Source organism: Achroia grisella, unplaced genomic scaffold, assembly GCF_030625045.1.
Source record: "Achroia grisella isolate CSIRO2021 unplaced genomic scaffold, CSIRO_AGI_Agris_v1 utg1240, whole genome shotgun sequence".
Lineage (NCBI taxonomy): Eukaryota > Metazoa > Arthropoda > Insecta > Lepidoptera > Pyralidae > Achroia > Achroia grisella.
Genome location: NW_026712603.1, coordinates 237,695 through 309,783, shown reverse-complemented (window position 1 = coordinate 309,783; position 72,089 = coordinate 237,695). Strand labels below are relative to the sequence as shown.

The 72,089-nt window shown below is 33.7% G+C and overlaps 3 protein-coding genes across 5 annotated transcripts; all 3 read left to right on the top strand.

Annotated features, from left to right (window-relative positions):
- Positions 1-11,622: 11,622 nt before the first annotated feature.
- Positions 11,623-14,203, top strand: LOC131854594 (uncharacterized). Its single transcript, XM_059205715.1, has 4 exons — positions 11,623-11,730; positions 12,905-13,144; positions 13,535-13,673; positions 14,130-14,203. Exons 1-4 carry the CDS (start codon positions 11,623-11,625, stop codon positions 14,201-14,203), a joined length of 561 nt encoding a protein of 186 aa, XP_059061698.1.
- Positions 14,204-19,404: 5,201 nt separating this feature from the next.
- LOC131854586 (uncharacterized) lies at positions 19,405-29,706 on the top strand. The gene is made up of 5 exons (XM_059205706.1): positions 19,405-19,516; positions 22,243-22,336; positions 26,167-26,406; positions 27,145-27,271; positions 28,952-29,706. The coding sequence occupies exons 1-5, from the start codon at positions 19,488-19,490 to the stop codon at positions 29,113-29,115; spliced, it is 654 nt and encodes a 217-aa protein (XP_059061689.1). The 5' UTR covers positions 19,405-19,487; the 3' UTR covers positions 29,116-29,706.
- Positions 29,707-30,267: 561 nt separating this feature from the next.
- On the top strand, positions 30,268-51,186 carry LOC131854579 (uncharacterized). 3 transcript variants are annotated; one of them, XM_059205697.1, is made up of 5 exons: positions 30,268-30,416; positions 39,207-39,303; positions 41,852-42,088; positions 42,162-42,288; positions 43,025-43,286. In XM_059205697.1, exons 1-5 carry the CDS (start codon positions 30,388-30,390, stop codon positions 43,183-43,185), a joined length of 651 nt encoding a protein of 216 aa, XP_059061680.1. In that variant the 5' UTR covers positions 30,268-30,387; the 3' UTR covers positions 43,186-43,286. The 3 variants fall into 3 exon arrangements, with proteins under 3 accessions (XP_059061680.1, XP_059061681.1, XP_059061679.1); XM_059205698.1 differs by lacking the exons at positions 41,852-42,088; positions 42,162-42,288; positions 43,025-43,286 and adding exons at positions 45,337-45,573; positions 46,570-46,696; positions 47,149-47,709 and having other exon boundaries at positions 30,269-30,416; XM_059205696.1 differs by lacking the exons at positions 41,852-42,088; positions 42,162-42,288; positions 43,025-43,286 and adding exons at positions 48,661-48,897; positions 49,887-50,022; positions 50,777-51,186 and having other exon boundaries at positions 30,274-30,416.
- The last annotated feature ends 20,903 nt before the right edge of the window (positions 51,187-72,089 follow it).

The window sequence follows — 72,089 nt, the reverse complement described above, 5'->3', positions numbered from 1 at the left end:
GGTTAACCGATAAATCCTTCAATAGTCCTTCAATCACGACGTTATAATGACATTTTTTATCTATAAACACATGACGTAGTTTCAAAGTTTATAATCGTATTACATTTTCGTTCCTTATTATATGTATATGTATATATATGTAGGTATATTTATATTATTTAATTTATGATAGTAGTTTTTTTAAATATTCTTACTAATATTATAAATGTGAAAGTAACTCTGTCTGTCTGTTGGGTTAAAAAGGGATAAAGTTTCTATGGAAGTATCGTTTTTTTTTAATGCTAGAAAATAAAAGCTTATTTTTAAGCTTTATAAATAATAATAATATTCAGCATTTGTAAAAAGATTACCAACCTCATTATATTCACATAACACAATACATTTACTAGAAAATATATAGTTCTGCGTCAATTATTCGCCTACAAGTTTTTTTTTATTTATTTATTTGAAGATACAATTATTATCACATGCAAGAAGTTCAAATATATCGTGTAGATTTAATTACTGGTAGCCACGGCATGCGTAAATGTTTATAGAAGTTTTATATAACTACATACTTTTTTTCTTTCTACAACTTTTCATATCAATAATTAGTAGGCGAAGATTGATGTTTTAAAACTGTATATTGTATATTAAATATATTGTGTCATATGACTTTGTGACTATAAGGTGTGAGGCCTACATTCTCTCAGTATGAGAGTACTCAAAGATGTACGTTTAAATTTTCGTATAGCCTACCAAGGAAGCATGTGGGGTCCTTTGAACTTGCGTATTAACAACGAAATTATCCTTTCGCACAATATGAGCAGAACTGTTATGATTAATTCCACTACTCAGACGACATGTTCGCTTGAGGCCTTTTAGCAAACGTTATTTGTTGGTTGACAAATTACATTGACGATATACCTGACAGTTCGTAATAAATCTGCTATATGTAGAGTAATTACTGTTTTCTTAATGAATGTAGCCTGCAATTTCAACAGAACATAATTTTAGCAACGAAATTACAGCAGGAGAGGCGTGTGTCTAATTCCTCTTTAATGGCAACGCCTGATTTGTATAAAGAGTGTTGCATGATAATGTGATGTCTATAGTATTAATCATCAGGCAACGTTGACCACTTACCATCAGGAGTTTACCATACCAATTATTTACAAAAATTGAATCTTTCCCCTTAGTTAATCTATTTACCATTCATCTTGTGGCAAATTATTATAATAATCTGCCATCATTTTTTTATGAATGATAATGGAATGGTGCACCCGCCTGCGCTAACGGTTTACGCTGGCGGGGCACCAGTGGAGAAGATGAATATGAGGTCAGGTTACTTAGCCCATCGTGATAAATTCCTGGAGAATTTATCACGATGGTTTTCTGGGGGAACCGCGTGTAGGTCAACCTGACATGGTACATTGCTAGTCATATGGTCAAAGGTCCACATTACAAATAATCCCCTTCCCCCCAATCTGCCATCATTAGATTTACCATTCACCTCATGGAAAATTATTATAAGTATTATAATAATCTGCCGTGTGGAATACAAACTTTTTATTATTCTTTAATTTTTACCGAGGATCTCTGTATAAAGTCGACTGCATAGGTACGTATAGGTATAGGATAGGTCTCACCTACTTCAGCCGCTAAGTAAATTGCATTATTATATTTATCAGTAAAGTAAGGCAGAGAAATTTTAGGGTACGTAGGTATATTTTAGTCCTCTGAAATGGCAATGAAATAATATAAATTATATCTCACGGGCGTTATATCATAACACAATGTTACGGTGGTGTATTAGTATATTGGCGAAGGTTATCACTTACGTACTGATGGTCAGTTTGTTTGTCATTGGATTTGCATAAAAATAAATAAACTCGTTTAATTATCTTACAAAGTAAGCACCTATTTACTTATTTAAATACGGCCTTTAAATTCAACTCGTTCATTAAAAGACTTTTAATAGGTACGACGTAGTTTAATTGCTATAGAAGTATTGTTTGTTTCCTTGCATTTTTCAGCGTTGGCAACAGTAAACAAGCCTTGTAGCGGCCTAAATGTCTTAATTAAAATATTCTCCTTTGACCTAGAAATGCAAATTAACTTAATTAATTGCAACCGTGCCTGTTCGAAGATGCTTAAGGAAGGTTTGTTGCGAATAAAATTGTTAATTAAAATAGATGAATGTTTTTTTCTAGCAGATCAACAAATTGACAATATTTTTATGTATCTTTCAGCTATAGCTGTGTCTATCTTTTAACTTGACGGCTAACCTGATGCTGGTAAGTGGTAACTGTCGCCTATACACGTGAACAGTACTATGCATCATCATGTGATGCCCATGAGGGCATGGTAACACATGAGTGTTACCATTTCTGAGAACTATGTATCAAATAGATGCAAGTGATTCCTAAGCACTAGGTATCGTGTCTTCGAACAAATAAATGTGAATTATTTATATTTGTTACTTGTTAATAAAATATATTTTGTCTCTTAATTTTTGTCTTCTGTCTAAATAAATTAATAAGTAAAATTATTCAAATAAACTTAAATTTAATCACTTTTGAATAGTTATACTTATTTTTTTTTTCACCACAAGAAGAATGAGCAATAAACTTGCATATTGCTCTTTTAAATAAATGTAGTAATTTTACATTTTTAAGATGAAATGTGTTAATATAAACTAATTATATATACATTAATTACACAATTATCTTATTATCTTAAGAAATAAGATGAAGAAATGTTATAAATTATGGAGAAAATATTTATTGAAACCGAAGACGTTACATATATAAGAATCGTATTTTGTGTTCTTTAATTCAAAACTGTTATTTCTGTATATACAGATAAAACATTATTTATATGCCTATTCATTCGAGGCATTACTATGATGTACGTGATCCTTTAAAGAGTTTTATTTAATTCAGAAACTATGTTTCAATTTCTTTCCATGCGCGACATTGTTTCAGTTATTATGCTTATTCCGATACTTGCGGCTTATACGGACATAACTTGGGTTTATTGTGTGCGGTTTGAACTCGTCAGCGTCCTTACAGTCGCTACGTGCTTTTATGTTGGACTGTAAAAATCACACAACTTATTTAGAGTATCTGAACCAATTCCACTATGTCGCGGATCGATAATTTTTAGTAGATATTGAGCTTTAATGTTACTATCATAAGATTTAATTTAGTTGACTTTGTAGAAAAATATGATGTTTGTGTAGGCAATACATAGACTTCTTTGAGTAGGGCGAAATAGGTCGCCCTAACAATGAGAAGGGACCTGCCCTACTCTATGTATAGGGCAACTATGTATCAATGTCTTTTCACACGCGACGTTGTTTTTGCTTATTTTTATACGTAGATATTTTTAATGACACTTTAATGTCTCTGTGATAAGATTTAATGTAGTTTTGTAGAAAAAAATGAACTTCGGGTAGGTAATACATATAATTCTTTGAGTAGGGCGAAATAGGTCGCCCTAACAACGAGATAGTGCCTACTCTGCACCATCTATACAGCAACCATGATTCAATTTCTTTCCACATGCAACATTGTTGCAGTTATTATGCGTATTCCTATATTTGTGGCTTATACGGGCATAACTTGGGTTTATTGTGTGCGTGTATAATACATAGACTTCTTTGAATAGGGCGAAATAGGTCGCCCTAACAACGAAAAGGGGTCTGCTAACACTCGACATTATTTTAGTTGTTATGCTTATTTCTATACGTAGATATTGCACTTTAATGTCTTTGTGATAAGGTTAAATGTTTGATTGACTTTATAATAAAATAGTTAAAATTACAAATCTTTCTTATTATTAATTAAAGTATGTTAAAGCCACTGTCTTTCATAGCTAAATGCTATGATAGACAGTGGCTTTTGCTGCGTCCATCAGGGTCCATAATGCTCTTATAATAATGTTATGTCAACCTTTATTGTCACATTATGTAATGCAAATGAATATGTAAATGTTTATTTCTCATAATGTATCTAGAGAATTCAATTTAGCGTAGTTCAGTAGTTGATACATATATTTTTTTGTGTAGGGCGTAATAGGTCACCCTAACAACGTGATGGGGCGTCCTATACACTATCTACAGGGCGGACCATCACCGCTAGAGTCGTGATAGAATGCTAACACGACCTCGCGACTCCGGCAAAGACGTTCGTAAGTGCACAGTGTATTTTTTTAGTGAGTAAGAATCCCTCACACCCTCTCACACATCATCTCTGTGGTAACTAGGGCTCTATTAATTAGGTTTGTTATCGGTGTGTTGTTTATACACCAGGTCATGTGTTGAGCGATGCGCGTTTATTCTTAAAAACTTGATCATGACCGATCGGAATTTTTTTGAGTGGCAAACGATGGTGGCCAGATTGTAGACCTTCGATGAATTTTAGGTCTCCATCTCTTAGATTTAGATCACGAATAATTTTTGGTCTACATCTCAAAGGTGGCTGAAGTGAAAGAATGGCGGAAGATCGCACATCGTGGAAGTCTTTGGGAAAGGCCTATATCCAACAGTGGATAGACACAAGCTGATGATGATGATGATGATGATCTCTAAGATCGCTCCACGCTTCACGCTCTACTCAATAACCCTGTAGTGTCCACACAGGGCTATCTAGTCCACGCTAAGAGCGTGTCTCATTTGTTACTACAACATACTACAACTTATAAGTGTATATTATAACACTTACTGCACTTGTAGTTACTGTTATGTTCCACATAAAGTTACAGTTGGTATTTAAGAAACAATTTAGTACGAGTACTAAACTATTTCTTACTTGCACTGTATAGTTGCATGGTTACTGGCTAAGTCCATAATTGTAAGTTTATATATGCTATTCCGTTGTCATTCGTTATAGCTAGCTTTACTTCCGATGGCCGCGGGTTCGATTTCACGCACGGTACAAACATTGTATTATTATGTTGAGTATGATTATTAGTATCGATCTGGGTGTTTTCTATATATATTTTGTATGTATTTACAAAAAATCAATTTATATGTATTTATAACAGTTGTTTAGTACCCATAACACAAGCTCTGCTTACCTTGGGACTAGATGGTGTTGTGAATTGCCTTGAACAATTCACAACACCATCTAGTATTATAGTTATTATTATCTATCCGATAGATAAGAGATAGCTTATGTCCGTTCTTGTAATCATGTGTCTTCAAACAAAATTTATTAAAATTCGTTTAGCCGAGGGTAACAAACAGACAAACAGATGGTCGAACTTACATTCGCATTTATGATATTATTATCAGTATCCATATAGATGGCTATGTATGCTATGTTAATTTGTAGAAAAAACGATCAATTTTTAGTTAAATTTAAATAAAATTTAGTGATCTTCTTTATTCAATATGTCGATCGATACGGCTATCATAAAAATATCACGCGACAATCGTTCCGACTCCATAAAACACATGTGTCCATTGTTCTTAACTGAAATAGTGTATTTCAGTTCATTGTTATGCATGATTCAGTGGCGAAATGTGGGTAGTAGTTTGAATGTCGTGAGCTCATTTTTGGTAGCTTTTGTTTTAAAATTAGAACGCTCGAATATTGCGAAATAGTGTCCGCAATTATTTGCCTCGAGGTGCTTATTGCTATTTGTAATTTTTAGGCGCATTTTTAATATAATTCATGCATTCATTCATAATTTAAGAGCTACGCTCTTGTCGGTGGAGCTCTTGCCATTTTCCGCTTGCTTGCGATCTTTCATCATACTCTTTAATTGTTGATACGACACGACTCCCATTTTGTCCTTAATTTGTTTGATGTAGTGTGTCTTCCCCTCCCCCTCTTTTCTTCTATTTTTCCATCAATAATAATTTTCATGAAATCAAGATTAATAAATTCTGACATATTTACTACTGCATGTATTTGTCGTTCTATATTACGAAGTTTGTTTAATACAAATTTCTTAATCCAATAGTCTATAGAATTAAAATGGAGTTGATATATTGTGTCTAATATGACTCAATATATCAACCCTATCAATGAACCATATCTCAATGATGAAGGAAAAGAATATATTTCTTAATTGAAGAATGTAACGTTAAAATCGATTAAGAGTAACGTATTAACAAAGCACTGACACACTGTGGTAAAAACAGGCTTAATATTTTATTTGAAATGAGAGAGAGAGAGAGACCCAAGAAGGAGAGACACGGAATCTATTTATGTATTCCTTTTACAGAAAATATAGTCCTGTTATATTTATGCTGACGATTAAAAGCGTGTATATATAGGATACCTTTTTGGCGTTTGAAGGGTTAAAATAGAAATGGAAATTTGTGTGGTGAATGAATCATAGGTGAGGTTAGATTAATATTAGTACATACTAATTATTTCTTATGATCGCGGGTTCGATTCCTCGCTCGGTGCAAAAAATTATACTCATGAGTATGATTGATATATGTATATATATATTCTCGTCGTATATATCAGGGATACCTATTACTCATTAAACGATTACTTCAATGACGAGCGTGCATGGCAATAGTTGTTCATGCACTGGATTTTCATTTAATGTTAGACATAGACACCTAATCAAATATACATTGTAAATAAATTGGCTTTAAAAAAAAAAGTAATTCAATTGAGTTTCTTGCCAGTTATTTTCAATTGGATTTATATACCGAAATGTACGGTAGGGAAAAATTAAAATTATAATGCAAAAATTTGACGTTCATAAGCGGCTAAAATGTCCTACATGAATAAATGATTTTGAATTTGAATTTGATGTTATTGATATGAAATTTCGGATACGGATATGAAATTATTTTGGATCGTCCGTTTCGGATAAGTTCGGTTACGGATATTATCTTAAAGAATTTTAAAAGTAAAATACAAATAGCTAATAAAATGGTAACATGACGTGCCTCAATTAGGCTCCGCCCCTATCCGATATTATCAGAAACTTTTATTTCGGATTCGGTTACGATTACGGAGCTCCCTAACATCCCTGAGGTTACATACATGCTAGTATAATGTATGTATTTATTATATTAACTGTAAATAGTACTTAGTTGTTCACTACTCGACTATCAAGATGTAAGTGTCCTCTCAAATGTATCCCCAGTATCCAATATCGACTATCTCCCCAGTAGTCGATATTGCCCCACCACCAATATGACATGGCATGCCATAGACTAGCCACAGGCACAGGTATTCATTCTAAAGGTAGTCTGGAGAATATGGCGCTGCTATCTACACAGCATAACTTAGTGGCGCCCTCTATTAACTTTCTTGCGATAGCGGCAACAACACACTTTTTATATTTATAGCAAATCATGACATATTTACAAAATTATTCTTGTTATTATTTCTATTGAGACAACTTTTTTTTTTATATGATAATGAAATGGTGCACCCGCCTGCGCTGACAGTTTACGCTGGCGGGGCACCAGTGAAGTATGATAAGATGAATATGAGGCCAGGTCAGTGGTGAATTCACCAGGAATTTAACACGATGGTTTCCAGGGGGAACCGCGTGGAGGTCGAACTGATATGGTACATTGCTAGCAATGGGGTTATCAATCCACATTAATAACAATTGTCTTTCCCCCATTTAGACAACTTAGGTAGTACAAAAAATAATGAAAATCTGTTTACTTTTAATAACGGTAATTCGGAACATACGGAGCGAGGTTTTGACTTGGGAAACAGGTTTGCGATATTAATTGTAGTAATATAATACCTAGATTATATATATATATATATATAGAACCTGTATTTAATATAATGCGTATTATGGGTATTATATTTGTATGTATATTGTTTTAATAGCCAAAACCGGCGAGACAACTCCAAAACCGAGGGTTCCCAACCAATTCTATCATATACGCTTATCTTAATAAATTCTCATGTATGTCTGTTCGTCAGCAGACTTATTAAATGGCTGGACCGATTTGGATGAAATTTTATAAGCATAACCAGCAGAACCATCCAGAAACTGAAGTTTCTGAATGGTTCGAAATCATAATTGGACCTTTGAGGACGACTCCTTCGAGCAGAATTACGACTTCAAAGTTATAGCATCTTGACTCGTATATAGCCTATGTCATTCTGATACGTTTCAAACAGTAAAAGAACTTTGAAATTCAGTAAGAAAGTTTTTGAGTTCATGTATTAACAAACACATACACAAAAAATCAAAGCATTCCTATTTATAACATTAGCATGGATAATTAATGATGTGTTTTTAATAGTAATAAAATAAATTAAACAACATATCGAAATACAATCCACACAATTAAGAATCTACAAAATTCAAATGATAATTTAAGAATATGTATAATATATATTTTATATTATTTTTTCTGTGCGCAATGCGTAGAATTTTTATATGTAGATTCTAGATGTACAAGGTCGGCTGCTTATTAAAAATGTCTAAAGATTATACTTCGAATACGAAAAATAGTGCACATTTTAAGAAATTAAAATGTCGCTTTACAAATCTATATACGTACATATAACTCAAAGGTGACTGACATAGTGGTCTATCAACGCACAGCCCAAACCCCTAGAGGGATCGGGCTGAAATTTGGCATGCAGGTAGATGTTATGACGTAGGCATCTGCTAAGAAAGGATTTTGATTTATTCTACCCTTAAGGGGATAAGTTAACACGAGCGAAGCCGCGGGCAATAGCTAGTCAGAATATAGACGTCTTGCCATATAATAGACTACCTATGCATCCATGCTCACGAACTTTCGCATTTATAATATTAGAAAGATTATATAATATTATTCTCTGTGGTAAGATTATTCTTCTTCTTAGTCGTAGCTCTGTCCCACTTTATGCGGTGTCGGCTCTCCTAATTTTTCGGCGCCAGGACAGTCTGTCCTGGGTGGTCGGGTCGGGCAATTTTTCCGCAGCGACAAGCTTGCTCATACTGGTCCACCATTTGGCTGGAGGACGTCCCCTACCCATTTTGAGTTCAGGTAGTCTTAAGGCTTTTTTGACCACGTAATCCTTGTCACTACGCATTACAAAAGAAGAGGCGCACAAACAGGGTCAATAGGAACCATTGTGGCACTGCACTCACTAGGCCCAACTTCCTGCTGCGTGCTGCTACACCGACCACGGCAATGTACCTGTCTCGTCTACATTACGGTACTAAGGAACAGGACATTTCGATTATATCCGTACCAAGAGTAACCTGACATTGAGGGTGACGCTGGAGTTGAGCCACAACGTGAGTTTCAAGGTGTTTGTGGCCCGAGTCCCCACCAACATGCTGCCCACCTTCATGAAGGAGGACTACTGGCCGAAGGGTGTGGTGTACCGTGGCAGATTGCCGCCGTCAGTGCCGTGATCACAGAGACAATTTCAATATCTTAATTTTATATTGTTTCATATGTATGTTAGTCTATAAGGTATTTATAATATGGGCCTAGTAGCCTGAAATAAATAAATAAAATAAAAATTACATGGACATACCATCTGAGACGGCTTTCGGTAAGTTTGTCCGTTATTGGGGCTACTTAGAAACTACAGCGGATGTATTCATTTCGCACCCTATCTAGTCTCGTGACTCCACCAGACCGCAACATTTTCATCTCGGTGGTAGGAAGCTTTAGTACAAGTGTCCCCTTTTGAGGTAAGATTATTCCATTTCAAAAAAACGGCTTCGGAGGTTCAGAAGTGCAGCGCACCACGTTACTTCGCGGTTGCGGGTCGCAAGTTCTAATACTTGAACGTTACAAACAATACAAATTTGTATTGGTCTGGGTGTTTTTTATGTATATTAAGTATGTATTTACAAAAAACTGTGTATCTAAATATAGCTATTTTGTTTGTAGTACATGTATTGTTGTCTGGTACTATTACAAGCTCTACTTAGCTTGGGGCTAGATGGCGCTGTGTGAATTATGCAGGAATATTACAGGTGCCACTTTCACCAGGATACACCATCAGCTTGTTTCCAGTTAAATAAAAGCTGCTGAGTGAAGACAATATATAATAAAGTAGTATACATAAAATAGATAAATAATATATATTACTAGCTGCGCCTGCGGTTTCACCCGCATGAAATTTATAGCTTATATGTTATTCTGATGTATAAGCTATATTACTGTAAAGTTTCATCAAAATCCGTTTTTGCGTGAAAGAGTAACAAACATTCATCCATACTCACAAACTTTCGTGTTTATAATATTATTATGATTGCTATAATAGATAAAATATCTTTATTCACCAATTACAAACACATATCATATTTAAGGTACAGAAGAAATAAATGTGTTCAATCACCGGAGAGTTAGTCATGATGACATAACACTTGAGATCTAAGCAGGGTAGTGAACCAGGCCAAGTGTGGTAATACAACGTTACGTTGCGACACACCTATCTATACTAATCTACAGTAATATTATAAATATGAAAGATTCGTATGTTTGTAACAAATAAACTCAAAAACTACAGTACTTATTTCAAAAATTATTTTACCGTTAGAAAGCTACGTTAATCCTGTATAACATAGACTATATTTATTGCTATATAAAACTGAACTACCTACAAAAATTTCAATAATAAAGGTTAAAAGAAAATTCGCTACTAAATGTCCAACTGAGCGAAACCGAGACTGGCCGCTACTGTTATATACATATTTTCTTATAATTTATGTGCATTATTTGCATATTTGAGTTTGTGTCGATGATTCAAGAATCTGACAAGTAGTTTTTTATTTACTTTTGATTGTATCGCAAAGTCAAACAGTCGAGCTGTAGAGCTATTCTGTAAGCGTCACTAACGAATTCGAAAGCGGAATCCGCGGTGAGATAGTATATGCTATTCTATAAAACTCGATAGCGACTGCAATGTTACATGCTCAAGAGCGGGATGGAGGTAAAGTAGGCACTAGTGATTTTTATAGAAATATAGGCAAACTCGATAACTTTGTAGGAACTTTATCATCATTACATAGTATAAAATAAAATCGCTGTCGCTGTCTGTCCCTACGTATGCTTAAATCTTTCAAACTACGCTACGGATTTCGAAGCGGTTTTTTTAATAGATAGTAATCTAGAGGAAGGTATATATATATATATATTACAGAAGGTTATATATATAATATATGTACACCCGGGCGAAATCGAGTTGAGTAACTAGTATTTGATAAGTGGATACGATACCTTGAGCGAAGTGATGAGTGAAATGAGTTGATTAAGCACTTACAGAATACCTGTGCTGACCGGAATGGGCGTCTGTGAGTGATACAAGATTTTGATTATATAGCCAAAATACTGTGCGCATATTCGAGTGTGGACGTATACGTTTTGTTATTATCACCTGATGTATTTATTAACAGACCACAGCTTATAATAATATTGGATTTAGTGGATAAAAGTGAAACGTTGTAATACAAGTAATAATATTGAATTTTTTGGATAAAAGTGAGACGTTTTTTGGTAAGTTAAATGTATATAATATAATATATATGACGGCTTCGATGATCTGGCGGTGTAGCACATTGCTGTACTTTTAAGGGTCGCGGTTCCATTCCTTGCACGGCATTACAGCATTATACCATTTAAAGTTGTTGTTTTGTCAACAATATTTTAAAATCATAGTTATTTCATAAATTTATTGTTTCAGTATGTCAGAATCAATGAACTATAGAGTTCAGATAGAGCCTTCGGTGACAAGATGCTGCTTTTGGATACCGCTAAGAACTGGATGCATTATTCTGGGATATTTGAATTTGGTAATGTATTATCACTCTTTAACGTTATCAATACGGTGCAAGAGATAACTGTGAGAACAAAGCATATATTTTTCGAACTTTTTACCTTCACTGAATGATAGGAGAAGAGTATTGGTGGCACTCCAAACCCGCGGAGTGATTTATAGAGTGGCTGTAGGCCATCTTCAGTCTGAGGGTACCGCTAGGGGTTTAAACCTCGGTTTAGGTAGTTGTAATTTCGATTCCTGTTTGAATTGGACGAAGGATCGATAGGAAAATACCAAATCAGAAGATCATGGACAGCGCGGTATTAGTTTCATTTTATGTAACTGGATTAGCAAACGCACTGAAGATCTATTTGTTAGAAACTGACAACTATTGTCTGTCTGTGTTCATATCTATATACATGAACATCATGAGTATCATGAACATTATATCGTCTTCAAATGCCTACCACACTCTGATGTATTGTCCAACTCCTAACTAATGAATACCATTAATTTAAAATAACAACACGCAAGTTTCTTCCTTACTAATTATATTTGCTGGTAGTGTAAATAGTTGAGACAGATTCTTCTAGAATACTTTGTAAACAATGTCTCTATAATAATAATATTTTTGGCCTTCTCGAACTGAAAAATACCACACCTCTGCAGAGTACCGGCATCAAGTGTCATCGCTCTTCATCCCTTTCCTAATTCCTTCCCCTATCCAGACTTTCTCAAAAAGCAGACAACAATTGCAGGTTGTAATACCCCGATGTTGAAGGCAATGATAATCACTTTCTATCAGATGTGTCACAACTTTGTTTGGCTCTATGCTATTAAAAACAATTAAATTCAAATTCAAATTAAATTCATGTCGGTTTATTACAGACTCTTATGATATGTCAAATCTACCGTCAGTTCGGAATGATTTCGAGATGAGAAAAACTGACAAGAAACTCGTATTCTTTTCAAATAAATGTTGTGCATATTTACAATAATACAGATTCACTTAAATTCAAATTTTGGAGAATAGAGTGGCCACCAGCATATGCTTTTGCAAAAACAAAAAATCTAATCAGTGTTCGTGAACAAACCAGTGCGCACAAGCAGCATCCGTTCAAAAGAGTGTCGGATGAGCCAGCCATCATTGCACTCAACTATATTAGAGGTAGCACATTGACATTATTAACATATTAAAAACTTTTCAGGTCAGTACATTGCTGAGCATCATCGCAACCATTACTGTGACCACAATTCTTGGCTACGCAACAAATGGCTTCAACCACTTCGATGTATCCAAGGAAGTTGAAATTCAAAGTGTTCCACAGTTTTCTGAATCCTCACAACAAACTGTTTTATTTAGGATTGCGTGGTTTATCACGATCATTCTGTTCACCAATTTTGTCTGGGTTATCATCAATGCTGCCTGGTTGATTGAAGTGCATAAGGTTGGTATCGGTTTATAAGTTTGTAAGGTTTGTTAATTCTGCATTAGGAATACCACGAGTGTCACGTGATGACCTGATTTCTGTAATACTATTCAGTATATAAGCGATGGTTACCACTTACCACGAGATAAAATTTTTGCCGTTACAATGACATGAAAAAATGGTTGTTAATATACTGACGTCCATTGAAGCGTTGTCTTAGTCTCTGACATTATCAACTGTGTATTTCATGGTGAACATAACACTATATGTCATAGAGACTACATGCCCACATTTCGCTGTATATACTTCACTCGAAAACGTAGCAAAAGGTTCACCTAACGTTGCTTCTCTAATCACTTTGGTTTGTTACAACTAGTATATAATATATAATAGCAACATATGTTACAGAAACGTTCTGGCTTTTTTCGTGTCTTCATCTCATTGGCTTCTTTAAGGTTGATAGTGATAATAATTGGGAACATTTATCTTCTACATAGTTATGGATCTTTCAGCCTTGTCACAAGCATCTTCGAAATTATTAACTTTGGTAAGTTCTTTAGTTCTTGCAGTTTACTGTATGGTCTCTGACAATTCTCTAATATACAACGACAGGGCGAACAAAATAGGTTCCCTGACCTGATGGTATCATAATATTAATACGTGAAGTAAGAACTTTGTATCACTTTTAAGAAAATTGAGTGGATAGAGTATGAAATTTCGCACACATATAGTTTATATAGGGAAAGAGTACAGAATGGTAATATTTTTTAGACTAATGCACACAAAATACAATCAATAACAAGAAACAATACTTACTAAAATATATTTGACTATCTTTTGTTTATTGCCTGTGCGACTGCTAGTATCTGCTTTGACAATTGAACTTTAATAATGTTCAAACATATAATTTAATTTTGGTCAAATTACTAATATTATTTCAAGAATTTGTCAGATATAGATATGCTAACTCATTTACATACATTTCATTACTTTTTTCTTACAGTTCTGACTGCATACTTCATTCAGATCTACAGTAAATACGTCAAGCACATGGAAAATGAAGAATTTAACAAGTGAACTAAAAATGTTCATCATATTAATCAAAACCTACAATATAATATATGATAATGGTATAAATGTAATATATAATTATAATATACCTAATAATGTTTACCTTCCTGGTATAGAAGGTGCAATTACGTATTGTCGACTACCGACTCCAGTCATCAAGTGTGGTGTTTCTAAAGTGTAAGGTTGGATATGTCCAATATTTATTTATTGGACAACATGGACAGGACAATCAATGAAAAATGGACAAAAAATCGTACCGAATTCTCCAAGAATTAGTCACATTGCCTTTCAGGGTTTAGTCGTGGATGTTGACCTAGCGTGGTACACTATACATAGTGTAATTGGACAGGCCATCAGTTCCTGTTGCTAATAACCCGTACCCCCTGTTTTGTAGTAATAAGTATCTTATATAAATGACAACAAAAAGTAAAAGCCGATAATTTTTGATAGTTTGAGTCTTTTTATTACAATACTAGTGGACCCGTATTAAGCTCTAGAGTCATTCTGAGACTGGTGTTTAATATTTACAATATATTTTTTTATTTCTACTTTCTGCGTGTAAATATTCAGTACTATCATTAAATTTATAATTAGGTATATTCTATACTTTATGTATATTTGAATTTATTTGTGTATTATATTATTTATTTATTTGAGCTGAAAAATATCTAGCACAATTATTCTTTTGTGTTTATAAATATTGGCAGATACTATAGTCAGTTACGGATCATGGTGTTCTCATTGGAGTTCTATTTTCCAAACCTTCATTGTACCAATGTGTATTTATAATATTGTGACTCGTATAATTTATTGTACCTTTGTTTCCACCACTTTACAATTCCTTTCAGTCATTCAAAGGTTGGTTGTAAGAAATTCCTCTTATACGATAAGTGGAATATTGTACAAATTTATTTCATAACTTAATTGTATCCTATTATACAACATTTTATTATACAATAAAGTCTTACAAATAAACTAGTGGATTTTTATAGTATCTGTGACTTCGTCCACGTTTATAGTTATAGGCGCCATTTATTATTTAATTGACAAATTAATAAATAAAATAATAGGTGGCGTATTGCAAAATATTCACAAAAATAATTTTTTCACTTATTTATTAGTAAGTAGCCACAAATTTTTACAGCATTATTTAGTCTTGTGTTGACTCATATTTACTTAAATATTCTGTTAAAACAAGTCTAGTAAATTAGTCAACCTTTTTTATGGGGATTTTAAAACTAGAGCACTGAAACCTGTGCAACACTGCGGGGTAAAGGGGAATTGTTAGTAATGTGGACTGATGATCTTATTGCTAGCAATGTACCATGTTAAGTTGATCTCCGCGCGGTTCCCCCTGGAAACCGTTATAAATTCCTGGTGAATTTGTCATGATGGGCTAACTGACCTGACCTCATGCTCATCTTATCATCCTCCGCTGATTCCTCGCCTGTAAACCGTTAGCCCAAGCGAATGCATCAAAAACCAGTGCACACATATAAGCGGAGATATCTGATGTACCTGATGAGTGAGAAATATTGAAGGTATTATGAGTCAAAATACGGAGATATGAGTAAGCAACATACAATAGAATGCTACAAAAAGATTGTGTCAAAAAAATATGATATACTTAATTTAATCATAATATAATTCATCAAGGAGTTCGGTATATAAGCAAAATACTGTTTCCCCTCGTTACGTTGCTACATTGCAGTATAAATGTACGTTACAAAGCAATATCATGTCCACAAAGCAATTATTGATATATCTCGCAGGTGGACAGCCTAGTCATATATCAATTATTGTTAAAAAGTTTGCTCCAACTGAAATAAGTTAAATTGGAACACTTTAACTTAGAACGTATCGACATTTCTCGTACATCATGAAATCCATTGCAATTTATTGCTTTGTCTTTGTTTTATACTCTTATTATTATATTTTGTTATTGTTCTTTTTTGAACTATTCTAATGATATTATTGTCTTTATATATAAAAACTAGCTTTTGCCTGCGGCTTCGCTCACGTTAATTTATCCCCTTAGGGGTGGAATTGATCAAAATCCTTTCTTAGGGGATACCTACGTCTAAGTAGCTTTAGGGATGGAAAGTCTCAGCCCGATCGGTTTAAAATTGACAAAGTTTCATTTTTTTGTTTATTGCTAAAGTCTGTAGTCTAATTGAGAACTTAAATTGAATTACTCTAGTAATATTATTTGTCTATAGTCTTACTTAATATAACTTAAAGTAATGATGCTTGAATTTAGACAACTAGTACTAATAATTGCAAAACTTTGTCTGTTTGTTGCATTATCACGACTAAATTGCTGAACGGAGCTCAATGGAATTTATTAAAAAGATAGATAGCATTACGAGGACGGACATAGGCCATACTTTATCTCAAAAAGTAATCTGAAAGAAGAAAATAAGGAATGAAACTTTGTGCAGACGAACTCGCGGGAAACCGTTAGTAAACATATATTGGATGCCAAAACGCTATTACCTGCGCCGTATATAGCTATTAGATTAGATAATCAATAATAATAATGGATGTAATGAGCAAACTTGTTCGGTGAATTGGGAAAGTTACGGTCTCACCGTCCCCAGGCGGTATGAGCCACCTGCCATTTGCTCTGAAAACGTCGTATGGCGCATGTTATTTCACATTTGAGAGTTCGTGATAATAGATGTTTGAGAATACTTTAATTATACATTATTTAAACCACTTATAAGGTTTCGCACATTATATAGGAGGGATATTTATCGTAATTACATTATTTATGAGTGTCCGATATTTCGATACAGTTATAATACTCAGTGGACTGTAATACTTGTAACAGTATCGAAATATCGACAGCTCATAAATTATATTAATATATATCGATATTTCGATGCTGTTATAAGCATTAGTTGATCTGTTGAGCCAATCAACAGTCAAAATTAATTCAATATTGTAGTATGATATTGTTTGTGCTGTTTTCCACTATTTTATACTCGAGAATACGAAGTATTAATTCTGCATGTTTTTTTAACCATCGGTTGAAAAGCGGTTTGCTAAACCACTAGACCACAAAGGCAGTTAATTTTTGAGTTTATCCATTACAAACAAACACACCAAAGATCAAATCATTTGTATTCATGAATATGATGGTTTGTATCTGTCTGGGTGTATTCCATTTTATTATGTATGTATTTACAAAAAAAAATCTAAATATTTATATCAGTTGGCTAGTGCTCACAACACAAGGTCTGCTTACCGTGAAACTAGATGGCGCTGTGTTAATTGTCCAGGGTAAAAAAATGTTGATATGAGTTCTCGATATTTCGATGCGATTACAAGCATCTGTTGACCTGTAATCAACCAATTAACATTCAAAATTAATTCGATACCTTGTTATTATGTTGTGCCGTTTCCAACTGTTTTATGCTCTCGGATGCTAAATATTAATGCCACAATTTCTTAGTAGACAAAGAAAGCTGTCGGTTAGTTTTTCTATTAACAATTGCATGTATTGCTAATAACTAAGATCGCAAAAAATTCTGGGTTGAAATTAGATGTAATTTTGAACAAGACAAAAATCACAAACAAAAATCATTGCAATAGAAACTTCATCAGGCGTTTGTCAATGAAATGAAAAATCAACAAATTTTAACTAAACTAGCATAATATAAATCTATGGACAACAGTATGTTTGTCGTTTTAAATGGGTGTATGAAATTTCATCATACTTTCTTTGTAAAATATTTCATAAATTTACATCAAAATCTAATTCTAATGAATTCTAGTAAAGATAAACTCTATTTCTATTAATGTGTCCTGTCGCACTGACTGTGTTGACTATAGACTACTAGCTGATCCGCGGAACTTCGTCTGTATTATACCTATCTGACATTTATTATTATATTTCAACTAATTTACATACTATTTCTTTAAATTATAGCCTAAGGTATTAGCTATAATATATTAGAGTAAAGTTTCATCAAAATCTGTTTAGTAGTTTTTGCGTGACAGAGTAACAAACATTCATCCATCCATACTCATAAATTTTCGCGTTTGTAATATTAGTAAGATATTATTCGCTGATAATATTATCAGCGAATAATATCTTACTAATATAATAAGATATTAAAAACTACTACTAGGTATATACCTAGTAGTAGTTTTTAATATCTTATAGGAACACGAAATTAATAACGATATCAACATTTATTTTTTAACTGAAAACATAAGTAACGACTGGACTTTAACATTCGTGTAATTTATTAAAGTATTCAATTTTGTCTACCAATGGCGAGGTCAAATCCACCAGTACTAGTGGTAAAAAACCAATCTGGCAACATTGGAAAGCACAGCTTTATATTAATTTTGTATTGACGCTTTCAAATTGTTTTCATAGATGGCACTGTGTTTTAGAGATGTAAATGTAACGATATTTGGTGTACCCTACGTACTAGTTACTAAATAATGGGTACTCGTTACTATAGTGTTACGTTACTAGTTACTTTTGATTAATTGATATCGCAAGGGCGGCTAACTTCTTGGCTTGGGTGTTTGGTGTTTTTTTTTATTAACTACAAATATTCACTTTACTGAAGAGCTACATATTAGTAATGGGTTCTCGTTGACCAATTGGTAGCAAATTACCATGTTACGTTGACATCCATGTGGTCCCTATTAATAATAATAATAATAATATATAATAAAATCAGGACAATTCACACAGCGCCATCTAGACCCAAGTTAAGCTAGCTAAGCTTGTGTAATGGGTACTAGATAACTGATACATATACATAGATTTTTTTTTGTAAATACATTATTATACATAGAAAACACCCAGATCGATTCAAACAATCATACTCATGAATACAATTGTTTGTGCCGTGATAGGAATCGAACCCGCGACCATCGGTTGTAAAGCGGTGTATTTGAAACATCGTGTTTAATTTGAGTTGTATGCGACAAGATTGGATACTGACCTTACTTCATGTTCGTCCTATCATTATCCAATATTGTTTTATTATATTAGTTAGCACAGGTCGGTACGCCGTTCCCAATTCATCCATTCCGATATTGTCAGTAGTTGTTCTAAGTAAAACAACTACAGCAATTCTGAACTAACAATACGGTACTTCGTTCTAAGTGACGTACTAGTTACTCAGTATTCAGTATATACGTTGCAACAGGTCCGGTTTAGTAACTTAGTTTCATTCAATCGTAGTTGTTGAAGCGTGCGTAAGGTTCATTTGCTAAAAAATCACGTTTGTTGTAAGTTGTTTCCTCTAGAATTCATTTTAAAATGAGTGGAACTAAAAACCCTTGTAACAAGTGAGTTGTATTTCTTTTATTTTTGTATTGTTTTATTTTTTATTTGTTATACTTGGCGTAATATATTTAATGTATATGTGTGTGTACGGTGAGAAAGTTTAATGAAAATTGAATGGAAAGTAAGCTACCGGTTACCTGTATTAAGTGATAGCCTCGTCGTCTACATACACATGTGGCGGTCGTAATAACTCACGCTATTCTTAATAAATCTAGAGGAGATTTGCAGTAGAAGAATAGCGTGACTAAGCTGATTCTCTTTAATACAACGATGCATCCGCCAGCTCTAACAGTTTACGCTGGCGGGGCACCAGTGGAGGATAATAGGATGAACATGAGGTCAGGTCAGTTAGCTCATCGTGGCAAATTCACCAGGAATTCATCGTGATGCTTGGAACCGGATGTTGGTCAACATGACATGGTACATTGCTAGAAATGAGGTCATCGGTCTGCATTACTAATCCCCTTTCCCCTGGACTAAAATGTTATGCGTCTGTACTCTGTAATTTCACTGCTATATGGGATATGGCAGTGAAATTACAGGGTACGGATGAAACCTTCAACCGAAACACAGTTTAAAAGAAACACATTGAAATGGGTGAGGCAGAGGTACCCACTCAAAAGACTTTGTAAAAAGTCAACCTCTGGTGTAAAGGGAGTTCTTAATTCTCCAGTATATATACTTTTTGAGTTATTAACTTTATTGTTTTTATTTTTACTAAAACTGTTGATTCCATTATTCTTGTAGACGGGGTCTACAAGAATAATAATAGCTGGCGGATTATGAATTTGTGACAATATAAAAGCAAACAAGGGGTTGTTTGCTTTTATATTGTCACAAATTCATAATTGTTTTTATTTATTCATTTCAGTCTAATTGCCAATATTATACACATACATATAGACTGACATATATATGTAATAATAATATAAATATAAACCAGACAGTATTTTTGAAATTTTCTTGCATCTTGTGCAATTTAAAACGTAAGAAAAATTCAAAATATTTGTATTCATGAATATGATTGTTTGTATTGTTCTGTGTGTTTTATATGTATATTATGTATGTATTTACAAAAAAATGTATCTAAGTATATCAATCAAGCTATAACACAAGTTCTGCTTTGTACTTGGAGGGTAGATGCAAACGTTGTTATCTATATAAGAAAATATCATGTTTTGAGAATATCTAAAGTAACTTGAGAATATCAAATTGTGGTACGTACTTGATGTTCTCATTAAGTCTTCATTTATTTCGGATTAATTGTTAATCCTTCAAAAAACTTCAGTCATTATCATAGGTAGTTCCCATTATATCTCTAGAATAAATAGGAGTTCTATCCCACGGATCGTTTTTAATGGTAAAGCTTCTTATGGATGATAATGAAATGGTGCACCCGTCTGCTGATGGGGCACTAGTGGAGGATGATAAGATGAGCATGAGTTCAGGTCAGTTAGCCCATCTTAAAAAATTCACCATGAATTTATCACAATGGTTTCCAGATGGAGACATGTGGAGGTCAACCTAACATTGTACTTTAATGGGGTTATTAGTTCACATTATTAATAATCACCTTCCCCCACAGAACACCTACCATGTACATTAAAAATGTAAAAACAGGGATTCACTTCAAGCGAACACTTTCTAGATCGACTTAAATTACTGACTCAGTAAAAAAGTTCTTGCCATTTGATACCAAGGTTACGGCTTCTGTATTTAGTTGTTAAATTTTGTTCATATTTCAATCTTAGTACAATAAAGTGTTATAAATTAAAAATAATCTCTTTTTCTAAAGTCGGTTAACAGTATCTGCATGTTTTCCTTGTAGCTACCACGGCCCGCATTTAAAAAATTAGCACATTAACGGATTTCGTATTCAGTTTTCCTTATAAGATTGCAAAATGTATAATATTGATAAAGTTACGGCTCCGTTTCGATTTTGTTAATAAAATTTATCATAAATGCGAAAGTTTGTAAGTATCGATGTTTGTTACACTTTCACGCAAAAACTACTGAACGGATTTTGATGAAACTTTACAGTAATATAGCTTATGTATCAAAATAACACATAGGCTATATTTTATACTGAAATTTAAGGGAGTGAAACCTCGGGCACAGCTAGTACAATATAAACATACAACTAATTGCCAACACTTTTCTATTTTAAAACTATTATACTTAATTATATACACTACTTAATTATATAAAGATAGGTAGGTATATTCTTATTGTACACTTATTATGTACAATAAGAAATACAAATTACGTGTAAAAAATGTTGAAATGTGGGATCCAACCTAGATGTTAGCGTTTTCACTCGCTTGAAATATTTCGCCTATGTATTATTCTAATGTATAAGTTATATTACTGTAAAGTTTCATCACAAAATTGTTCAGTATCGTTTTTGCGTGAAAGAGTAACAAATGTCCAATAGGAGAAAGGGGATTGTTGATCTTTTTGCTAGCAATATACCTTGTCAGGATGACGCGCCACGCCAGGTTGATGTCCACTCGGTAATCCCTTGAACCACCGTGATAAATTCCTAGTGAATTTGTCATGTTGGGCTAACTGACCTGACCTGTTTGTCATATTGACCTCATCTTATCACCTCCACTGGTGCCACGCCAGCGCAAACCGTCAGCGCGGGCGCGTATACCATTCCATTATCATCCAAAAAAAACTCTCTTCATCTCTTTCTCTCTCTAACTCGGGCATAATTCTCTTTCAGTAACAAGCCGAGTCTACCGAAGCCGTACATCAAAACTTGCTGCTTTTGTTTTCCTATACGAAAAGGATGCTTTATTTTGGGCTACTTGAATTTGGTATCTATATGTTTTAAATCCACATATAACAACGTTATAGACTAAGATAATTATTGAGAAGTTTGTGGGGACTGGTCTGTTCGGGTTAACACTGATTAGAGATGTGCTAACTCGTAATCAACATGAGTCGAGTTAACTCGAGTTGAAATTCAGGTAACTCGAGTTAACTTGAATCGACTCGAGTTACCTGGAATAAAAAGTTTTTTTTATTATTTCAAACAATTCTAATGTTTTTGATCGCAGCTAGCCTTGAAAGCTTCACCGAACTATAGAGGGCGAGTAGAAAGGGCATTAAAGCCGCGGAAGGACTTATAGAACGCATAATCATTTTAATTATAACATAATCGGACGAATATGCGAAAAGAAAATTATAACAACCTCAAATCAATACAGAAATATTTGTGACGAGTGAAAATTGTATGATATAAAATGATCGGAAAATATCATGTCATTGTCGGTTCGATTACAGAATCATGCTCTCGCTCTTTCACTTGATTCGTTCATTTACCAATTCTTCTAACTCGAGTTGGCAGAATTCAACTCGAGGTAACTCGAATTATGCGCAACTCGAGTTAACTCGATTGACACATCTCTAACACTGAATAGACTATTTGTTTTTGCAATGGCATATGCTGGTGGTAACACTATTTTTCCAAATTTGAATTTATAAATGAATCTGTATTATTGTAAATATGTACAACATTTATTTGAAAAGAATACGAGCTGAGTTTCTTGTCAGTTCTTCTTATTCAAATTCAAATATTTACAATAACATACAGATTCATTTAAATTCATTTTTGGGAGAAATAGAGTGACCACCAGCATAAAGTGTGCTATTGGAAAAAACAAAAAATCTAATCAATGTTCGCAACCTGAACAGTCCTTATCTCGAAATCATTCCGAACTGACGGTAGATTTGACATATCATAAGAATGTAATAGACATAGATGAATAAAGATATTTTGAATTTGAACTGAAGAGTGCTCTAGGAATGTCTAAGATATACATTAACCTACTAAATTCTCTAGTTTTTTTTATCTACATAATTGGGATGCCAAACAAGCTGAGGCCATCTGATGGCAAACGGTAACTGTGGCGTGTATACATGAGTTCCACTATGTACATCACGTTATCATATCATACCCATGATGCCAATCATCATTGTGACTCAAAAGGACTAACACGTATTTTTTTTGTTTAGAATAAAGCACCTTGATGGCTGAAATAGGAAAGACTGAAATTTTTAAATATACTAGCTGTGCCCCCGATTTCTCCCGCATGAAATTTATAGCCTAATGTATAAGCTATATTACTGTAAAGTTTTATCAAAATCCGATCAGTAGTTTTTGCGTGAATGTGCACCAAGGGTTAGGGTCGGCAATGCACGACACCCTTGCTGTTTAAGGCGTCCACCGTCCACCGACCACAATAACCGTTTACCATCAGATTGGCCATCTACCTACGTAGTATAATAAAAAAACATCCATCCATCTATCCATCCATACTCACAAATTTACGTTTACATTTAGAATAATTAGTAAAATTAATTTACTAATTATAATTAAAAAGCTGCAAAACCACATTTTACATGATGGTATATATGATAAAATATCCTGAATAATGTTTAGATTATATATATTTAAGTTTGTTATTGTCCAATCTTATTAGTTAGTAGTCTTGTTATTGTCAATTTTTATGTTTACTTTGTTAGTTGTACTTTACAACTTAACTTAATATGCTATCGTCGTCGTTGATCTCATATTGTATTATTTTACTGATAAAGGCTATAACAGAATAGCAGAGAGGGTGGACTCACTGCCCTCACTGATTTATAGTTCACCTCACCGTTTAGTCTCATTCATTACTTTTAAATTATATTATTATATGGGCAACAGTTGTTTTGTGTAAAAAGTTTTTGTTTGAGACAAATAAAGATTATTATTATTATTATAAGAACATAGTTACATTTTATAAATTTAATATGAATTTAACAATATTCTAATTAAAACTGTCCAACTACTATATTGAAATTGTGATATTACGGCCTCGTTCATTCCTCGGCGATAGTAATTTGTGCTCTCTAGCAGTTTTCTACAGAGCCGTGGACTGCATACTCAATACTGTATTATATGTTACCTCATGAATATAATATTGAGTATATACTCATTGGAATCTGTACTAAAATTTGTAAAAAAAACTCAAATTTAAAATTAATAACGCTGACAAAGTTATTTGATTGGACAAAGATTGAGTGCGTAGCGGTTTCTATGTTGATTGTCGCATGCCTAATCCTTGTTACATATAGAAACTTGTGTGTTGCTCTTTTATATAAAGATTGTTCATATTTATATAAAAGAGCAACACACAAGTTTCTTGCCCATTCTTCTTGTGATGAGTCTGCGTTCCGAATGAGTGGTAGAATAAAAAATATGAATATTCAACTATGCTTATGTAAAGTTTATTTGAATGAAGATTACTTCTATTTCTATTATGAAGAGGTAAAGTTTCTATGTTTGTTTGTTCGGGGTTATCTCCGGTTATGCTGATCGGATTTTAAAAATTCGTTCACCGTTAGAAATTAAAAAAAAAAATTATAATTATATCAAAATGCTATATGCTATATAACATAACCCATATAAGCTATAATATATAACATAACGATCTATACGAGCGGAGCAGCAATGAAAAATGTGATTTAAAATATTCATTTTGTGTGCTCATAATAATAATAATAATGATAAATATATATATAACTAGCTGTTCTGAATTTAACTTTATTTTTCTAAAATAAAAGTTGCCTAAGTTACTCATTATTACATCAGCTACCTGCCAAAATCGGTCCAACCATTTCAGAGATTAGCCGGAACAAAAAAACAGACATACAGACAAACAAAAATTGTTAAAAAAATTTTTATATCGGTGTATATTTATATTATATGCATGTGGTAAAAAACGGTTATTTCAATATTACAAACAGACACTCCAATTTTATTTATATGTATAGATGTATAGATAATGACAACAATAATAAATAAATGTAATATACATTTTTTGCTAAAAAAATGTATATTTACATTTATTTAGCAAAATAAAAAAGCCTATTATAGGATAGATGAATTTATAGATGATAGCAATATATAGCAAGTATAAGTTTATTTGCGGACAACGTTATAATTTGTTTTTCATACTGCTTTCTTGATATATGTTAGCGTAGCGGCTTTTGTATTGATTGCCGCATGCATCCTCATGTAAAGTGCGAATACTGTCACTACCATATAGTAATTTTTGTAGCTGTGACGTGGTCGAGTGGAATGAGTAGTCATGCTCACTAAAATGTCCAGACATATGGCGGCGTGGTGGGCCGGGTCATTGGGCTCCCTAAAATATGGTCGAGCGCAGTGATGGCTGGCTCATCCGTCATACTCGTGAACGAGTGCTGCTTGTAGGGACTGGTCTGCTCTTATCACTACGACTGATTTAATCTTATTGTGTTTTTATATTTGAGCCTAAATAAATTAGTGCTGGTTGGTGGTTTGTATTCACACGTTTCGACTTGTAAAATGTGAACTTACAAGGATTGTTTAAAAGAGCAACACACAAGTTTCTTGTTTATTCTTCTTGTGATGAGACAGCTTTCCGAATAAGCGGTAGATTTAAAAAAATGTTGACTATTCAAAAGTGCTTAAATTAAGTTTATTTGAATAAATGATTTTCTATTCTATTCTATTCTAAAAAAGTGTTAACATTTGCATACATAAAATTTATTTTGTAAATTATTTTTAATGTAAATTATTTTTAATATAAATAGTAATTAATATATTTATTTGCAGGTTAACACATTACTAAGTCTGGTATATATTACCTATTACACAATTATGGTTAGCGAAGCAACTCATGGCTTTGATCACTTCGATGTGCCCTTTGGTATTGATGTTAAACTTAATCCAGAGTATTCTGAAGAACGTATGCAAGACCAGTTAACGAAAGCCGAGATAATTCTCGCCGTTGGTTTATCGATGTGCGTAGTCTGGGCTATTGTAAATATCATCTGCTTGGTTGGACTTCATATGGTTAGTATTAAATCATCCTATAAACATACTGCGATTCAAATAAAATAAATTCAAAAATAATTTATAATATTTAGCTGGTTATGAACGTAATTTTTTTTTTGTATTAATATTTTTTTTTACTTATTTATACTTTTGCAAATATTTTATTTAAGAAAAACCTAAATATGAATAATTTTGAAAATATATTTGTCACGAAAAGCTCGCAATGAAATAGTAAAAAAAATATTTCTAATTCTCGTGTCACAGTAATTGTATTAAAACTCCACTAAAAAGCTGACTAGCTAAAGTTTTATGGATAATTGAAACTGATACATAGATTTTTTTTCATAAAATACATAGAAAACACCCAGATACAAAGAATCATACTCATAAATATCATTGTTTGTGCCGTGCGAGGAATCGAACCCGCGACGATAGGAAGTAAAGCGGCGTGCTAAACCACTAGACCTTCGAGGCCGTCTAAATAAAAATAAAGCAGTGAATTACTGGTTGCAGAGGCACAACAGGTGGTTTTTTTTTATGTCTACCTATATTTTGATTGGTTTGTACTACCTGTGACCGCGGCTTCACCCGTGTTTAATTTCAATATGAAATATAGCCTATGTGCTGATTCTATTTCTGATAAGCAATATCACTGTAAAGTTTCACCAAAATCCGTTCAGTAGTTTTAGTGTGAAAGAGTAACAAACATCCACACAAACTTTCGCGTTTATAATATTATTATTTTTTTCTCTACAGAACCGCGTCGGCCTCATTCGAGTCTACCTCGTATTTGCTTTTATAAGGATGATATTAATTATGCTTAGAATTACCTACCTCACTTCATCAGAGCTGTCCATATTTGTCGTCGAAATATTTAATTTTGGTATGTTTACCTTTGATTTGTATTATAATAATAATATTCTTTATTCACAAATATAAAATAAAATAAAATCATAAAATAAATAAGCATGGATAATTAACACAGTTCCAACTAGTCCCACGATTATGTTATGGGTACTAGATAACTGATTGTAGATCTATTGGGCTCGCCCTTTTTCAGAGTTCGCTGCCTAGACCCGTCAGGGACAAGAAATGAAGGATATTCTTAGGAGCGATGGTTTTCATCTCCTCAGGAAAGAGTGTAAACTTTCCAAAGGAGATATTGCGTTTATGCATGAGTAGGCTACAACCACATAGGATGTGTAGTGGCGTTTCCTCTTCAGTTTGGCAATATCTGCAGATTATTGTTGTGCATAGGCCTAAGTTTTCCATATGTTTGTTCAATTTGCAGTGTCCTGTGAGGGCTCTAGTCATAATATAACCTTAGGGTAACCAATACAATTGTAGGAGATGATGGCTGTTGCAAATAGCAATAAGTAAATATAATGATAGAAATAACAAGTAACAAATAATATGGGCCATGTAGCCTGAAATAAATGAATAAATAAATAAAAAAAAACAAAAATACCATATTTATACGATGAAGTAAACGACAATAGCAAACTTACTTAAATAAACCCAACTAAACTACAAATGACACTGCGTAGAACTAACTTGCAGAAAATTCTCATGTCAGATCCATACAAATATGTAGGTTGACTGGTAGAGAATGCCATCAGGCATTAAGTCCGCCATGTATACAATTTTGTGTGCAAAGAATAAATAAATAAATATATAGTTATAATACAATACCCGTATCCGTCAGGCGGGAGTTGGCCCTCAGCCGCTCCGTAAGTCCTTCCGCGGGTTTGGAGTGCCATCTGCACTCGCCCCCTACCGTCCGGTGAAGCTGTAAAGGCCAGCTGCGGACAACAGCATTAGAGTAGCCCGAAAAATATATACGGTATATTTTTTTCGGACTAATCGGTTAAATCGGTTAATTCAAGAGATGCCATTTTAAAATAGAACTACACAAATGACTCGTAAAAAATACTGTTACACTTTGCGAGAATTGTCTTAACAGATAATCTTCTGTTTATTAATTTGTAAGTCATTAATAATTGTAATTTGCATGCCCTTTGAATATCAGGCGAACATTTCTAGGTACAAATGTTAGTTTCATATTCAGTGCGATATTCAAATTCAAACACTTGTAAGAACTATACTGTAAATGTTCAAGCAAATAAATACCATTATTTTCCTTATATAGATAGATAGATTATTTAACTATCTATAAGGAAAATAATGTTATTTATAATAAAATATAAACATAAATTATACATACGTATACAATATATACATACATATATAACAAACTAGCTGTGCCCGCGATTTTACCTGCGTTAAATTAAAAATATATAGCGTATATGTTATTCTGATGCATAAGCAACATTACTGTAAAGTTTCATCAAAATCCGTTCAGTAGTTTTTGTGTGAAAGAGTAACAAACAAACTTCCGTATAATATTATTATGATTAAGTTAACATATATATGAATAAAATGCCAGATTAAAAGACAATTAACTTCAAACGTTAAGGAAGTGATCTCTTACTTATCGTTTGAAAATTTCATTGGACTTTGTAATTCTGATTGCAGATGATAATTTCTCTCTTTCTTTTTACAGTTTTAACAGCGTATTTTACCCTGATCTACTACTCGTATGTCAAGCAGTTGGAGTACAAGGAGCTGTTAAAAATTTATATTGTCGACGCTCGGAATATGCAGAACACTGTACCCCAATACTATCCGACAATAATTGAGGAAAAGACTGTTGTTGAAAAATTTTAGGATTAAGTAAAGTTTAAATATTAATGTTAAGCCTGTAATATATCCCACACTTCATTTATTTGTATCTGTGGTTGATCCCCGTCCAATCCCCTCCGATCGATCCCCCATCGACTTCAAACGGCGATCGAAAATACGACGGCATGAGCCGATGTTCGAACCCCTAGCGGTGCTCTCAGACTAAAGTCGTATCAGTCACTCGGGAGTTAGCCTTCAGCCGCTCCATAAGTCCTTTCTTTGGTTTGCCCCTATTGTCCGGTGAAGTTGTAAAGGCCAGCTGCGGCCAACAGCATTAGAGTAGTCCGAAAACAAACTTTTTATAATGTATAAACTCAAAAATCGTCTTTAATGGTTTGTCATTAAAATCTAATTTCAATAATTTGAATTTTTGTCTTAATATAACCTGTAGTTTAACCTGTTCTTGTTGAAAAATATTAAACTTAAGTATATTTTAAAATATTAATGTTAAGTTTGTAATGTAAAATTAAAGCGCCACAATGTTTTGAGGTTATGGTGACGGTTAAAAAAATTCCATCATATCTCATGTTTAATACTAAACTGCATTAAGTACAAAATTATCCATTATGAAAATTCTACTTTAATAGTAATAAATTAAAAGTCGATTTTCCAAAATTTATAATATTTATTTAGTATTAAGAGTGCTCTGTTTCACCACCATCATTCGAAAAATGAAGTATCTACCCACCAACTTATATTACTTATTTTTATTAATATTTATTATTCTGTTTAAATAATTGTATACCTTATTACTGCTGTAGTTTTAAGTCGATATTTATAATAATTATAATTAAGCTTGAAAAAATAAATTTAATATTTTTTTAACAAATATAATTTTATTTTTTATTATTTATACTATATTATATGTATAACAGAATACATGTGCTATTTAAATATTATACGTAAAATACAATCGTGACTATAAATAATTTAGTAATTAAAAACAACGATATGCCTTATCACTTTCACGTTTTTTTATATACGAGGTTATTCTGATTATTCAGGTTAGGTGACAATATTATTTACATTGGTAACATTAAAAAAAAACCATTGTCGGCTACACCATGCATCATGTCATGGTCAATAGACATTACATTGGAACTTAGGAGTGAGAGACATTTCACATTCTCAATCGTTCTCTCTGTCACTCACTTCAGTTCAATATTTACCGCGGACGGAGCAGTGCGCGCGCGTCGCTTGCGAAATTCCCAGTTGATATTTTTATTGTTTATTGCGTTCTGTTTAAAAAAAACAAAAATGGCGGGGACAACTATACCTTACGACAAGTGAGTTTTAACTATTATTTAATTGATCAGGTTGTTATTATGATTATTGTATTTGACAATAGGACACTGTTTTGAGTTTCGAATTACAATGTCTGCATTTACAAATGTTGATACCTACGTGGCGTGTTTGGAACGAGTTTTTAAAACAAAAAATGATGTTCTTGTACAAGCGACTGAGTTTTTGTGTATTCTATATTGCGCGGTATATTCGCTAAGCCAAAACTGATTTTGGCGATAGTAATCAAAAGTAATAATAATATTTGTGATTTAATATTGACCGGGTCATCGAGTTTACTGATTGCTCATTCTTTATGTTCTCAAATGAGTTGTGCATGCAGGGATATATATATAGTCTGCTATGTTGCTGATTGATGTAAGACTGATTTTGTTAATTGGGTAACTGTATGTTTTTATACTGGAATGATGCAGCCACTTGCGCTAACGTTTGTTATTTGTTTTGTTTTACCTTCATTGTTGTTTTGTTTTGTTCTTTTACTTCTGTTTTATATTTTTTAGATTGTCTTCGTTATTTTTTTTATGTTCTCTTATATTAATAAAAATTTAAGTATATATCACAATAACACAATCCAAATTTTACTTCCAATAAAATCATAACTTCTCAAATCCGTTTCAACTCTGCTGAAGCGAGCGTAAACCACAGGCGCAAACGCTGAATCATAGAGTACATCAAACAGATTCTAAATTAAAAAAAAACCGGTATATACTGACGGGGTACCTGGAGGAGGTTGGGAGTTATTAATCCAAATTATTAACAATTCCCTTCCCCATCTATTTGTATGTTTTTTTTATTGGATGATAATGAATTGGGGCTCTCGCCTACGCTAACGGTTTACGCTGGCGGGGCACTAGAGGAAAATGATAATTTGAGCATGATATCGGCTCAGTTAGCACATCGTTGACAATTCTCCAAGAATTTATCACGATGGTTTCCAGGGGGAACCGCGTGGAGGTCAACCCGACATGGTACATTGCTAGCAATGAGATCACTAGTGTACATTACTAACAATCACATTCCCTTCTTTATTTGTATGTTTACAATAATTGAGTTGGGGGTTGTTAGTAATGGGGTTTGATGTCACCATTGCTAGCTATGTGTTATTAGGTCAACCTAGCCGGTTCTCCCTAGAAACCAACGTGGTTTGAAATTCAAATTAAAAAATATTCCTGTAGGACATTTTAACGTATTTTTTGTTTATATATTTTTTTTTCCTACCGTCTAATTCAGTATATAGATCCAATTGATAAGAACTGGCAAGGAACTTAATTAAATTACTTATTTTTTCTTTTTAAATACCAGTTTATTTATTATATTTATATAGGAGTCTATGTCTAACATTAAATTTCGTGGTTGAAACTCAAAACTAAATATACATATATGTATAAAGTTTGTTCATGTGTAGAAAGTGCACGGAATAGAATGACGTCATTGATGACACTTTCTCTAGCATTGAATATCTCTAGTAGTGAACTATATATACAAATATACTATACATGTACAAATGATAATAGTATTTTTCAAGTAAAAAGTTCAATTTAATTAATAATTCAATCAAATAGTTTATTGTTAATTGTTTTTATACTACTAGTATATGATACATCTAACTTATTGGGATGCTCATCATTGCTTTGCCATCCTTCATTTGGGGTCACCGCAGTATGTTATCTACTTCTACAGTCCCCATTGGCCGTCAAATCTGAGCTTACACTTCTCATCTCATCTTTCACAGAGTCGATCCGTCTTTTGGTCGTCCACCCTTTTCTCTAATGTATGATAATGGATTGGTGCACCCACTTGTGCTAACGGTATGCGCTGGTTGGGCACCAGAGGAGGATGATAAGTTCATGAGGTCAGATCAGTAAGCCCATCGTGACAAATTCACCAGGAATATCACGATGGTTTCTAGGGGGAACCGAGTGGAGGTTTAACATGGTACATTGCTAGCTATGGGGTCACATTCCCCCTTATTCCTTCCCGTCATCTCTCTTTACATCCACCCAGTTTCATGTTAAATACTTTCTTTAAGACATGGTCCTTCGTAAAAGAATTGTAAGTAGCGAAAGCGTGACATACAATCACTTTCGTATTTAGAATATTATTTAGCGTGTAGGTGAGGAAGGAATGAAATAAGGGTTCCTATATATTACCGATAAAAGCCGGACGGTCCGTGTCATCGCTGTTCGATTGGTGCATTAATTTTTTATGGATGATAATGGAATGGCGCACCCGCCTGCGCTAAGGGTTTACGCTGACGGGGCACCAGTGGAGGATGATAAGATGCCCATGGTCAGGTCAGCTTGTCCATCGTTATTAAATAACCAGGTAATAACCACAACGGTTTCCAGGGGGAACCGAGTGACGAGTAGTGACGACCTAACATGGTACATTGCTAGCAATTGGGACACTAGACCTCATTACTAACAATCCCCTCTTGATGCATTAATTGCTGTCCCGCGGCAATGGAACGGCATCGTTGGCAGGAATCGTCAGGTTTAAACCTGATAATGTGAGCCTAGGTTTAGGCGGAGCATAAAGTCAGCCATTTTGGATTTAATTCACTTATAAACGTCGGAAAAGTTTTAACAAGATTTGATCTTTTAAAACACGTGTTTATTTTAAAGTGTATTTATTGTACATAATTACTTAAACACTACTTGTTCGTTAACTTAAACTAATCATTTATTAATTAGGAATTTCAGAAAATAGTAGGTAGTTAGGTAATCTTGTAATATGCATGCTATCCGGATGGATGGCAACTTGGACAGTTTTCCCCGGATTTGTCGTCCGGGGACAGACCCGGCGGGTTTTCACTTGCCCGGGTTTAAAAGTTATATGTGTGAGACTAGAATAATTTCTTATTAGGGAGAAGTGGATTGTTAGCACTGTGGACTGGTATTGACTGCTATTGAGCTATTGTTCCCATTGCTAACAATGTACAATGTCAGGTTGGCCTCCACGCGGTCCCCCTGGAAACCATCACGACTTATCATCCTCCACTGGTGGCCCAGTGTAAACAGTTGACGCAGAAAGGTGCAGCATTCCATTATCATTGATTTAAAAACAATCTTATAGAAGATGACTTTTATTTGTTAAAAGAAAGAAAGAAAAAATACTATATTTCTATTGAAAAAGACATACAAATTTAGTCTTCTCGCATGGTAGCGTAAGCGGAGAGTTGCTCCGTCAGTTTGTTTACAAAAATAAATCGCATTCAACATTTCTCTTATTGTTCCGTGTCAATAGTAACTTAAATATGTTTTGACTGGAACTTAGCAACTATAATGGCACAATCGGTCGCCTTGTTCAGGTTTTCCTTGGTTTACAAAGGAAAACCCTGGACACAGAGTAGGATAGGAGATGGAACATGGTTCGGGTTGGAACCCCATAATCGCAAGTCTTCCAAACAAACCCAAATATTACGCTAATTTGTCATGTTTGAATTAACTAAAAAATTCTGGCAATTCCCAGTAATATCAAATGAGGTTGTCCACTCGTGGGAAAAGCCGTGGTATTTACTATTACTCTGCAGCTAACTGCTTCTTGTGTTATTATTATCCAATAACAAAGACCCCTACATTCGTTGTGACATCGTACAATGAAGGGGTCAAACTGTATATCATTATTCGGTTGACCGATTCATATAATTGTATATACCTACCTACTATACATTATCTACGTACATGTTATGTGTGCATGCTATGATAATGTTAAACTATGTATTTGCATATATATATATATATATATATAGCTACGGTGTATCGTAAAATATTTATAGTTCTATATTTATTATAATAGTAAATAATATAAAATGTAATAAGTTTTTATATATAAGTACTTATATAAACTAACTTTATTTTATTAAAGTAAATAAGATTTCTAAAATAGCTAGAGCTATCTGTGAACGAGTACCGGTCAGAGGTTAGCAAGAACTAACAAACGTACATATAGCCAGACAACATTAATATAAATTTATTTTTTGATGTAAGTTCCCTAATACTCATATGATTTAGTGAGAAGCTGTTCATTTGTTATTACAAACTGACTATACAATTTTATCTACATATATTTAAGAACTAGCTACTAGCCCCATCTTCGCCCGGGAGTATTATACATTATGATGAGTATTATACAGATGTATTATACATATAAACCTTCCTCTTGAATCACTTTATCTATTCAAAAAAACCGCTTCGAAATCCTTTGCGTTGATTTAAGCATACATAGGGACGGACAGACAGCGACAGCGACTGTTTTGTACTATGTACTGATAGTATAATTATTAAAAATAAATATTAGACTACAGTTTCACAATTGCTATACAGATGGAGTGAATCCTTACTTCCTTACTAATATTATAAATGGGAAAGTAACTCTGTCTGTCTGTTTGTCTCGCTTTCACGCCAAAACTATAGGAGCGGTTTAAATGAAATTTGCTACACATATCGTCTAGAACCTGACAAAAGACATAAGCTACTTTTTAATCAGAAAAAAGGGTTGTAAGGGGTTGAAAGGGGAGATGAAAGGTTACATGGAAGTATCGACGATTTACGCGAAGTCGCGGGCACATCTAGTAGATAATATTTTATCAACTCTTTAGGTAGACAATTGGCTTCATTACATTTCGCTGGCTATGTTTGACAGAGGGCTGTCCCTCTGGTTGTCCCGCTCAAACAAGATTGTAAGCTTGTGCCTAACTTACTTTGAATAATAAAGATAATATTGTTTGTTATCGGTGTTTCCATTACTGTATCGTCAGTCGAAAACAAATTGACATATATTTTCGTATAAAAAAAAATGTGTCGACCAGATACGAACTTATGACCTTTTTATAAATATAGGTATTAAACAACTAGGTCACAATGCTCTCTATTTGCTGTGCTAATTGCAAAACCTCTTATCGTATCAGCTGGCGTTTGCTCCACCTGTGTAAAAAACTATTAAATCTCGTTTTCTACTTTCGCGGAAAATGGTAACACTGATTGGTAACAATGGTTAGGCGTATATGGTCACACGCGTGTATAATTCAACCTCGTTCTACCATCTACCATTCATGTACGTACATACATACATACTTCCTCAACGCGTGTCATGAACAATTTAACAAATTTTAGTCCATTGCGATTTTTATAAACTTCTAAATTACTCAACTTGATATACTATAGCGGACAATTAATTGTTTACACTCCAATTGCAATGTTGGATTACTTCCGTAATCTTACGCGTGTGAAGACTGAGTGTTTCTGTATACTATACTCTTATGTCATATGACTACCAAAATATTACAGGAACCTAGCATTTTGCGGAATAAAAATAAATATTTTTTTAAATTATAGCCTATGTGTTATTCTGATGTGTAAGCTATATTATTGTAAAGTTTCATCAAAATCCGTTCAGTAGTTTTTGCGTGAAAGAATAACACGCGTCCGTGCTCCATAGGCACAGAAGCGACAAGTATTTCAGTGCGGCTCATCGGTTACTTGTGACCCGAGAGCTGGTAGCTGGTACTTTGCTAGAGGCAAAGTATGGCCATTCAAAGAGGCAACACTGCCTGTATCTTAGGTACGCTACCTCGATGTGCCGCGCTGGATTGGATGATTGTTTTTTTTAATAAAAATTTAAGATGTTTACTAAAATTAAATTAGAAAATAAATGTGCCAATGAAGCTATAATAAACACATTTATTATTATAAATACAAAAAGATCTTACAATCTTAAGTCTAGCTATTCAAAGAGGGAACGCTGCCAGTATCTTCGGAACGTTGCCTAAAGGTACCCCTTTTAATAATATATTGTAGTCATCATATTATATATTTTTTTAAGCTTTTTCATTTTAGGTTCTTAGTTGTACAATTAGGTTATATAATACTAGTAATAAATATTGTTTTATTATTAATATGTACATCATTAACTTATAAACTGAAAGATAAAATCGTGTAATTAAGAAATAATGTAAATAAAAGCATTATCTTATATTTAAAAACAATATTCATTCCAATACAATAGTCTAAGCGTCACTAAACCCACAATATTTACGGAATACAAATATGTAAACTGACATTACTCTATTGTTAAACATATGGCGTGAATAATTTCGAATTTGAAATATCACTCAGTTTATAAAACACAAAAGATTTCGAATTTTGTAAATGAAATAAAAAAAACTGGCAACCGTATTCAATCATACTTTACAATATATGACGATACTAGGTGACCCGCGCAACTTCGTCTGCAACATTTATCATTATATTTCGCCCAATTGCATAATATCCTTTTAAATCATAGCCTATCTATTATTTTGATCTATAAGCTATATTACTGTAAAGTTTCATCATACGTTCAGTAGTTTTTAAAGAGTTACAAACATCCATCCATACTCACAAACTTTCGCATTTATAATATTATTATATAAGATTTAATAATATCCCAAAAAAACACTAAAGACTATATATATATTTTTTAATGGGTCATAGAGGATAGAGTGGTTCAACCCCCTGAGGTAACGGTTTACGATGGTGGGGCACCAGTGGAGTATAACAAGATGAGTATGAGCTCAGGTTAGTGAGCCCATTATGGCGAATTTAATTGGAATTGCACATAGATTGCGAAATAATTATGATAATATTTTAAGAAAGGTGTTACATATGAATGTGGATGGTTATAAGGGCAGAGGAAGGCCGAAAAAGAGATGGATGGACTGTGTGAAAGATGATATGGTAAGAAAGGAAGTAAATAACGCGATGACTGCGAACAGGGATGAATGGAAGCGAAAAACATATTACGCCGACCACAAATAAATGGGATAAGGAAGAAGCAGATGATGACTTAGATTGTGAAATAAACTATCTGCCGAGGTTTTCTCGAGAGACTACAGCATGGGGTTTTACATATTTATATACGTAATAATATATGTTAATGTTTATTCATTTAAGTGAGGTAAACGACTTTAATTTCAGTTCAATATGCATTATTTATATTATTAACCGGGTCTTAACACGAACTATATTTTATGGCAAATAAAGGTATTTGCCTTTCTCCACGTTTCGACTAGGTTGCACTAGCTGTGGTCACGAGCTGACTGGAGTAACAGCGATGTCAATGTGTATAGATGACAGCAGTTTTTTCATCTACCATCACTAGATTGTTCAACGAAAGTTCCCGACACACAGCACTCGCGGTATTAAAATTAGTTCGTGTTAAAAACTGTTGCGAATATACCTGATTGTCCGCTCCAGAGGCACTGGATAACGTTGCATTGTGGACCCAGTGCTTCTGGACGTGGACACAGTTATATGAGTTAAATATATCTACGTATATGTATATTATAAGTTACGAACATAGTTTTATAAGTTTTTTACTAACACAATATGGATGTAATACGAATTAAAATTAAAATAAATAAATAAGACCCGATTAATAATATAAATAATGTATTAAGTTCAAAGTCTGCATGTAAGTGAACTCTTTCGCAGATGTCTCAATAGTATTATAAGTTCTAGTTGAATCAGTACAGGTTTTACATAGGTAGAATTTTAAGTTGTTTTTGTTTAAAAATAACCATTTCAATATGGTTTAATGTAAATCCAATAGACAGTGTTCATAAAAAATATTGCGCAATAAAAAAAATACACCGCTATGCCATGTTACGTCGAAATTATTACACTCGCATAGCTACTCATATGTCCGTATCAAATTGTATCAGTTTTGCATACCTACATATCATTAAGTGTCTTGTTTTGATTCTGGGAAATACAGAATGGAATATGCTCATGTTTCCTTATAACTTAGTTTTGTGCGCCCGCGCATATGGAGTAAAACCGGTTCGTTTAACTTTTCCTTGTACGTTTTTTCTTAATCTTTAATAGCTAACACAAAATGGCGATTCAATTTATTCGCATTTCTTTGTATATTAAAGAATTTTAATTTTCTATACTAATATTATAAAGGCTGATTTTTTTTATGTCATCCAGACCGTTGTCCCGAATGAGATTTTTTTAATGGATGGAATGGCAACCGCCTTTGGCAACTGTGAGGATAAGATGAGCATGAGGTCAGATTAGTTAGACTATCGTGATAAATCTACTAAGTAATTTATCACGATGGTTTCCAGGGAGAACTGCGTCCAGGTCAACTTGATTTTATACATTGCGTCATCAGTCGACATTACTGACTATTCCCACTTATTCAGAGGTTGGGGCACTCCACCATCGTACTTAGTATTTTTTTTATTCTTCACCACATAAAGATATTTTGTCAGCAAGTATTATAATTCTATATAGATATTATGATACAATAATATTATGCTGTATTTGACGTGGGTAGAGCTGTTTTTTTCGTTGTAAGAAATCGTCTGCGTGGGTCAGACTCAGTTTCGCCTATTTCCTTCCAAGTTGCATGTTAACGTGATGTTCTTGTATATAGGTGACGGTTACCACTTACCATCAGGTGAGACGTTAGCTCGTTCGCCATCTTAATTACATAAAATAAGAGTGCTTGTTACTTTTTCATGCAAAATCTACTGGAGATATTCATATTGAGTTTTGGAGACAGATCATCATTTTCTTCCATTTCCCATTTATTTTGTGTCGTTGTAATATATATCTTTCTTCTTTTCTACCAAATCGTCTTTCACACAGTTCAGCCATCTCTTTTTCGGCCTTGCGCTGCCCTTTTAACCATCCACATTTATATGCAACACCTTCCTTAAAATATTATCCGTTATCCTAGATTAATACATAAAAAATGTATGCTAATGCAATAATATTTTGTTTCAGTATGTCAACACCAGAAAAATCATGGCCACTCTTCACAAAATGCTGTTTCTGCATACCACTAAGAACTGGATGCTTCATCATGGGATATTTCAGCTTGGTATGTAATAAAATTATCCAATTGCTGTGAGATATTAATATTTTTTAATGTGTCCTGTTCTCCATCAGGTGATCCGACAGCTTGTTTATAAAACTATATAAAAGATAGAGAGTTGGATCTTTGGTCTTTCTCTTTTTATTTATTTAAAACTAGACTAACATTATAATTAAGATATTTTTGATTTCTTATAAATATACTCTCAAAAAGTACTCAACCGATATAGCTACATAGCACTTTATATTGGCCATATGATCTTTTAATTATAATATATTTTCACAAAAAAATGAAAAGTTGCATTTATAACATTTTTTTTTCAACAAAATTAAGGAGCTCTTAATAATTCCATCTGCACATTACTAGTTTATAATATAGGTCTCCATGTCATTAACGATGGTTTCAGAATGTTTCTACTTAAGAGATTTCCGTTTAAAAAATTGTTATTCAAAAAGTTAACGTACTTACAGCCGCGTCGCCATTACGCGTGACGCGCAGCCCTGAAAGTGGTTTCTCTTGTAACTCGCTGAAAAACTCGCGTCGCGAACTTTCCCGAACAATGCCGCCATTGAAAACAGTTTACGGGATTTCCAAAAATGTTCCAGTTGCTGTAGTTAAGCTTACACAGGCAAATTAAATGGTTGTGAATAAATATAACTTAATAATTACTAAATAGTAAACAGAACTAAGTGTTTATATAAATAAACTTAAGGTAAGCACATTTTGATTGTAATTTTTTATTCCACCTCCAAATTCTTTACGTTAAGAAGAATGAACGAGTTACTAGTTGTACTTGCCATTTGCTTTTAAAACAAATGTATAACTATACATATTTGGGATTGTGTGGGCCCATAACATGTTAAAATCAGTCAAAATATCAAATAGACAATCTAGCTAGTTCAGTTTGAAAAGGCATTAAAAAGATTTAAATGAAACCCAGAACCCGAACAGAAGGAAAAACAGACGACTTCGATGAATTAAAAAAATGAGCTGTTACACCCGTAATATACAATCTAATTAAAGACCACGGAAAAAACAATATAGTTGTGAATAGATTGTGAACCTTCCTCCTTTGTGAACCATCATTCAGAGAATTATGATTAAATTGCTAGAAAATAGAATTACTTATATTATATTATATTAGAACAGACAATTTTATGGATTCATATGGCTTTGCCAGATATCAAATTTTTAAAGGCTTTATCAGAACACATCCGGCAAGTTATTTGAAGGGAAAACTTTTCCGCAACTGATGACTGACCTAAGGAATGACGATATTATTGAAGCTGTTAAACGGGACCTCAAATAAATTCTGGATTAACAGTGGAAGATTTATTGTTGTATAAGGCGAGAAATAATGCCTGTTAGAGAATTCCACTGCTTTGCTGATTGCAAATGAAGCGAAAATGCAGAGCGCTTGGATCGAACAGAACTTCAACGAGGAGCATGTATCTGTTTCCTACACTTTACGGTATGGAAGGGTGCTGAAGAAAAATAGACGTATTTTCTTCAGCGTACGTCAATATTTTTAATATGAATTTTTCAATGGGCCGTGGAAAGGATTCCTAGTAATTGAGACTAGTAAGCCATATATTTAACATATTTGCTATGTCAAGTTGATCTACAAGTGTAAAAAAAAAGCTTTAAATTTGTTACCTCTACCTCTTTAGTGTCCCACGTGACGTGGCAATACTTTACTATCGTCTGCTATATGTATCGGAACATGAACAAAAATCATGACTAACTGCAAAGAGGCTAGAAGGAAATCAATTACAGGAAAGTAGCTTATTCTTTCTATTAAATGCTAATTAAGTGTAGGTGTCGGTATATCCAAATTATTTACTATATTCTTACTTAAGTAGATCAAAGTTCAGTTCATCTGCGTGGGTAACTCTGTCTTACCTATTTCTGCCACAAATAGCTATGTTTATAAAATCTGTTGAATGATGAGAAATTACAATGCACGGTGGCATGATTCCTTAGCTCTCCTCGAATGAAAACGTATGACAGCTACCATAGAGGTCATAAATTCAGTAAGATGTCTGTGGCATTTTTAATGTTTACCTAATATGACGGTTGCTCTTTTCGGTTGATCGGCCGTTGGTAAATATACTTTTGTTCTCAATAGCTAGTAAATTCGCCACCGTAGGCTTATTGACCTGACCTCATTCGTCCTCTACTAGTGCAACGTCAGCATCTAGTTCCATTTCTTCATCATCCATAACACAAACATTGAAAGTTTAGAGATCGTGTTTCAAATCCTTTAATTTGATCTTTACTATTAATATAGTTAGATTTTTTTTACAAACAAGCTGACGACTCGCCTGAGTGACGTACAAGTGAATGTCACAACAGAGATCAAAGAATTTATGATAGCTGTAACCTTTCATTAATTGCAATTCATTCAGTAGTCACGTGTCATGTTTCCATATTCTGTAATTTTACTGTTTATATCACCGTAACACGCTTGCGAATCGAGTTGTTTGATGGCAGAGATAGATAAGTCAGAGGTATCCACGCAGAAGACTTTATATAGGTTCCCTTTTATTTCCAGGTTGTCAAAATATTACATACCATCACGCTGATCGGGATAACGGGGTACTTCGGGTATACGACCCAGGGCTTCGAGCATTTCAATATACCCGAGGACTACGATGTCCGTAACCTAGCTAAGCTCAGGATAATCGAGAGGCCAATCCTAAAGAGGGCGGAATTGTACCTCATCATTGCGCTTCTAGCAAACTTTATCTGGCTCTTTGTCAACATTGGTTGCTTAATCGGATTACATAAGGTTAGTAGTTTAATTTACACACAGTCAATAATTTTTTTTATTTGTTTGTCTTATTATATTTTGTTGTTCACAGAGACGCCCTGGTCCCGTCCGTCTGTATGTTACATTAGCTATTTTTAAGATAATTTTGTGCCCGATTGCTGTAAAATATCTGGTGGGAGTCGACATCGTGACAATAGCCATCGAATTGTTTATGTTTGGTAAGTTTTCTTTATTGTAACAATTATTATAACAGATTTTTCATCTGAAGTATAAATAAAATCTATTTAATTATATAGTACTTATTACACCAAATATCGTGTTTCAACAAATTCACCAAGAATTTATCACGAAGGTTTTCAGGGGGAACCGCGTGGAGGTTGGTAAATCGTTAGCGCAGGCGGGTGCACCATTCCAATCATCCATAAAAAAACCAGTAATTTTTTTTACATTTGTCTAATTGCACTTTACAAGCAATATACTTGAAATGCGGACATTTCAAGTTTTACGTCCACTTCGACTTGGATAGGTTACCTTTGACTCTAGAATTACAGTCGAAAACATAAATTTTTTATTTATATTTTTATTTATCATAACTTATTGTTTATTAAATTAAATTATCATTGTTTTGATATGCGTTCTATGAATGTAAAGTCATAGAGTCATCGTAGTGTCAAGGTCGACCGATAAGCCAGAACCACTAAAAACATAAAAGTAAATAACCTCACGACAGTACCCACAGATGGTGTAATCAGATGCATCACCTGGCGGGATAAGGTGTATTCTATAATATGTTAGACTATTTGTATTTAAACTTACAAGTGTTGAACCTATTGCCATGCTACGTGTGAAGGTAGACGAATATGTCTGCCCATAAAAAAAAAATATTTTCCATCTACCCGCTACTCTTCAGTTTACCCGTGATTTTTCCTAATTGTTTTTTTTCTTCTTTTATAGTAATGTCAACTCACTTTATCCTGGTCTACTACATATATGCTAAACAAATGGAACGCGAAGCACAACAGCAAGACACCGAGTCGGTTATTGTTGAAGTCCCGAAAATAAGTCACATCTACCCAGAGAAACTTGATAAACAAAACCTTGTCTCGAAATCTTAAAGTCTATATTCTACTGTATTTTTTTTTATGTCACTGTTTCATATTCAACAGTTTGATGATATCATGTTACTCTAGTTCTTAAGAATTTGTGTTTTATTCATATAAAATAGAATATAATATTTATTACTGCATTTTTAATAAAAAAGCCAACAATCGACCAGTAAATATAATATACATAAATTTAAATTAAGAATTGCAAAAGTCGCGTTTACACTGTGATAGTTTGAAGCAAGATCTTAAGTTTTAAAGCGCCATAATTTTGCGGACAAACGTCACAGCCAAAAAATGGGGCCCCACTGCTGAGCAGTTTTATTAAACCGCACATATCGCTATCCGCCAAATTGACAACACTGCCAACCAACAAAAAGAATTTAGAGGAATTCCGAGGGTATAACTTTCGAATTTCTCTCAACTGAGTTGCCATGATTATAGTCGGGTTGCAACCTGTCATATTTATTTTGAAACTGGGACAAATTTTGAAAAGTTCAGTTCGATCGAGATTTTCTGGTAAGGGTTCCAGGGCCCCTTGAGCTTGAGGGCCTTGGGGCACTGCCCCGCCTAGCTCCTAAGTAGCTACGTCACTGGGTAGATGAAACCCATACGCAGTCCAAGTTTCCAGAACTTTTCTTTCGCAAATGTACGCGAATGCTAATAGTGCCCATAATCCTGGAGCTAATACAATGAGTTTTACAATTTAGTCTTATTTTCCGTATGACTGCATTGTAACTTAATTGATGAACAGGTACTATCGAAATATCTTTACTAATGTAGACTTTATTTTGAAAAATCTGTTGCAACTATTGTTTGTGTATTTTTTATCTTTTGTGTCAACATTTTTATCGCTTCACAGTTTTAGACTGTTTTATGTACTTTAATAAACTCATTGTTTATTTAACTAAACATATCTATTAATGTAAATGCCATGTAGCCTGATATACAATATATAAAAAATAAAATTTATTCCAAAATGTATGTTTAACTTGTAACTTATATAATCTTTTTGGAAATTTTGAAAATAGTTAATGTGAAATTTACAATACGAATTTAGCCGTGTCAAGTTGACATGCGTAAATGAATCTGTAAAATTTATTGGCTCTCACGTTATGAACAGTGGAACTCGCGGATGGTATTTGACGGTCTCCAAATATCCTTCTGAAAGAAGGATATTTGGAGATGCGATCTATTGATGACAATTCAAACGACAGCAATAAATAAAACATATATAGCGCCATCTCTTATTTTATTACTAAACTAATTAATACAATTATAGATGACGTATTGATATTTCTCATAAAATCTATTATCTTAACCCTTTGCGGGAGATTTTTTCAGCTTTCGTTAAATTTAATAATAAAATCTGTGAAAAGTTTATCTTCATTCCCCCAGCTGTTTTAAATTGAAACCTTAACACAAATACATATAGACAGGTTTCCCTTGGCAAGGATTTAACTATTTTATTTCATGCAAAGAAGATATAAGCGTTCCATGTGACGTGATATTAAATTACTGTCGTCTACTTTATATTTCTGAATATTAATAAGGACCAAGGCCAGAAGGACGTTTGACACCATAATCACAGGGAAATAGTATTCTTTGTATATCCTTCTATATTATCCTTCTTTTAATTACACGGGTAAGTGTCCGAACTTCTTTTTTTTGTCGTGTGTAAAGTTTTCAAAAGATACTACGGTTTTTTTGGATATTTTTACACACGTGAGGGGTAACGTAACGTGGGGTGTGTGTGATTTTTACACACTAAAAAACTACACGGCGTACCTATGACTGCCATTGCTGGAGTCGCGAAGTGATGTTTTTTGCTTAAATGTGGTATTGCAGTTTAACATAATTAAAATATATTATTTGTATACATTACTCACTTCTGACATGGAATAGACAAATAGTGCCATATCAGTTGTAATTATGTACATAAAAGAATTGAAATTTCCAAATTTAAATCAACATGTTCTCGATATATTATTTCCGAAATTTTGTCACTATAGAGAGTCTTATATATGCAAGGATATACATAATATTATTACTATAATTATGACTTTGATATATAGTGTCTCAACTTGCAAAGCAATCTACTGGGGTACTAAATGGGAAGTTAACCATGTAGATGACTCTACACAGTATCGCTGTCTTTTCCAGATCATCAAATTGTTGTATACCATCAAGCTGATCGGGATGATTGAGTACTACGGCTACTCAACGCACGGCTTCGAGTATTTCGAAATACCCGAGGACTTCGATGACCAGCAAATAGCTAATCTCAAGATAGTCCAGAGACCTGTCTTAAAGAGGATTGAATTGTATTTCGCGATAGCACTCGTGGTTAACTGTATCTGGCTCTTTGTGAACATTGGCTGCTTGGTTGGATTACATAAGGTTGGTTTATTTACATTTTTTTTATGTAGTATGACGGCCTCGGTGGTGTAGCGGTTTAGCAGAACGCTTTACTTCCGATGGTCGCGAGTTCGATTCCTCGCACACATAAATATTTCTGTCAACACTTGAGGCCCTTCCACTAGTTTACGTCTTTAATAACATAGATTTAAGTTCATCTAAAAACAGTCTACGTCCAGACTCCACCTCGAATGTGCGTGTTACTATTAAGCCATGTAGCACACTACCAAATAAACTTACTAATGTACAATAAATAGTACAATTATTTCACCTGTATACTCACTACCTACATACTAATGTAAACAAATACAGTAGAATCCTGATTATCCGAACATCCGATTATCCGGACTCATTCGTCTCGGCTCTAATTATAAATCTAGATATTTGAGGATATGAACAGTAGCGAGAGAGAAGATGAAGAGATTGAAACTAGGGTTTTATGTCAAGTACCATCTCACGCAGAAGGTTTTGAAGCTCTAGATGTTGCTTTTAAGTGGTTTGAAAGACAGGACGAATCGGATCCCATACAGTTGTTACAGCTGAAGCGCATCAGGGACTTGGCCGTAATGAAAAGATGTGATTCATTACGTCAAAGATCAATAATAATATATTTCCAACAAAAATTTTAAATTACATAGGTATTATGTAATTCATTATCTATCGTTAAAGCTCATTTTTTATATATCGTATTATCTAAGTGAAACCCATAACATAATAAATAAATATTAAAATTTAAGTATTGTATAATTTGCTTTGAAATCGGTTATCCGGATTTTCGATTATATTGAATACCCCTGGTTTTATTTGATCCGGATAATCGGGGTTCTACTGTATATTATGTAGCGACACCCCATCAGATCATATATGTAACGTTATAGTGGTGAGGTGATAACCAAGCGCGCTGGATTCGTAATATTTTATTCTTAATATTAAAGTATATATATATATATATTTTAATTGTAATAATGTTGTCCACAGAGACGCGCCGGTCCTATCCGTCTGTTCGTGTCGTTGGCTATCTTTAAGATAATTCTGTCTCCAATTGCAGTCATATATCTGATGGGAGGCGACAGCGCGACAATTGTTATTGAAATATTCATATTCCGTAAGTTGATTTACCTGTTTCCCTTTTCTGTTGTACTAAATAAATTTGACACGTTTATGTGAAAGAGTTTTTGAGTTTGAGGTGGTCACACACGGTGCTGCTCGTCGTTTCTTTTACTTGAACTTGGCTTTGACGCGCTCCCGCGTGTCTAGATTTAGTTATGTAATGATAGGAAAGAAAAATAAAGAAAGGAAGAGACAAATAACATATATTCGTTGTGGCAAGGAATCGAACCCGCGACCATCGGAAGGCTAAACCGCTAGACCACTGAGGTTTTATATTATAAAGGTATTTCCTTAATTTGTGAGTGAACTTAAATTTTATTAGACAAAATGTTTTTGATTAACATAACATAAGTGTCTGTAATAGATCTACATGAATGAAGATATTTTGATTCGAAATGATTTTTTTTTTGTGTAAGAAAGATAAATAATTTTGTTTTTTTTTTACAGTACTATCAGCCCACTTTATCCTGATTTACTACGTATATGCCAATCAAATGGAACGTGAGAAGCAAGACATACAGTCAGTTACGATCGAACATGTCCCGAACATAAGCATCGTTAATCCTATTAAACTGGACAAACAGAACCTTGTCGCTTAAATATTAAAGTTCATTTTACATTGTTGTCCTTTAAATATTAATGTTTATTTTTAATTGCATTATTTTATGTTATTGATAATTTTTAATTTAATCATATAACCATAGATAAATTATTATTATATTGTACTGGAGGTCGCCCCGCTCTTATTCGAATTTAAACAAAATTGAGTCCTATGTACCAAGCTGTAATGTCTATAAATGATTGGATAGTATCCCATTTTTTTTTTAATTTATTTGAGACTAGTACATGCTTGGAAAACTTTCTATATCTTTGTGCACAAGTATTCACAGTTTCATACAAAAGTTATTTATTTCTAGTAGCGATTATGTTAACATTGTGGTGATTAAGAATTTATATTTTTTTTAATTTCCTATAATTTTAATCCATTTGTAATATTAGCTAAGGTACTTCTATAAAAGTAACAACTTTTTTTATGTACGTTATTTATATACTAGTATTGTATATTTTTATTAATATTAAATAATATAAATACAAAATAAAGTTTATTACGAAATTAATGTTTTATTTCTTATCTATATAAGATATTTAATACAATAGTTACCTATAGTTACAGTGCAGTTGGAATTATGAGAACTGCACAAAATATCTGCGTGATAATTAAAAATAATTACAAATTAATTTTAAATTTTAATAAGTTCAGTAGGTATAATTTTGGCAATTTGACATAAATAGTTACCCTATTTTTATAAATGATTTTATTTCTTGATTGTTATAAACGCATTTATTTCGTGCACCTATTGTTGTTAATTTATGATATTCTGAGCAAATTTAGGATTCCTACTAATAATATCAAACACTATGGGCCATATATATCACACACTATTAACGTCAAAATGAGTTAAAAGTTCTAAATTCGAATTAATAGTTTTTAATTCTAACATTATTTATGGCCAGTCATTTTGGAAAATTCGAAAATTTAAATTATAATATTGACGGAAGAAAACGAACTTAACAACTTTACAAATATCCATCTGGTATCTGTTATTTAAAAATTTCATACCTCCTATACACACCAATTTGTAACTTTAAAAAATAAAAATTATTTCTATGGAAATTAATAAATATATATAGAGATTATTTCTATATATTAGTATATACCTAGTTTTTTGAGTCTGGTGTGAAGTTGAGTTGTTCAAGTTACCACAAGCCTGGTTACATTGTCATGAGTATTTAGTGAGGCTAAAACAAATTACTTTCAGATTATAACCTATCTTGCCATATAAGTTGCTTAGAGGTAGTATGTAAAATTATCTTATCTGTGGTGATAGAAATGGATGGAGGGTGAGGTTATATACCCTTAGCATTTGCAGAGGATTTTATACAAACTCTTGTTTCCAGGTCATCAAATTGTTGCATACCATCACTCTGATAGGGCTTATAGCCTACTTCGGCTACACAACTCACGGCTTCGACCATTTCAACATGCCCGAAGGTATAGATGATCATCAAAAGGCTAACCTTGTTAACATCGAGAGACCGATCCTAAAGAGAGCTGAACTGTACTTCGTGATCGCGCTATTGGCAAACTTTATCTGGCTGTTTGTTAATATTGGCTGCTTGGTTGGTTTGCATAAGGTTGGTAATTTTACATTAAGTAGTGTATCTGTTTGAATTCGAATAAAGTGGGCTTTGGACCTTACTTGTTTGTCATCTATACATATAAATAAAATTGGTGTGTCTGTTTGTAATATTGAAACGTTTTTTACTAAATGCATATGAATATAAATACTGTACATACACCAAAATAACATTTTTTAGAATTTTTGCCTTACTGTCTGTTTGTTCCGGCGAATGAGCTCTGAAATGGCTGGACCAATTTTGACAAGACTTTTATTGGCAGCTAGCAGTAGCCAATTTTATTTACATGTATAGACTTGCTGTCCCGGCAAACTTTGTTTGCCTTAAAATAATAAAAAATAATTTAGGGGTGGACTACCCCATGGAGCACATGTCGGTCTTAAGGGATCATCTCAGTGTGACAGTCCGAGAAATCTCTAATTCTCGCGATTTTTTTTCTCATGGTTTGAATAATTTTTTCGTCCTGTTTTTTTTTTTTTTAATAAATGAAGATATTCAGGACATATACAAAATGTTTTTTTTATGTCGATTTATTGAGTGTCCAATAGTATTGAGTGTCCAAAAGTATCGTAAAAAAAGATATGGTAAAACTATATGGTGGCCATGATTGCGACCTCAATTTAGATTTGAAACAAAAATTTCTAAAAGATTATTAATCTGTAGGAAATATTTAATTGAGTTTCTTGCCAAGAAACTCAATTAAATATTTTTTTTAAAGCCAGTTTATTTACAAAATTTACTTATATAGGTGTCGGTGCAACGTCTAACATTCAATGAAAATCCTGTGCATGAACAACTATTGCCATGCACGCTCGTCATTAAAGTAATCGTTTTGTGAGTTGGGCATTGCTCAATAAATATTATTCAACAGATGTTTTGAATTTATTTAAGTGTAGATAATATTATTACTACTATACTACAGATATAAAAATTTTTTTTTTAATTCAATTGTGTATTTTAATATTAAAATTGGAAATTTATTACAGAAACGGCCAGGTCCCGTCCGTCTGTACGTTTCGTTCGCCACTTTCAAGCTAATTCTATCTCTGGTTGCAATCGTATATCTGTTAGGCACCAACAAAGGGAATCTGATCACAATTATCGCCGAATTATTTATCATTTGTAAGTATTCTTTTTGTTAATGTTACGTCAGGGTAGATCTAATGAGTTAGTGCTTTTGAAATGGTTTTACGTAGGTATAGATCAAATGAGTTCGTTCCTTTCTGGGAAAAATATATTTAAATATATGTATTTAGTTGCCGTTGAAACGAAAGAAGAAGAAAAAGCGTTCCTTTGAAATACTGTTGCGTAAGGATAGATCTAATGAGTTAGTTCCATTCAAAACGCAGGCAGATTGTAAAAAATTCCAATTAGTTCCAATATTAAATTAGATGTAAGCAGGATTATTTAATGATATAAAAATAAAAAAAATACAGAAAAAAAAATTACAGGATTCGAAATTACTATTAGATATAATAATAATAATATCTCAGGAGAATTAAAAAAATCAGGGAAATAGCGCCATCTAGTAACTATACCAAAATAAGCAGTGTATATTGAATTTATGTAGTCATTACTATGTAATTTTCAGGTAAATAAAAACATATGTTTTATAAGAGTTGTCGCTGCCTTTCTGAGAGTAATAAAAAAATTGAATTTATGTAGCCACCTGTAACCGTTTTAAAAAAGACGAGTAAATTATCATACATAAAATTACTGTGGATTTATATGCGGGCAAAATCTTGAAAATGAATATTACTTGCAAATGTACAGCGCTAAAAATGTTTACATACTTTTATACAAACGCCATTTTGTTCTATGTGACGCGAGACTGTTTTCATTGCCATCCATAAACAAAAATTCCTTTTTTTTACAGTACTGTCAGCCCACTTCATCCTGGTCTATTACGTATATGTTAACCAACTGGAACGACAAGAACAAGACAGCGAGTCGGTTAATGTTGAGCAGGTCTCCAACATAAGCCACATCTATCCTACTAAACTTGACAAAAAAACCCTTGTCGCATAATTTTTAAAGTCTACATTTGATTGCATTTATTTTTTCTTAAGTTACTGCTTAATTTTTTCATATCTGGTAACTGGGGCGTTGCATAACCATTTAGTTTTAGGATTTGTGTTTTATTAGTTTAAAAATGGAATGTTATAATATATAACGACATAAGTGCGTTATGGTTATAATACACGAGGCGTAATAGAGCCGAGTGTGTTAAATAAGCACGTATATCGTACGACGATTTTCAACACACTTGATTTTAAATAAACTCAACATTAAAACTGTGGTGCTTTGTCGGCGTATTACTTTTTTAAAATAGCGCACTGTCTTGCCTGGCATGGTCAGTTCGAAATTAAAAAATAACATAGTGCGGTTATGGATTATAACTTCAGTATTGGCATTTATAACGCACACCTGTTTTATGAGCTGCCTTATATATCGAAAACCGGTGAAATTAGATCCACTTTACGAGCAAGTGTGTTGTAAATTTAATTACTAAAATTTAATAAAATATACTATCAGTCAGTTGTAGTAAAGATACAGACATTTCAAAGAATTACTAATGTTCCGTTTAGCCGCTAAATTTCGGCCTTTGCATGCGACTGTATGCTGTGCAAATCGCCATTTTTTCTTCGTAGACTTTAGGCAAATCTTTAACGCTAAAACAATGATTTTTACAATTTAATCTTTTTGTAAGTTGATCTGCAAACTAGGAAGAATGTAAAGGTATTTTGGTCGTTATTATGAATAATTTCAACTTCAGCCATTTTGTTTTTAATCAAGGAATCTCTTTGTCTTTGTTTGTTTATTAACTAAAATCTACTTTATAATATACAATAAAAACAAATTACTAATTTAATATGTTCTTTATTTACTAATAATACATTTATATCGATGTTAATGCCATAAAGTGATAGAAATAATTTATAAAATATAATCAGAAATTAGTGTTTTATTTGTTACGTGCGTATTTCGCAGAATTTACAAATGGTAATGCAGTAAGACTGCGTATAATCTTTGTGTGATGAATGATTGCAGATTCTAAATTTGAAAATATGCTCAGCATTATGTTGCCATGTTGTATTATACTGCTTTTATCCGGAGAATTTAAATTGCGTTACTTAGCATTTTTTTGTAAACGATGGCCACACCACTACCTAGAGAGACCGGTACACTACACTATAAAATTCTTTCTTTGTGATTCCGTTGAAAGGTGAGATAAGGAGTGAAATTACAGGGTGTATTGTATGTGTAACACTAGTAGTAGAGAGTTAATTAGTCAAGTCTCGCGCCGGGCGTACACAGTCTGTGTGGCGCAAGAGGGGAGATATTCCCCACTCAGTCGACGCGGAGTAAAAACGTGGAATTGTGGCTAACGAGCTGATGTTATGGCGATAACAAATAATATACTAGAAGATATAATCATAATAATCTCAGGACGATTCACAGAGAGCCATCTAGACCCAAGTTAAGTTAGTTAAAGCTTGTGTTATGAGTACTAGATAACTGATACAAATACCTAGATAGGTTTTTTTCGTAAATACATTCATATTATACATAGAATAAGAAGAGATATAAAAAGACTTAAAAATATATGTGAACACTAAAGGTATGACAAAATCTTACTCCTGAGGAATGACAACACATGTGTAGTACCGCTGGCGTTGCATGATAACGGAGGGATAATCGTTGTTCAAGTATATAGATGGATACCATTTCCGCCTGGTAGGTTGCTTACATAGTCTATATCACTTTGGTATAATTTTCTTTTCAAACAGTGATATAATTGTATTGGGTTGACTGGAAGAGATCTCTTTTAGAGATAAGTCTTCCTTTGTTAACATTAGTTCTACATACCCAGTGTATGTAGAACTAATCCATTTGCTGTACTAGAGAGATCTGAAAAAGTATGCATGCAACTGAAATGTGTGGATGGTGGATGTGTGGTGTGACAAGAATGGATAAGATAAAGAATGAATACATTAGAGGAAGTATGAAAGTGGCACCGGTGTCAGAGAGGTTGAAGAGTAATCGTCTATCATGGTATGGACATGTAATGCGTAGGAACGAGGATAATATTTTAAGAAAGGTGTTAGATTTGAATGTGGATGGTTATAAGGGCAGAGGATGGCCGAAAAAGAGATGGGTGGACTGTGTGAAAGATGATATGGTAAGAAAGGAAGTAAATAACGCGATGACTGCGAACAAGGATGAATGGAAGCGAAAAACATATTACGCCGACCCCAAATAAATGGGATAAGGAAGAAGCAGATGATGATGTTAACATTAGTTCTAATTAATATATCAAAATCATAAAAAATGTATTTAAGTTCAATAAAGAATGTTTATAATTAATAACCTCAATTTTTTTATATACTTTAAACACACAAAAATTTAATTTTGCCTTTTTTAATATGAGGTTAGATAGACTACTCTAAAGTAAGTGAGAGGAGGGGATTTTTAGGTGGATTAATGATTCCATTGCTATCATTGTACCATGTCAGGTTGATATCCACGAAACTCCCCCTGGAAATCATCATGATAAATTCCTGGTGAAATTGCTACGACGGGCTAACTGACTTGTATCCATGTTCATATCATTCTCCACTTGGGGCACAAGTGTCACGACGGGCTAACTGACCTGTATCCATGTTCATATCATTCTCCACTTGGGGCACAAGTGTCACGACGGGCTAACTGACCTGTATCCATGTTTATAACATTCTCCACTTGGGGCACAAGTGTCACGACGGGCTAACTGACCTGTATCCATGTTCATATCATTCTCCACTTGGGGCACAAGTGTCACGACGGGCTAACTGACCTGTATCCATGTTCATATCATTCTCCACTTGGGGCACAAGTGTCACGACGGGCTAACTGACCTGTATCCATGTTCATATCATCCTCCACTTGTGCCCCGCCAGCGTCAAGTGTTAGCGCAGACGGGTGCACCATTCTTTATTATATAATACTTCATAATTAATTATTACGTGATAATTAGTATATTAAAATGTACAGATTGCAACTAGTATTTTCCAGTGTATTGTATATTCTAAATTAACAAACTGCCTACATAAATATTAGACAAATATAATTATAACAAAAAAAGAAAGGATACTCCGTAATAATTATGGTCGGGGTGCAATTGAGAAGCGTCATCTGCCCGTACCAAGTTACTTTGCGACACCGACGCGATTCACGATGTAACATGGTACGGGAAGAGCTAGCGAGCGCTGTCCGTCGGTCGCCAATAAGTAAAATTACCGATATATGAAGTGGCGACCACGGACCGGAAGACGCAGCGTGGGAAGGCCTCCAGCAAGGTGGACCGACGATCTGGTCAAGATCGCTGGAAGGCATTGGATGCGAGCAGCGCAGGACCGATCGTCGTGGAGATCTTTGGGGGAGGCCTATGTCCAGCAGTGGACGTCTTCCGGGCTGCGATGATGATGATGATGATGATGAAGTGAGCGATTTTTAAATAATTGTTTCTCACGGCGCCACCTTAGAAAAAACTCTCAAGTAGGTCATTTCACATATTTCTACAAATAGGTTTATCGTATTATTGCGCTCTCCATTTGAAAGCCTTAAAATCCCTACCTAAAGCTCGCTAAGAGATTACCCAACCTTTCTTAATTAGGACATAAAAACCGGGCCGTTTTGAAGAAACCTATGCGTTAACCCTTTAACCCTGGCAGCTTACCCTTGTACCCGGATTTGGTTGTCAGCCTTCGTCATATTTCGGAGATTAACAACGTATTGAACAGATATGTTTCAGGAAGGCGTAATTTTCTTATTTAAACTGTTTCGTTTATGAGATACTTGATTACAAACAACAAAAAGTTAGATTTTTTTATTAATATACGTTTATCCTTTTACCCACTGTATTTTATGGCATTGTTTGCAAGGAATAGGAGCATATCTCACTTGCTGATAACACAACTTCCTATAGATGGAAGAAATTTAAAAATCGGTGACTATTTGTTTATCCATTAGGAACTTAGGGTTGTTGTTGTGAGTTGGTTATGTACAGCTATTTAATTTAAAAAAAACCGAGCAGTCGTCTCTATGGTGACCAAATTGCATGTCTTTGCAAACTGCAAGGAACATACTATTTATGCTATTGTTACAATTAAAATATTTACTCGGCTCGGAGTGGTCGGCCTGTTCCTATAGTGGTGATCTTGTTTGTTGGATTGCCATAAATTTGAAAAATAAACCGTATGTATTTTTTCTTACAATTGATCTAGCGAAGGAGTTGACGATCCACCTGATGGAAAGTGGTAACTGTCGTCTGTATGGATGGATGAACACGATGACCAAGTCATAAAATATACTGTGATGCATGTACTGGCATCATCATCATTTGCATCTTCTTTATCCTATTCATTTGGGTGCAGCGTAATATGTTATTCTCTTACATTTATCCCTGTTTCTGTCATCGTGACAAATTCACCAAGAATTTATCACGATGGTATCCAGGGGGAACCGCGTGGAGGTCAACCTAACGTGTTACATTGCTAGCAATAGGATTATTAGTCCACATTACTAACAATCCGCTTTCCCCCTGCTTATTAAGTGTTGTATTCATCACAACATGAACAATTAACAATGCTGCCTACCCCATCAGGAATAGCAGCCGTGAAGATAAAACAAGCAGATCATCGATCAAAGTCACTTAGACAGATTAAGTTGCAAAGTCTGAAGTTGTAACAATCTTTGTTGCCACCACGCCGTATCCCGCTGAGGATGCACCAAATGGCTTTTATTCTGACAACACGACAACAATTCTCGCTTATTTGTGATTTTATATTTAACTAGCTACTCGCCCCGGCTTCGTACGGGTCTACATGTATTATATATACATACCTTCCTCTTAAATCACTTTATCTATTAAAAAAACAAAAAACCGCTTCAAAATCCAATGCCTAGTTTTAAAGTTTTAAGTAAGTATACGTAGGGACGGACAGACAGCGACAGCGACTTTGTTTTATACTATGTAGTGACTAGCCTTTTCTCAGGACTTCGTCTGCAGTTTATTTTTCAACGTATTTATCTTAATGCAACAGTAGTATGGATATGGATTTACCAGAACCCGATCGACCATATGACGGAGACTTTGTATATATATTTCTGTGGGTTTTGTTAATTACTTTTTGTAAGTTGTATTCCAGTTTAAAGGCTAAGGATAAGGAAGGTTAATTAAAGGTAGGTATCAAGAAGTTACCGGAAGACGCAGCGTGGGAAGGCCTCCAGCAAGGTGGACCAACGATCTGGTCAAGATCGCTGGAGGGCATTGTATGCGAGAAGGTTATTATGTAATATAGCGCCGTTTATAAATATTGATAATGGTACATAAAATACGTAAAAACTACACAAATCATTTGTAATAATAATAATAATATATAACCCTGGAATTTACACAGCGGCATATAGTCCCACTGTAAGCAGAGCTTGTGTTATAGATACAAGATAACTGATATAAATATACTTATACTTATATTGTTTTTTTTAAATACATAGCTAATATACCTACATAGAAAACAGCCAAACCGATACAAACAATCATACTCATTAATACAAATGTTTGCAACGTGCGAGGAATCGAACCCGCGCCCATAGGAAGTAAAGTGGTGTGCTAAATCGCTAGATCACCGAGGCCGTGTAATGACTAGAATTGTCAGTTTTTGTTGTTCTCTTTATGGTTCCTAAACAAAAGTAGTTTGAGAAGTAATAATTTGATGGTCTAAGTTTATAACCTAAAAACTATGTAATCCTCTATCATATCTACATCGTATTTGTGTCGTGCCTCGTAATAAACGCCCTGGCGAGCTGGGTTTGCCGCAGAAACTATTACTGCGAAAGTTAAATCAGTTTTGCTACTGCCTTGGAACCGGATTCTACTGGTTACATCCAGTTTCTTCTGTACACGAAATATTGTGAAAGCTATTTGTCTAGAATCGAGTGAGACTTATAATACTTACTAGCTACTCGCCCCGACTTCGCATGGGTGTACATGTATTATATATATAAACCTTCCTCTAGAATCACTCTATCTATTAAAAAACCGCTTCAAAATCCATTGCGTAGTTTTAAAGATTTAAGCATGTTTGGGAAACTACTCTGCTACCAAAATGTTAGGGAAGCGTCAGTCATTTACCTTTATGGTTCTGCGGATTTCTTGGGCTTCAGGGTCTCGAAGGTATCTTTGCTAGCTTTCCAGCTTCACAGTAGGTTTCACAGTAGGTTAACACAGTTCTAATTTATTTTAATACACAACACAATGCGCGCGCGCGTCAAGGCCGCTGTACAGTCCGTTTGTTACTAGGTGAGGGAGGGGAAGGCAAAGCGCGGGAACACAAACTAACTGACTCTAACATAATATAATATCTGTGCTTACGATGATACAGGGTAGATTTTGAACAAAGCATATATAGGAACAGACAGCGACAGCTACTTTATTTTATACTATGTTTTGATTATCCAATGAAATAATCAGAATATAATTTATTTTCATTTCATTTGTGTTTCGGTAATAAGCATACGGCACCGAAATCTTAAGGTAGGTACACAGGTAATTTTTTAATGGATGATTTTTTTTGGAGTATGATAATGGAATGGTGCACCCGACTGCACTAACGGTTTATACTGGCGGGGCACTGGTGGAGGATGATAAGATGAACATGAAGTCAGGTCAGTTAGCACATCGAGACAAATTCACCGGAAATTTATCACGATGGTTTCCAGGGGGAACCACGTGGAGGTCGACCTGACATGGTACATTGCTAGCAATGACATTATTAGTCCACATTATTGACAATCCACTTCCCCCCTAAAGGATAATTATGTAATAGTGCTCCCGCCTGCGCTAACGGTTTACACTTGCGGGGCACCAGTGGAGAATGATATAATGAGCATACGGTCAAGTTATAGCCCACGTGGCAGATTCAGCAAGAATTTGTCACGATGATGTTCAGGGGAAACTGCGTGGAGGTCAGCTTGACCAAGTACACAGGCAGTTAGGACTGTATATCTTTTCTTGTATCTTTTTTGTATTGAACTAGCTTTTGCCCGCGGCAATTTGTGCCCTTGGTACAATTTATCAAAATCCTTTCTTAGGTCCTACGTCATAGTAGCTTTATGCATGCAAAGTCTCAGTCCGATCGGTTTAAAAGTGACAAAGATTTATACAAACTTTCAACACCTATTTTATCCCTTAGAGGGTAGAATTAATCAAACCCTTTCTTAGCGAATGCCTACGTCATAACATCTACCTGCATGCCAAATTTCAGCCCGATCCGTCCAGTGGTTTGGCTGTGCGTTGATAGATCACTACGTTAGTCACCTTTGAGTTATGTATATATAGATTGTACTGATCTATACTAATGGTATACTATTGAGGGATGGAAGGATCATAGTGAAGTATGATATAATGAGGATGAGGTCAGCACAGTAAGCCCATTGTGTTGAATTCGCCAGGAATTAAACACTATTACTTCCAATAAGAAATAATATTAAAAAGGTTAAATTTCTTGCTCCGAACATAGTCGTGCATTTATAGCATCATATTCAACAAACCAAAACGTTGTTTGTCGTGATTAAAAATCTAGTAACTGCCAATTATATTGTATTTTTTTTAATATAAATTTTACATTATAATGCTCTCACACATTTCGGTGCCATTAAAAATCATAGGGTATTTATTCTATAAAGCTGATTGAAGTTGTTTTAGTGGTTAATTTTTTTATTAAATATTGTTTTGTTTTTTCAGCCGATAGTTTAAAAAAATATTACCTATACTTATAACTTTACTTATTCTATATATTATATTTTATTACATGAAAAAATAAATAAATCCAATTGCAAAAACAAAATTGTATCATATAGTAACAATAAATGAGTTAATTTTTTAACTTCTCTAATAAATCTCAAAGAACTATCATATGGCCAAAACCAGAGAGTTAAAAAAATGTAGTCTATTAATCTCATAATTACGTTGCCTGGAGTTATTTCAGTGTAATTTTTCAGTCTATATTTTATTTTAGTCTCACGCGTTCTCCACTCTGGGTTACATTTACTGGATTACAATGCATTTTTATAATATAAGTAAAGTAGAGATAAATAATCTATACTATACTAATATTATAAAAGTGTAAGTTTATAAGTTTGTTTATTCGGTGTAATCTGCGTTACTTACGTTACGTCGATAGATTAATAAGGAAGACGGCGACCAATAGAAGCGTAGCTGCACAAAAATTTGTGGCAAAAAAGAAGTCGCATAGCTGAAGTAGTATCATATAAATTGAAAATTTTAAGTAAAGACACAGGAATATGTAAAATTCAAATTGAATTAGTTTGATTTTTACTTATTCCTGATATTTTTGGCTCATAGCATAAACTACAACATACTACTGTAACTAAACATTTACATTAGTAAAAATGTTACCATATTTTGAATTATTTATTAATTATTATTAATTATTTATATATTTCATTCAGGCTATAGTACCCATATTATAAATACCTTATTGATTAACATATGTACACATGAAATAATAATAAAATATACACATAAATTCTCTGCATGGTCACGGCACTGACGACGGCAATCTGCCACGGTAGTTTCAAATTTCAGTCTTTTTTAGTTTAATTGCATAACTCAAAAGTTTAGTTACCAGGTTTTGAATCCAGCTCCATATAACAGGAAGCACTGGTTCGAAACATTACTGCTATGCATCAAGTCTAAACGTCCCTCGCGGTGCCATTAATAAGTTATATGATAAAGGTTCTTTGCAATTCGGAAAGTTACCCTCGAACGTGGTAACTCGGCCTTTAAATGGTAAGAGATATTCTTTGTAACATTTTAGTTTTATTATTGAGGTTACAATGTTACCTTGACATAGATTGTGGTCTGAATTATTTGAATACTTATTGAATTTTTGTAACAGTAATTATGTTATTTATGCATGGACAATACATATAGCGCTGTTATACATATGCCCATATAAGATAGGTGATATAAGTAACTCGGCCTATAAATTGTAAGAGATATTCTTTGTAATATTTTGGTTTTATTATTGAGGTTACAATGTTGCCTTGATATAGATTGTGGTCTGAATTATTTGAATACTTATTGAATTTTTGTAACAGTAATCATGTTATTTATGCATGGACAATACATATAGCGCTGTTATACATATGCCCATATAAGATAGGTGATATAAGTAACTCGGCCTATAAATGGTAAGAGATATTCTTTGTAATATTTTAGTTTTATTATTGAGGTTACAATGTTGCCTTGACATAGATTGTGAGTTGAATTATTTGAATACTTATTGAATTTTTGTAACAGTAATCCTGTTATTTATGCATGGACAATTCATATAGCGCTGTTATACATATGCCCATATAAGATAGGTGATATAAGTAACTCGGCCTATAAATGGTAAGAGATATTTTTTGTAACATTTAAGTTTTATTACTAAGCATTGAGATAGATTGTGATCTGAATTATTTGAATACTAATTGAATTATAATATTTTGTGTTTGATTCGTTTATGTTCTATAACTAGAAATCAAATTTCATCAAGCAATCAAGGTATCTGGAATTGAGTTAGATTTATAATAATAATAACAATGGACAATTCACACGGCGCCATCTAGTCTTAAGCTACGCTGAGCTTCTATTACGGTTAGAAGACCTCTGATATAAATACTTATATATATATTTCTTTTGTAAATACATACATAATACTAGCTACTCGCTCCGGCTTCGCACGGAATCACTTCTACAAAATCCGTTGTGTAGTTTTAAAGATTTATACTATGTAATGATACCTAAGAGATACAATAGTATATTACATAAATATATACATGAAATAAACTTACAAATATATGTGAATTAATCTCCTAAATTTATATATAACTTTTTTTCCTTTCATCTTTTCATATGACATAAGTTTCTTACGTACACATTAGTGGATAAATATGAGAAATGGCTAGGTCTTTAGAACTGAAAAAGCTTTTCATTCATTTTCACAGGCATTTACAGTTTAAGCTTTCAGATCTTGGTATTTGAAAGGGTTTATACATAAAGCAACGAAAAAGTTGAGAAGGAACATATTGTATATAACTCAGTACAATTCACATAGCACCATCTAGTCCCAAGCTAAGCAGAGATTGTATTATTATATATTTATATTAATTATGTGCATCACCTACCCTCTTATCTGTTACTTTATCTACCCAAAGGTAGTCTGGAAGAGATTGCTTAGCGATAAGACCGCCTTTTGGATCAGTTTATGTTATCTATCACTTTATGTGTTTTCTTTGTCTGGTCAAAAGAGTTTAAATAAATAAAAACATAGAAAACACCATAACAATTGTCTGAAATTTAAATACCGGTGGATGGAAGGGGATTATTAGTAATGCGGGCTATAAACCCCATTACTAGTAATGGACCATGTCAGATTGACCTCCACGCGGTTCCCTGTGGCATGGGTTAATTGATCTGATTTCATGTTTACTTTATCATTCTCCATTGTTAGGTTATTTTATATCCTCTCGCCAGCATAAACTGTTAACGCAGGCGGATGTATCAATTTATATTTTCTAAAAAAAATTCGGTTACAGCCACACAAATACATTCCAATTGATAACCAAATACGAGTAAATAACTTACAAATTTATTGTACGAACTAGAAAAAAATGACGAACCCTTGACAAAGTTTATATAGAAGAAAGAATGTGGCAATAATAGAACAAGTTTAATTTCCTACCTCAAGTTACTCTTGTACGCGATCAAAGGCAACAGAACGCCGCGCCGGCGTCGCAAGTGAAAAGGTCCACTTTTAAACTCCCCTTGGAATGACGCAATAAATGTTCACTGTTTACATTTCTTTCTAGAAACGTCTTAAGTTTTTGCTCTATGATTCGCGTCATACCTGCTTCTTGTTTTAGCTTTCGTTCTTTCATAACCTGTACGTATAATTTGATAAAGTCTTTATATATAGTGTTGTCGAATTAAAAGTTAAAAAGATTAATGTGTTATTATTTGTGAGTCTGTTAGTGGCTTAGTGTATTTATATATTGATTCATTTTTTGAATGAATTAATCTAAATGTGAGATTGATACCTCGAAGTGGGAGAGATTGGCAGAAAATTGATTGGAGAGCTGTAGTTAAATCTTTTGTTGTCGTCAACTTAATGTGAGATGCTATGAAATAAAAACCTACACCCCAGGGGTTATAAATTACATTTATATGTCCTAAGGTACACAAAATGTGCGCGAACTTTTACATATAAATTGGGATATGCTAGTTAAATGAGAGCACATGAAAGGCGTGGGAGTCTTTGAAGCGGTCGCCATTGCTTGAATGGCTAGGACAGATTCATATTTTTTCAATATGGGTTAATTAGTTTCAATAGTTAGCCTTGGGTTTCCTTTAATAAATAAATAAATCTTATACATAGTGGTGGTAAAGTTTCATCGCGTACCTTTACCATGTATCAACATGGTACATGGTAAAGGTACGCGAAATGATATTAGTAACAAATACTTACAAAGTTACGAGTGATATCGTAGTTTAGTAAAACAATTCCAAAGAAAGAGAGGAATCCAATAATAGTGAGAATCTGGAATCCGTTGACGCTGCAAATTGGATTAATGGATTCTCTGATCGCTTTATTCGTGGCTTTGTTCAGTCAATGATCGAAATACGATCAATATTGTATTGGCTTAAGTTTTTGCTTATATTTTTTATACCATAGTCGGTCACGGTAATTTTTTCCTTTATTATGAAATAAACTTATGGGCCATCTAAATTATAATAATAAACATACATTCGCAACCAACACCCTTGGGTCCGTCCATTGATCACGTGATCTTTATTTAAGCATTTTTTACCACCCCTCCCCTTTGGTGATACGTGGTGAGGTTTAAAACTACCCTTCCCCCTTCCCCATCCAAAATCACGTGTATTTTTACCTACCTACAAGAAACTTATTTTTTTTTAAATATTATCTTTAAATACAGATATAAAGTATAATCTTATTTTATTATGATATTAAGGATCATGATAAAAATATCTACACAGAAAGGTTACAGATTGTTTTTGATTGGCATAAAATAAATACGTGATGTTTTATTAGACCTCCCTTGTGATATTTCGTGATTTTTGTCAAACCCCTCCCCCTCTTTCAAGCCTCACGTGATTAATGGATGGCCCCCTTCCACATACACAACACACACACACACATACATCATATACAACATAAACAAGTTCTTAGCATAATAAATAAATAACTCTAGAAGAGCGTGATCTCCTATCACAAGTATTTAATTATACTTACAGAGAGAACTCAGCCCCGGCTTAAGAAATCATATATTTAGAAATGTAATATTAATGTGAAATAATTTTGGTTAATAAAATACATTTACTATTAATGAAAATCAGCAATACCAGTTGTATATAATAATATTTATTCAAATAAAATTAAAGCACTTTTGAATAGTCATATTTTTTTATTCTACCACTCATTCGGACCGCAGACTCATCACAAGAAGAATGTGCATGAAACTTGGGTGTTACTCTTTTAAATAAACGCTGTTCTACGTAAATACACATTAACAAGGATTAGGCATGCGACATTCAACGTAGAACCGCTACGCATTCAATCATTCTTGCTAATCCTGACGACTTAGGAACCATACCTCCGCGTAATTCCACTGCCATAGCTCAACCTTGTAATCGGAATGCAGCGTATAGATAATGGGTAAGTTAAATGGTAAAAACTGGTGAGACTGAGGTACCCACGTTCACGATTTTGTACAGACTACAACGATGCTGTCTTTACAACCATGGTAGATTGTACAAAATTGAATAAAATACCATAATACACACAAACATATATATAAACTAGCTTGTGCTCGCGGCTTCACTCGCGTTAATTTATCCCCTTAGGGAAGTGGAATTTCTCAAAATTCTTTCTTAGGATGCAGTCTCAGCCCGATCAGTTTCAAATTGACAAAGTGTCATATAAACTATCATCCCCTATTTTATCCTAGAATTAATCAAAATCCTTTCTTAGCGGATGCCTACGTCATAACGTCTACCTGCATGCCAAATTTCAGGCCGATCCATCCAGTGGTTTGGGCTGTGCGTTGATAGATCATTACGTCAGTCACCTTTGAGTTATATATATTTAGAAGTCTACTTTATATATGTATAATGTATATTATGAAGGAGAACAGTATACCCATTATCATGCTCTAGGCTCCGAATATGATTTTGTCCCATTCGGTGTCGAGACCCTTGGTCCGTGGGGTCCTAGCGCTATAAGGAAATAACAAAAAGGTTAGTCGACATCATAGAAGACCGAAGAGCTGGCAGCTACCTCTGAGAAAGAATTAGTCTAGCCATTCAAAGGGGCAACGCTACCAGTATCTTCGAAACCTTGCCTAAAGGGACTTATTTTAATAATACATTTTTGTTATTATATTGCCATCAGACCGGCTTTGATGTATGGGGCAGAGTGTTGGCCACTAAAGAAGCAACAATCAGATAAGCTACATGTGACCGAAATGCGGATGCTCAGATGGTCTGCTGGGGTTACGCTTCTAGACAAGGTGCCAAACCATTACTTGCGAGGAACATTCAAACTGAGATCTATCCAGGATAAATTGACTGAGTCCAGATTACGTTGGTACGGTCACGTCGTGAGAAGACCAGAAGACCATATAATCCAAAAGATCCTAAACGTCAATCCGAAACAAAAGAAGCGTGGAAGACCTCGACATGGATAGCCGCCATCAAAAAAGACCTAACGCGTGAAAATTTAGACCCAATGACGATCCAGACACGAAGTCTCTGGAGAAGGATGATTAGGAAAGCCGACCCCAATTAAGATGTGATAAGGCCGGGATAGAGAGAGATTTTAGTTATTATATTATATTTTTTAACGTTTTTAATTTTGAGTTCTTTGTTGTATAGTTAAGTTATGTATATATAGTATTATACATATAATGTATGTATAATGTTCAGTGACATTATGTAATGTTGAGGCAAATGTAATATGTAACTTCTTATTTAGGAAATTTATTTTTACAGATATTATGATACTTTATTTCTATATTACGTACATATATTTGAATGAGGTTTAATTTGACAATGATGTAAACAATTTTAGATATCGTTCTTTGAAGATATATCAGAAATTATGGAAACAAAACATATCTTTGTAACTTTTGTAAATGGTGATAAGAATGAAGATACATATACATATATGTACACGTGTATATATGTTATCGCGTATGTTTTTACGTACAATAGGTAGGTTTATCTATTTCGTTGGCATCTGTTTTAGATTTGTTAAATATTAAAGGTATAAATCGAGCTCAATTAATGAATAAAACGGTATTGATTTCACAGAAGTCTATTGGAAAATACTTTCCAAATTCCAGCAATTTATTATCGGATTTTTCGCAGGTTACTGAGGTGTCTTTCGTGAATTGTTTCATAGCGTCCACAAGGAATGCTGTTGAAAGGTTCGTTGTAATATAAAACTTATCTATAGCTATAGATAAGTTTTATATTACAGTGAGGCAAAAGGATTGTTTACAGTCTGTAGCTTTTTCTATCCAATTTAATTCAAATGTGTATTGTTATAATGTATGTCATGAGACGGCCTCGATGGTATGGTCGTTTAGCACGCTGCTTTGATTCCGATTGTCACGGGTTCGATTCCTGAAACGTTTGTATTGATGAGTATGATTGTTTGCATAGGTCTGATATGCATGTATGTATGTATAATATGTATGTAGTTTCAATAAAAATGTATTTAAGTATTTTTGTTAATTTTCAGAGTTAATTGTCAAGATCTTGACGATTCTAAAACTTTCTGATTATCTATTTACCTTCATCATTACATAGTATAAAACAAAGTCGCTGTCGCTGTCTATCCGTCCCTATGTATGCTTAAATCTTTAAAACTACGCAACGAATTTAAAACCGTTCTTTTTAATAGATACGAGTGATTCAAGAGGAAAGGGATATATGTATAACACATGTACACTCGGGCGAAGTCGGAGCGAGTAGCTAGTATTTATATATGTGTTAAGGTTTCACATAAAAACGTCTAGAGCAATTATAATAAAATTTTCACAGAATATATTATTAAATATCAACATCTTGAATAATGAAAGGTGAGAAAAATACATCCTGACGAAGCAAATTTAATAATTTCGATATTCACATAATATTGTATTTGAGGCAGAAATACTATTGTATTGGAGGCTGAAATACGTGAGATTTAGGTACCCACGTAGATGACTTTTTAGTTCACCTTTGGTAATTAAAAATAAGTACTTTAGTAACTATGAATGCTGTGGATTTGGAATAATAGTAATAATAATAATAATAATCTCAGGACAATTCACACAGCGCCATCTAGACCCAAGTTAAGCTAGCTAAAGCTTGTGTTATGGGTACTAGATAACTGTTACAAATACATAGATTTTTATTTGTAAATATTACATATTATATATAGAAAAAACCCAGACCGACACAAACAAACATATTCATGAATACAAATGTTTGTGCCGTGCGAGGAATCGAACCCGCGGACATCGGACGAAAAGCGGTGGCTAGACCGCTAGTCCACCGAGGTCGGAATGGTATCGCTGTCTGTGCATTAAATATATGTATGTTACATACATATAAAAGAATATTACTATTACGACTGGAGCGGGAAAACAACTATTTTATTGAAGTTTTCAATAAAATAGCTGTTCCCGCAACTTCGTCCGCGTGGAATTTTATTTTTCCAAAATTATATTTTTCTAAAATAAAAGTAGTCTAAGTTACTTCTTATTGCATCAGCTACCTGCCAAAAAAAGTCCCATCAAAATCGGTCCAGCCATTTCAGAGATTAGCCGGAACAAACACAACCGACAGATAGACAGACAAAATTCTGAAAAATGTTATTTTGGTGTACCGTATTTATATTCATATGCACGTAGTAAAAAACGGTTATTTCTATATTACAAACAGACACTCCAATTTTATTTATATTTATAGATTATAGATTACAGATTAGAATAGTAGTAATAAGTGTGTATATTTCCCAAAAGGGCTCACAGCAAAGGGTTTACAACGAAGAAGTAAAAATAACAATCAAAAGCGACGTATAAAAAACAGATACCAAAAACTACAAAGTTTATAAAACGAATGGTAGACAAGCTACCAGCAACGACTGTTATTAATATTAGACACAGGAGGGAATTAATTTTTAAGGGAATTAATAATTAATTTATTGAGTGTTAGTAATATGGACTAAGTACCATATCAGGTTGACCTCCACGTGGTTCTAAATGATAAATTCCTGGTGAATTTACCTGAACTAACTAACCTGACTTCATGCTCATCTGGTGCCCAGTGTAAACCGTTAGCGCAGGCGGCTGAACCATTCCATTATCATCCATAAGAACATTAGATACACGTGCACGAGTCGTCCGTTCAGTTCGCTGGCTGCTCGTATAATGCCTTTTTTGTCCAAGTTACTGTTCGTAGGCCGCCATTTTGTGCCACATCACATTAAAAGACTTTATCGACCACGAACTTTAAGAACTCGGAACATTGATTATAAAGAACCAAAATCGTAAAAAATAATGATTGCCAGAATTTGTTTGTACGTGCGTTTGAGCGGTAATCTCAGAAACGGCGTAATCTATTTGGGTGTGGTTTTCATTAATATGGTTTGGTATGCTCCACTTAAAGTGGTTGCTTTATTTCAATGTGTTTACTAAAAAAAAATCTTATACTGATAAGAAGCTGCGGTTTTAGGCTAAAAGCTTTAGAATTTTAATTTAATTCTAAAATTCTATCTTTATTTAATACACGAGTTTTTCGACAACAAATTCAGACGACGATTTGTATCTGCAAAATTATTCTGCAATTTTGTTTATTAATTGTCTTGAGCTTTTGTCTTACAACGCCTTATTCTATACAAAGAGGAGAAAATTGCATCAAAGAAAGATATTGTTAAGCCATAAATAGAAAAAGTCAGCAAGAAAATTCTACTTAAGAATTTAAATAAGAAGTCGCAATATCTATTAGTTTTTTAAATACCTGCTGTTAACTAAGGAATAATTAGCATTCCTTATTAATTTTCACATTGAAGCTAAATCGGGACAACATAATCATATAATATTTGTATCGGGGAGAACAGTGATTGTAAGTAATGTGGATTGATGCCCCTTTGCTAGCTTTGTACCATGTCAGATTGACCACTACGCGGTACCACCTGGAAACTATAGTGATAAATACCGGATAAATTTGTCTCGATGGGCTAACTGACCTGACCTCATGCTCATGCTATGATTCTCCGCTGGTGCGCCAGCGTAAACCGTTCGTAGGCGGGTGAGACATTCCATTATCATCCACTAGAAAAAAATTGTATCTATTTATTACAAGTAAGTACGGAACCCTCCGTGTGCGAGTTCGAGTCACTATTGACTGCTTTTATTTTCTAGAATTGTATAGAATCGGGTATACTTTAGCTTCGCTACAATTTACCTCGATCGGTTTGCTCTGCGAATTGAATTGTACCTAGCACTTTGTTACATGCTATATAGAGAGACACGTCTTTGTTCAGGATATTGTAATATATTTATTGACTTTCCTGCTAACCACCAATTTCTTCAGACCACAGAATCCATAAGTGTAATACTTATGGATTCGGTGGTCTAGCGGTATAGCGATACAAACAATCATACTCATGAATTCAAATGTTTGTGCCGTGCGAGGATTTTTTTTTTGTGTATGATAATGGAATGGGGCACCCGCCTGCGCTAACGGTTTGCGCTGACGGGGCACCAGTGGAGGATGATAAGATGAGCATGAAGTTAGGTCAGTTAGCCCATCGTGACAAATTCACCAAGAATTCATCACGATGGTTTCCAGGGAGAACCACGTGGAGGTCGACCTAACATGGTACATTGCTAGCAATAGGAGTTACTAGCTCCCATTGCTAACAATCCCCTTCCCCCCTGCCGTGCGAGGATTCGAACCCGGTAAGGCGATGTGTTTTTAAATTCACCTGGAATTTATCACGATGGTTTCCAGGGGAACCTTCAGGTAGTCAGGTCAACCTGACATGGTACATTGCTAGCAATGGGAGTCCACATTACTAACAATCCCTTTCCCTCAAGGCGATGTGTTAAACCACTGGACCAGCGAGGCTGTCATCAATCAATTAATAATGATAATAATATTCCTCCCGGTAATAATAATAAAAACAATAATAATAACAATAATTATAATTTCTAAATTGAGCTACAGTACTGGTCATTTATTGAAAAAGTAATCAATGGATTAAAGAATTTTTTAAATATTCTATTCATTATGAAAAGATTGCTATTAAAAAAATTGTAGTATGTTTTTAGTTTGCCACCTTTATATTACTTTATACTTTATATTAACGACCCTTAATAAAACATTACAGTAAAATGTATGGGTAGCGAATTTCTTGCTAAATTACAGGTACTTATCATTGATGTATTACTAAAATTGGTACTAGAGAACAGAGTTCATATAAACAACGTGGAAAAACTGGATGATATATAATAAATTTGATTTTGTTTACTGATATTATTGGTACTTACATTTTACTGCATTTTCCTATATTTATTTTAGTAATAAAAATCAGTGTTCTAGTAGCATTCAACCAAGGCGGTTTTATTTAGAAAAAACCCCTCATCATTCAATCAATAGCATTATCACGGAACTGTGGGCTTACAATCAGCCTTTTTGAAATCTATAACTATAGTCAGTCTCGTACTAAATCTATTACGGGAATAAGTTTTATTCTTTTTATTTTTCGGACTACTCTAATGCTGTTGGCCCCAGTTGGCCTTTTACAGCTTCACCGGACGATATGCAGATGGCACTCCAAACCCGCGGAAGGACTTATGGAGCGGCTGAAAGCCAACTCCCGCCTGACGGATACGACTTTAGTCTGAGGGCACCGCTAGGGATTCGAACCTCAGCTTAGACCGTCGTAATATCGGTCCCCGTTTGAATTGGACGGGGGATCGATCGGAGGGAAAGTTTTATTCGTACAAAACTTGACTGACGTGTAGTGTAGCGTCATCACCGCAATTGTCTTACAGAAGTATGTTTTTTCTAATAAAATTAGTAACATAATACCTCTATTTGTACCTCTACTTCTCAGTTAAAGCTCCCGTGGGGTAGTCATAGGTGATTCGCATAGAGGATGCGGGTTTCGTCCCAACCATGTAACGGCTAATGAGTTTTTCGTACTCCAAATTTTAATATACGAGTAAATAAGCGTGTGCGATGAGAGATGAGAAAATAAATATTAAATTAGTTGAGTTATGGCCGTTTTGTGAATTGAGAATTACTATAACAGTCTAAAATTCGTTATAAGTTGCTGAATTTAAAACTCGCTATAGGGTAATTGAATTAGGTACTTGAAGAGGAAATTATGATTATTTTTAGACATTTTGTGAGTATATAAATTATTTTTATAAATAATTTGATAAAGTCACAAACTTCGTACCTTCTAAGGGTTATGAGCACAGTGCCTAAAATGTCACATGCAGTTCAAATAAAATTAAATCAAATATCATACAATCATTTAAGACATTTTAGTTGCTTATGAACGTCAAGTTTTTTGTATTAACTTTTTTTTCTTTACTGACCAGTTCAATTGAGAAGAATTGGCAAGAAACGCAAATCAACAGATTTTTTTTAAAACCAGTTTGTTAACATATAAATCACACAAAGATATCGGATACAAATTCCAACTGTCGGTGTCAAACCTATTGGTCTTGATTATTCTAGATCTATCTATCTGAAATCAATCATTATCAATCCGAATGACTGACATTCTGTCAGTAGGTATTTAAATCTCTAATGTGTGATTTACTTACCTTCTCACAGAATGTCAGTAATTTGGATTGATAATGATCTATCGATTTAATTTGGTGGCATCCATTCATCCATCCAAAAAAAGGAACAGAAATGTGAAAGTACTGAAATTTTTTTAAATTGTATTGCTTTGAAACACGGGACAAAATAAAGATTACTGTTAAAAATATTTTAAAAAAGTAGGAAAATAAATTACTTTGCTAATATTTTTAACAACTCTATATTAATATAGTTGTTAAGTCGAGTGAGTTTCGTTTTGTAAACAACAAAAGATGGCGTCCAACTACATGTGTAAATAAAAGTTGATACATAAAAAAAATGTAATTCAGCGATTCTTTGAATGGGTGATCACACAACCTGCACCATACTTACGTTCTTCATTGTTTGGTGTTACAAAGTCTTGCACGTGAATGAATGTAGGTTCATTACAGTTTTTTTTTTGCATTTCTCTTATTTCACTGAAGAGGAATGTACGTAATTATTACAAGATTTTATATATTTTTGATGATTAAAAATAGTAATTTCGTTATGGTTGGTAGTTAGTTTGGATGGGAGAATGAGAATAAAAATTAGGTTAGCTCTATTAGGCATTGATTTAAGAAGAAAAAATATAATCCATCACATTTAAAGTAAGTAATTATGTTGCTAAGTAACAATTTATATGTAACGTGCAACTGATGGGAACGAGAACAAATTTTATTTGCTGCTGTATATGTGTAATCCACTGAATATCTCCATCAGGTTATGGGCCCAGTATAGGTCCAACTATAATTAGTGATTAGTATTTTAACAGATTTAATTTTGGATATGTTTTTTGCTACTATTGTATACTCTTCTGTATATTGTTTTATATTATGTATGTTATTTAAAGGTACAGATGTAGAGTGTCTTAAATGTAATGGATTAAGGCACATTGATTTAAGAAGAAAAATTATAATCCATCACATTTAAAATAAGTAATCATGTTGCTAAGTAACAATTTATATGTAACGTGCAACTGATCGGAACGAGAACAAATTATATTTGCTGCTGTATATGTGTAATCCACTGAATATCTCCATCAAGCTCATCCTGATGAACTAATTGGTGGTGTAGCAGTTTAGCACGCTGCTTTGCTTCCGATGGTACGAACATATGTATTAACGAGTATAATTGGTTTATTGGTCTGGGTGTTTTTTATGTATTTATAAATGTATATACGTATTTTTTTTCATAGGGATGATAA

Excerpts from the sequence above, each read along its gene's own strand:
- LOC131854594 (XM_059205715.1), top strand. The coding sequence starts at position 11,623 with ATGTCAGAATCAATGAACTATAGAGTTCAGATAGAGCCTTCGGTGACA. Across the intron at positions 13,145-13,534 it reads GGTTGATTGAAGTGCATAAG|AAACGTTCTGGCTTTTTTCG; the intron begins GTTGGTATCGGT and ends CATATGTTACAG. Across the intron at positions 13,674-14,129 it reads CTTCGAAATTATTAACTTTG|TTCTGACTGCATACTTCATT; the intron begins GTAAGTTCTTTA and ends TTTTTCTTACAG.
- LOC131854586 (XM_059205706.1), top strand. The coding sequence starts at position 19,488 with ATGAGTGGAACTAAAAACCCTTGTAACAA. Across the intron at positions 19,517-22,242 it reads ACTAAAAACCCTTGTAACAA|TAACAAGCCGAGTCTACCGA; the intron begins GTGAGTTGTATT and ends ATTCTCTTTCAG. Across the intron at positions 27,272-28,951 it reads CGTCGAAATATTTAATTTTG|TTTTAACAGCGTATTTTACC; the intron begins GTATGTTTACCT and ends TTCTTTTTACAG.
- LOC131854579 (XM_059205696.1), top strand. The coding sequence starts at position 30,388 with ATGGCGGGGACAACTATACCTTACGACAA. Across the intron at positions 30,417-39,206 it reads ACAACTATACCTTACGACAA|TATGTCAACACCAGAAAAAT; the intron begins GTGAGTTTTAAC and ends ATTTTGTTTCAG. Across the intron at positions 48,898-49,886 it reads GCTTGGTTGGTTTGCATAAG|AAACGGCCAGGTCCCGTCCG; the intron begins GTTGGTAATTTT and ends AATTTATTACAG.